The following is a 72,089-nucleotide window of genomic DNA, read 5'->3' as shown; positions in this document are numbered from 1 at the left end:
AAAACAAAACTTTGCTGTGAAAAAGATCTGCCAATAGAACTTGAGTCGAACCTGGAGAGTTTCTAGTGTATAATTCGCATATGCTAATTTGCAATAAGTTCGAAATATATACTACTTTCCAGAGAACGGCCCTTGTAAGCCATCATCCACACCAAATATGCCTGATGAGCCGCTTAACCAACGGCGAAACGCGTCGCATAGTGGTGAGTGTGTGATAGTGTCTATCTGGCTTTCCTTTTCACTGCAAATTCCTGATCATTAAGCTCGTCTCGAAAGAGAAAACAAACACATAAAATCGGTTTACTTCTTGATATAGCACTCATATAACGGCCTGGCTGATTCTAGGTATTTTAAAGTCTCCTTTTTTAAGGAATTCGCTATTTCGGAAATCGTAGCACAAAGAGTTCAACACAACCCCTTTTTACTATGTAGTGGTAACGATATTCGGTATTTTGAGGGGTTTTAAGATATTTTTACCACTAGCCAAACTTGTAAACGTTCAGAGCCATTAACCCGTATCCCTACAGCAGCACTATAATAGGTGTATGCCTTGCAAGCAATATAGTTGAATCCATCAGTACAAAAACAAGCTTTGCTGTGAAAAAGATGAGCTAGCAGAACATGAGTCGAACTTGGAGACTTGCTGGTATTTAATTCGCATATGCTTAATAGCAATAAGTTCGATATAAATACTACTTTCCAGAGATCGGCCATCATCCACACCAAATATGTCTGATGAACCGTTTAAACAACGAGGAAACGCGTCGCAGTGTTGAGTGCGTAATAGTTCAGAATTTATTTTTACAGCAAATTTCAGATCATTAAGCTCGTATCGAAAGAGAAACACACAATATATAAAACACATAATATTTAAATTTTTCTTTCATTTATAAGTAACTATCAAAATATCTAATTTTAAGCCACTCCACTGGAAACTAAGTGTAAAATTATGAAAATAACGATTCCAAAACATGGATCTGTATAGAGACTGTTCTGCCGCAGCAGGTAGAACCTCTTATAAACTTCAAATATCAAATTTGAAACTTTACCGCTAGAAACTAAGGTGATACAATTATATGGGAGCTATATCAAAATGTTGACCGACATAGCGCATTTCACATCACATCACATGCCATTTGGACGCTAGCGTGATTACAACAGACGGATAAACGGACATGAATAAATCAACAATAAACTGATCAAGAATATATGTACTTTGTTGGATCTAAACTGAATATTTCGATGAGTTACAAACGAAATGAATCTTATTCAGGTTTTGAATCTTATTCATAACGGTACTTCAAAGTTGTCACCGCTTATCACACCCACTTTCGCATCTTTGCGACTGCCAAGTACATTTATTTCGTCTTCCTTTTTCGCAATTAACAAAAAATTTATAATGCTGTTATGGCATAACATTAGCAAGAATCTTCATGAATTGCCAGCTATTTATACAAAAGTCAAGTTTTTGTGCAAAGATTAAATGACCATTTTCTGTGATTTTTGTAATGTTCCACCTATTATGTCAAAGCCTATACAAAGAAATGCAATTTTTTCCACTTTTTTTTGTTGTTTTTTCAAGAAGATAACACAAAAAGACATCCCTCCTCATTACAATTGAAATCGCAATACACCTGACATTGACAAAGTGACTTATTTCGTTTGTCAATTCGATGAGATAAAAAAGTTTGAAATTATCATTAATCATAAGTAAGTTATGCCGCGTGCAAGTGACAGAAGTCCTTAGGCTTGATTTCTTCACTTGCACTTTTTCATGGTATTTGCGATAAAAACTATTTCATTTTTTCATGCAGAGGTATGCTTTTAAATTAAAAAAAAAATAGAAACTATGAGTGCACCTGATGTCCTTAGAGCATTAGTAGAATACATGCAGAGGATTTTTTTAGGATGTTAAATGGAAAACAATTTATTATTCTTTGGTTTTAAATGCTGATTTTATGTGGGTAATTAATGAAACAATTCAAGTGGAATTAAATGAAATGAATAGCTAATATAGGTATCATGTGTAATTCATAACTATTTTTCCCGGTGTAACACGCGCATAGCTTTCACGCTAATTAAAATAGTTTATCACAATGAAAAAGGTCCCATGGTGTTAACACATCCTGCAAACTGCATCCTCAAGTTGTTATACATATTATTTAACTTGCCACACACCTCATCGAACCCCATGAATATTTATTGAATGAAAATCAATACTCTATTGTCTGAATGTAATAAATGTACTTGAACATCAGATAATGGCCCCCATTGGCTGTTTCAAAGAAAATCCATAAAAACCCTACACTCTCCACAGTAATGGGAATCAGTTGCTGCATTCAATAAATACACACACACAAGCACAAATATAAACACAATCTGTACATCAATATAAAAATTACCATTTTTCACGCAATTTTAATTTGTTTCGAATACAAAACGAAAAGGATATATAAGCGCCATCCGTGCCAACACTCACACATTGATGCTGAATGGGGAAACTGATATTTTTATGCTTGCTTGATTTCCTTTAAAGGCTTGGCCTGTCCGATTTTTTTTTGCTGGACAACCGGTGTTGAATAGTAACTGCAACGACAGTAACACCAATTGCAGACAAAAAGAGGTTTTATTTATTTACAACATACATAAATGCATGTGTGTGTATGAGTATATATAAAATATGTATGCATATCAAGTACTTTATAATATCACTTTTTTTGCTTCCTTAGCGTCCAACAATTTGTTGGAGCAAATTTATATATTGTTGCACTGTATATCAAACCGTGCGTTGGAGCTACATAAACTAATATTTGAAATTCAAATTCAGATCACAAAAGGATTTCTAAAGGAAAATACAGTATTATACTACATATATACAAATTCAACCATAAATCAAAGATTGTAAGTTTACCTACATTACCTATTCGGTACTGTTTCAATTTGTTTAGAGCATAAAATTTATGAAAATGAAGCCGAAAGCTATATCCATATCTGAACCGATTTCATTGTAGTTTGACAAAATTATTTGTTTCATTGAAATTAGAGAAACATAGCGTGTTTGGTGAAATCGGACAAAATCAATATAAAGGGGAGCTCCCCTATGTATTAATTTTGTCCGAATTCATGTATTTGATGCACCAAGCACGCTGTCTCTCTAATTTCAATGAAATTTGGAATGTGTAACGGAATCTTATAAACAAATAATTTTGTCAAACTACAATGAAATCGGTTCAGATTTAGATATAGCTTTCGGTCGATTTCACAAATTTGATACAGCAAACAGGAATTTGGTCAATTTATATTAAAACCGGGTCGGCCAAGCCGAACTTTTTATGCCCTCAACCTCTATGTTTATCAGATTAAAATTAAACATTGAAGAGGGTAGAATATTTTAACTTAGAATATCAATCCATTTTAATTAAAAGAAACCAAAGAGCGAAACCCTTACATTACATTATTCTTTGTATAAATTCCATTACAATTGACTGCCGTACTTGAAAAAGTCACACTTGGCAAAATTAAAGCACCGTCAAACATGAAAATATAACTGTTGCAAATTGTGGCTAAAGCCTCAAAATATCGAAAATCGGTTGGTACCGTTATATGGGAGTATACCAAATAGTAATGCTGAAATAGGGACAATCGAGTGTATGAGTAGAGTATGTGCATGGAAGTGTTTGGAGTAAGCCTGCTCGAAGCAGCAAATAATCAAATGAGACCTTGGATAACTGAAGTGGAAAAGGGTTTCGTGTGAACAGTGTTTGATCACGATCTAGTCGATCCTAAGTTGTAGGCGTAAGCTTAAATTTTTCAAGTTATAACTGACAATTTGAAAATTGTGTGATTAAACACTTGAATAATTTTGAACGAAAGGGAATACGGTTCCAATTTCGTAACCTGTTCAGCATCCGTTTGTTATTAAATATGGAGCGGCTTCTTAAAACCGTTATAAAGGTTAGATATATAATAGTAAAGAAAATCCCAATTTTATGATTTTTCATCAATATCTTCGGCTATAATGTATTATGTAGACCTAAATACCACATTATGTGTTTTGGGTTCCATGTAGAATCATTTTTGCAAAATATGGGTCATGCCAGTCTACGCTTCAGCATATCAGGATATACCCAGATTTTTAATATTTTTAGATTTTAGCCATATTTGTCGTGCTAATTTCGGAAAATCTTGGTAATTTGAGCTTTTAATAAAAATAAGAAGCTTAAGCTTAAGAAGCTTAATAAGAAGCAACACTCATATGAAGGCATACCCTTAATTCAGCTATTTCCTGGGTCTGGGTCATATTTTTGTCAATTGATTTGGTCCTTAAGTTCAATGTATGTAAATGTTTCGGAGTAGCTCCCACATAAATGTACCTCCTGATTTTAACTATTTCGGGGGTATTGTCCATATTTCCAATCGAATTTTGTTAAAGATTTGTATTTATCATATTACAGAAAAATTTCAACATATTTATATATTTTAATATAGTCCACAGTACCGCTCAGGTCCACGTTCCCATCCAGTATTGTTTGAGAATTGAGAAATTCCAAGTGGCGGACAGTCTTATTATGTGGTTGCTATACTAAAACGAGGACCTATATACAATAACATTTTCAATTCCATACAACTTGCAGAAAAATTGGTGTCATAAAAGTTAAAAAGATTACAAAGGGACATGGTGACAGACATGTTCCAGTCGTCTGAGAATTCAAAACTGACCATGGAACCTTCAATCATTAGCTTACATCCGTACGCTTGCTAGTCTTTCATGCAAATAGTTTGATCCGTAAAATATATGTATTTATATTAACAACCGACCCTGTTTTCCCCCTTTATGGATATAAAATGTATGTGATAACGTTAAAATTAACGAAAAAATTCAAACTTTTTGGAATAGTTGCAACCACTGTAGTCCAGCCATTTCCTTCAAATGACAAAATACAACACCCAACAAACTACAGACCGACCACACCACTTCATTTGTGAATTCTAGCGAGGACAATGACAAGTTACTGTACCCTGGAGATAGGGAATAAATGGGGAATCGCATTCAGTTTTTGCCGTATGGCAACTTGGTGAGGGCTTTTTCGCCAACGTTCTGTCGTATAGCCGTAACGGTATGTGGTTGCTGTTGTTTTTATTTTGAGGGGCATAGTGAATTGCATTTATACAAAACATTTTGCCTAGTAATAGCCGGCGAGGTGTGGTGCGGAGAGGTGCGTGGATATGTGTATATGTGAGCATGTGGCAATATGGGCCATTGAGCTTGTGCTAACACGGTTTGTTGGTTCTTTTGTGAATGGTTGGCATTTGGCTGAACGAATGAAGGATACACAAATAAATGCATACATCGTCATGGCCTAACTGTTTAACTGTCTATGTAAATGGCTAACGGGCAAAAAGGTCACACATACATACATATACAGCCAAAAATACTCACTCACTCACGTATGTATGTATGAATGGCAGTAAGGGCGTCCACACTTCCACTTACTTAAATTTTTGGCTTATTTAACTTTCAGTACTCAGCTGTATACTTGAGAAAAATAAACGAGATTGAATTGTGGGGTGTATGCCCCTCAAGCACGAGTTCCAAAGTTATTTGGCTGATGGAGATCTCCCATGGCAAACGACTTACTGCTGTGTTGTGAAAATGAAAAGGGTTTTTGTGCATGGTTCAAGATTTGGCCGAACGAACGTAGGAATATGAAGCTCGACTCTTGATTCCAGCATGTTTTCAGTTTTAGATGTTTCGTTTGTTTTTTTATAACATTTGCCGCTTCTGCCAATGATGTTTTTGGGTAAACAAACAAATTGGTTCGAAACTGTTTAAGCGGCTGCCCACCATGTGTGCCCTGACAGTTTTGGGTCACAGCTAAATAATTAGAAAGTTATTTATATGTAGGTTTGTTTGATAATCTGCACATTGTATCGAATACATATTTACATACGTATAAATATTCGCTTGATTATGCTTGATAGCGATGTTGCTGTGACAGCCAGTCGAGAATTTCTAAGAAGACATTTTAAACCGGCGATATCAGGGAAAGGTGTGACTACTTTAAGAAACATATAATTCTCTTCAGAACCATAGCCTTCTTAAGCGTATATGAATATAATGAGGAAAAACAGAAGCTGTTTCTGCAGGAAATATTTTGTTTATATGTAAGTGGCAGTCAGATTAAAAAAATATATATTATCATAAAAAATTGAAAAATAATTTTATATTTCCTTTCTTCAGTTTCTACGAACATTTGTATGGGATGTAAGAGAATACTACATCCTGGTTAAAAGTTATGTATATTCCTTCTGACACGCTCTCCTCCAACGTTCAAAATGATAAATATTGTAAATAACGGAATGGAATACATGATTAAATTGTCAAATATTTACAACATCGCTCCACCTCCCTCGCAAAATGGAAATATATCTATCCCCTACAAACAGTTGTAACTTTAAAACAAGTAAGCAAAGGCTACAGTCGAACGAGGCCGACCGTTGAATACCCTACAACACTATAATAAACGATACAGTTTATATAGGCGAGATACTCGAAAGAATTCCACAATATATTGTGACAAATAATAATAAAAAACCATCAGGTTTCGTTCTCTAATTTTCGAATAATAGCAACTTAAACTAATTTGCTCATTTCCAATTTATTGGTAGATGTTGCACGTAAATGGTCTTCCTAGATCTGGAACAAATATTTCCCCAAGACCTATAATCTCCCAGAAGTGGCAAAATATTAACATTTATTATTGGTTTTTGACTGAAACGCATCTATATGAGATACAGGCATTTGACTATATTCTTCAACGAAATCAGCGTTACCGAAATAGTCAGAAGTGCGTCTTTCCTGTATTTGTGAATTTTCCAAAAATTCACTGGAATGGGCATTTTCGTATTTTGTCTACAAATGTTGGCAAACTATTTCACACATTGAATATTTTTGGATGGCCATCCAAAACTGCTTGGCTTTTGCAATGTCCGGTAACCCCCATTCAAATGTGCGTGAGGATCGGGCGATAATTACGACCTGCCGACAATTTTGCAGTTTTTTGGTCCATTCAACCCCTAAATATATGGCGATCATCTCCAAAAAGAGTAGGCGTCTTTTCTGACCCTCATCTTATCCCCATGCAAAATTTCGTAAGGATCGGGCCAATTTCAATTTCAATTTTCAATTTTGCCTATGGCCATATTTATTTGGAAAACAAACTTACGTACTAACAGAAATGGCTTACTGTACTAGAATCTTAAAACTATAGCTATTCGCTATTTACTACAATTACATACAATTGCTGTGGAGTACCACCAGCACCCAATCAAACAAAAAGAAATTTAATACAAAATTAACATAAGTGCCCCAAAAAATCCAAAAATAAAAAATGGGCGAATACAACTAATTATATATCTTAAAACTAAGACTTAAATCTAGGGCTTAAAACTAGTTTCTACTAACTACTATTTACAATATTTACATATTTACAGTTACTGTGTACTGTTGTACACAGTACTTTCCACATCGAGGGTGTTGTAGCGCCGATGGTAGAAACGTAGCTCACCATCGACGTACAGCAACCCTTCGTCCAACAATGTTCTTAAGGCACCCGGGGGTAGGTACCTAACATTGCGTAGTGGCCCTGCGTCCAGGCTGTTTTGCAGGGCGTCCTCAACCAGTCTGTTATTAAGTCCGTCTGATCGGTCTAAGAATTCCAGTGCTCCTGATATCAGGACCCTGTCAATTCTTTCACCTCCTGCCCTATCATATATGGCCCTATTGGAGGGTCGTCTGATAGTACCATCTTCTCTAAATATTAGTCCTCTCATGCCTAAACATGAAGCCAGGACACTTCGCTCCCATCTCCTAAGCCTCTCCATCTGGCTGGACGAGATGCCAAACCAGACCGGAAAAGCGTAGGCAACAATAGGTCGCATTATTTGCCGGTATAGCAGCAACCTAACTTCGGGAGTTAGCCCACCACGCATCTTCATCAGCCCTTCATAGCTGAAGAAGACCTATTTTGCTCTGGTCAGGATAAAATCTATATGCCCTTTGAAGTCAAAATTCTTTTGAAAAATGACCCCAAGGTATTTTATCCTGTCCTTTATTTCCACGGTATTAGGTCCAACCTTCACGACCGGACGATGCCTTACGAAGGTTGGAGAAAGATATCGTGATTGCCCGGTAAATATAATTCCCGAGCATTTGTCACCATTTAGCTTGAGGCCCCATACGGTAAAGAACCTATATAAGACTTCAAGATAAATGTTAAGACGTGCTTCCGCTGTACGAGCATTAGTGGCTTTATATGCCACAAGCACATCGTCGGCATACGATAATACCAACCCTCCTCGCGGAGGTGTAGGCATGTCACTGACATAGATGTTATATAACATCGGCCCTAGGAGGGAACCCTGGGGCACACCTGTCAGTACAGGTCTGCGACTAGATAGTCGCTCGCCTACTCTAACCCTATAATACCTATCGGATAAGAAACTGCCTACCAATCGTAAGGTTTGGTGATCAAATCCAAACCGTTTCATTTTAAATAGTAATCCTTGATGCCATACAGTATCAAAGGCCTTAGAAAAATCAAGTCCAATTGCAATAGTGCCTTGCCTATTGTTTAGACCTGAAGCCACATAGGATGTGAGAGCAGTTAGGGCATGGACAGTTGATAGACCTGCCCTAAACCCGAACTGATTGTCCTTCAACACCCTCTTATCCTCTACGAGTTTATTCAGTCTTTCCAGAATGAAAGACTCGAAGAGTTTACCAAAGGCCGATAAAAGTGATATCGGCCTATAGCTGCTACATTGTCTCGGTGGAGAGCCCTTCTTATATATGGGAACCAACATAGCTTCTTTCCATGCCCTGGGAAAGTAGCCCAGGTTCAGACAGTGGTTAAACAACACTGCCAGGAAAGCGAATAAAACCTCGCCCGCCTTTTTTAAGGCGGTATCGGGTATACCGTCCAAACCGCAGGATTTACGTGCTGGCCTACGGGCTATTGCCCTGCCCACACAATCTGCGCGAAGAAAACCGCCCTCGTTCCAACGAGTGGCGTTTTCAACAAAAGCCCCATCTGCAGTAAATGTTTCATCAAAATTCACCATGGGGGACCGATCGCTGATTCCCTCTATAGCTCGACTAACTGAGTTACGGAGGGCATCATGTTCCCCAGGAAACCGATTAACTGGTCCTCCTGGGAAATTAGCACTCGGCCCACCCATGGCCGGCGAAACACCCTGCACATGGTCTGCTAAGGCTTCAGCCTTTTCACCGTCGTCCGTAATAAGTCGACCTGTACTGTCCACTAACTGACTGACAGGTTCTCTAGTATCTAGTCCAGCTGCCCTTTTGACTTTGCCAAAAGTTTTCCCATCCACTCTTATTCTCCCTAAATAATTTTTGAGTCTCTCCTGTTCGAAGATTCTAACAGACTCCTCAATTATGCGGTCCAGATTTCTGATATCTGCTCTGAGAGCAGGATATCTACCTGGGTCACCAGATCTTCGGAGAATGCGGCATAGCCTGCGACGCTCGCGAATAAAGCCCAAAATTCTCGGAGGAAGATCTCCAAGAATTTTAGGTTTAACTCTCTGTTTAGGTACAGAGGTCTCTATAGCATTGCGGAAAATCTCACCTAGATTTTCCACACACCTATCAACCTCATCTATTGAAGCATTTCGGTTAGATGGTAGTGTGCACTCATCTAGCCCTGACCTAAGCTGCCGCCTAAATCGTCCTACATTCATGCGATTGAAGTTCAGAAATTTCTGAAGGATCGGGCCATAAATGCGATCTGTATATGATATCCAGATATCCTAACTACTTAGTTTTGTTAGCTGTAAAAATATTACCAAATGTTTATTTCAAAATGAAAATATGCCAAAAATATGACAAAATTTAAAAAATATGAGAAAATTTTACAAAATCAATATTTTCATCTTTAGAGAGATATTTTTATGCGATTTTTTAGACGTTTTTTCTTTCCTGCCAGGAGGCCATTCTGAATTAATGAGAACTGTCGAAATCAGTTCAGCCGTTCTCGACATATAAGAGATCTTTCAAGCATATCTTCTTTGATAGACATATATATCGCACATATTTTGCTATATATCCGATTTGTTGGACATTAACATCAATGTAAAGGTCAGAAGTAACCTTGTCATGGCTTCGTGATTTCGCCGGGATTTAAAATATTCGCGGTTTAATGAAAAATGTTGAATTTTTTCAACACAAAATAGATGGGCTATTTTACCCGCTAAATATTATCCGATGACCACCCAAATTGGTAGGCTTCTTCCCCGCCCTAAACTCTGACTACATGCGAAATTCCGCGTCGATTGGTCTATAATTGCGACCTGTATAGCTACTGCAAAATCCGTTTTTTCAGTATTTGGTCCATTTCAACCCCTAAACATTTGGCGATCGTCGGCGATCAACAATAGGCTTCTATTCTGACCCTAACCCCACCTTCGTGCAAAATTTCGTAAGGATCGGGCCATAATTGCGACCTGTAGCGTGATTACAAATTAACATGGACAGACGGACGGACATACATAGCTAGATCGACTCAGCTCGGCGAGCTAGGAAGATCCATATATACTTTCCTATGTGGGAAACCAATATTTCGAGGTGTTACATAAATTCTGGCCCAATCAAACTTATAATATCCCCAACACATAGTGTTGTAGGGTATAAAAATGTAGATCAGTTATAGATATTATCATAGTCACTTTAAGTTGCGAATAATTATTACACGCAAAATTTTAAATGAGTTACTTGTTTTTTTTTCAGCTCCAAACTTTGCAATATTATTAGCAACATTAAATAAAGATGATGAGGGTTTTCCTCTGATGGGAAAACCGACTGTTTTTTACGAATTTTTAATTTTTATTAGATCTGTTCCAAATGACATCAAAATATATTCAGAAAAAAAAGACCAGCCCGAAATTATGGCACAACACGTCTTAGGTAATTGAAATGAAAAAGCAGATATGCACGTGCCCGTGTCCTTTGCACTGTCATGTACCATGATCATGACCCTGAACTTCACACATGATTTCCGCATAATCAAGTCCATAAGAAACGGTTTGAGTCTAAATAAAAAAGAATATACAAAGATAATAAACAAAAACCCTTTGCTCTCTTAGGCGTCTCACTCACTATTCACCCACTTGCATGGGAACGTAAAATTGGGGGCGTCTGTAATTGTCCCTCCCATCGTCGGTTGCTAATTTATTGCAAACACAAGTGTAATGGAGCGTAGAAGCGTGTGTTTGAATATTTCATGGATGCAAATGGTTGCGCTGAGTAAACCTATCATCTTTCATTTCTCCCCATTTTTATTTTGTTCATTATTTTCTCCACATCTATTTATTTATTGTATAAAGCACTCTCACTCGCCACGATACACACACACGCGCGCATATGCAAGGACACACAAGTAAAGGACACTTTTTCTTCTTCATATGTTTGTGATGTTGGCATTCCCATTGTATACGATGGGGGATATGGAGGGGGTGTCTTCCTGTTAACCAACAGAGCACAAACTCTTCCGTTGTCGTAAAATAAAGTGAAACTGTTGCAAATAATAACAATAAAAATAATTGCAAATACTATAATGGAAATTTACAAATACAAACAAATTCTCACAGCCAGCCACTCTCATGGCCGAGCGCCCTAATGCACTTTACGGTACAAAAGCACAGACAAACAAACAAACAAACACAAGTTCATGCTACGCCCACATGTGCATACGAATTGCAGTATTCGCAGCGTGTCATGCAGCAGAATAAACAATCATACCCAACAAACCAAAACGCTTTAAAATAAGTTTGTAACAAACTTACTATCATAAGTCTTAAGCTTAGAAAACTGTTATGATTACTGTTATGAAAGGCAATTTAATAATTATAGAATAATGAAAATTGAACCCTTGTGATAATATTACTAGTCAATAGTATGAAACAAGCTAGTAACTTTAATCTTAGAATAAGCTTGTTATTACTATTATGAAAGGCTTGTAAACAATTGCTGAATAAATCAAATTGAACCCTTGCTTTAATATTGCTGGTTTATAGTTTGCAACAAGCATAGAAGTCTAATTATTAACTATGCTTGAAGAAAAATAGTTTTCTTATCATATATAAATTAAACTTATCTTCGTAATAGTTTTATAAACCTTTTAATTTTATTATTTTTTATAGTTTAATTTTTATTTTGTACATTTTTATCAGGTGTATTATTAATATAAGGTATATTACTAACATAAGAAAAAAATTAATTTTTGTTTTTTGTCTTTGGAGTATATTTTTGTTTTGATTCTTGCCTATTTTTCGCGAACTGGAAAAAAGATTTTGTGCTTTTTATATATTCATCTTCGCTCAATCCAATAGAAATTGCTGCATCTATAATATTTGAAAAGAATTAGAAAAGCAAGTAAATATGTAAATTAAGAACACGTGTAAATTACTTACTTCTTATTGCTTTTGCTGAACTGAGGCTGCGTACACTTTTTTTCTCCTCTGTCCCCTTCCAACACATCTTTTGCGCCAGTTCGTCTACTAGTAGCTTTCGCCAACAGTTTTTTGTAAAATTTGGAGTTTTGGCAACCGTTAACAGCTCCTTTCCCTTAGAAGAAGTTTATTATATTATTAGTTTTTTACATTTAGCATTTAACAACAATTCAACAATTTCTTTTGATTCTTTACGAACACTATGTTTTAATTTGTACGGCATATTTAAAATATGACTTAATACGTACCTGTGTCAATTATATAATATAATAATTATTCAATTAAGTTGACTTTTATTTTTACGTTCACTTTTTATTGGGCACTTTTTAATCTTCACTCTTCAAATAAAACTCGGAGAATGAAGTAAATCAGAATATTGCAAAACACTCCTGTTAAAATAACGGGATACAATTTACAAAACATTTGTAAAACTGTTGCAAGCATAAGTCGTTTGCAAACACATTTGCGAAATTGTTGTTCGCACGAAATGTATAACAAATGTTATTGCAAACAGTTACAATGCTACGCGTTTTTAAAACCCTGCTTGGCAAAGACATTTGTAAAATTATAGCGAGCATAAGTCTTTTCCAATCACATTTGCAAAATTAATATTCTGACAAAGTGTATTGCAAGTGTTATTGCAAATATTGTTGCAATGCTAACCGTTTTTGAAGCTCAGTTTGAAAATGTTATTTCGAAAATTCTTATATAAATCTTGCGAACATAAGTCATTTGTAATCGCATTTGCAAATATATTATTCTAGCAAATGTTTTGCAAGTGTTATTGCAAATACAATTACTATTTTAACCGTTTTTAACACACGGTTATAAAAGTATTCATATTTTCTACTTTAACAAACCAATCATAAGTATGCTTATAACAGGTTGTAGAAAATGGCTTATTGTAAGTTTATTTTTGTATTCATTTAAGATGGGTTAATGAAATGGTTTATTGGGTACATTCTGGGCCCATAATTTTTGTCTGTCAAAAATAAGCCTGCCCACAATCACAACAATAAATATGTACATACGTGTGTATGTGTGTGTAATATGCACATATTTGGTCATAATGTCATGTCACGACGGTTTCTTTTCAATATTTTCCTATGCATGTGGTACGCCCGTACATTGTAGGATACACAATTTCAGTGTAGAATAAAACAAGAAAAAGCGTGTTAAGTTTGGTCTCAATGATATGATGGAGGTTATAAAAAAGTAAGTCGTATTATAGATGAATCAAACTAATATATTTTTGAGTAAAACTTTCAAATGTAATTTTTAATAGACACTTCTTGATTTCTTCAGAATGGCAGTCCATGTTAGGCTTTCCAAAACCCCGCTTTATTCCACACTTAGATAATGGCACTGACCCATGTGAAAAACATGAGGATTTAAGTTTCATTATGGCTAGATTATGGCTACAGAGATCGAAATAAAGGTTTTAGTCTCTTTGGGCCAAATCCATTTCAAGACATTTGGAGTCGATATAGGGGTGTCCATCTGTCTGGCTAGCTGGCTAGCAGGGACACACGATAACACTCGAAGAGTGTATGTAATTTCGTCCAAACATGGTACATTGCAATGCTATCATCAAACTTATATCGAGTTCGGAGATGGGCAATAACGTCCCACTCTTTGTGGTACGTCCTCCACAAAATTTTCATCGAAATTAATTTACCTAATAGAATAAGAAAGGATCGTCAAATTAAGCTCAAACTTTGCAAATCCCTGTACAGTACTAGGTTATGTTCAAAATTGAACAATACCGGACCCACCCATCAAGTACCTGCCCCACAAAGAATCAACATTTGGAATGATTATAACTCTTATAAAGTATGAAATAAGAGTCCAATCGCCTCAGATTTTCGCGCATCTCAATACCTATACCAACACAGAGATCTGGTACAAAGACGAAATTTATCAGACCACTCCTTCTGATACCTCTCACACAACAGGTCAAAATTTTGAATAAGTTTAACTCTCATGAATTACGAAATAACAACCCGATTCTCTAAAAATTTCACACATCCCAAAATGTGGTATGAAGAAGGGATGTATCCTTCCTATATTTACATTAACACAAGATCTGGGCTCCCCTTCTGGCGCCTCCAGCACAAAGGGTAACAATATTTAATACTTATATCGTTCATAACTTGCGATACAAGTCGATTCTTTTCAAACTTGGTGTGTCTTAATATCAACCAGAAGAGTTCTGATGTGAATATAGAATTTATCAGCCAACTCCTTGTTACTTCACCACAAAAGTTCAATATTTTGATTATTCGCATGAAATTGGAAATAAATGTTCGATTTTCTTAAAATTTTTCATATACCAATATTTTTATCTGCATTAGATGAAGTGAAGTACTTCGGTTCGCTATACGCATATTTGAATATTTTACAAAATTTATCACATATCCCACTAAATTTCAAAGAAGTTGTCGATACAGGTCGAATCTGGCAGGTATTAATATTTATATCAAACTGAGGTCAGATACAAAATGGACAATATTGGACCACTCCTTTGGTACCTTCCCCATAAAAGGTCAACAGCTTTAAGTTGTTTTAGTTTCGTGGAAACATCTATTGGAACATTTTAGAACAGATTTCCAACTGACGTTATCAGAATAACGACTAAATAAAGGCTATAATAGGGCGGGGCCAACCATGTAATACCCTACAACACCCTTTTAATGGATTAAACGAATCTCTCAAGATGCTGAAATACATAATTGGACTTCTTAAAATATCATTCATAATATCCAGATTCCCTAATCTTACATTGTTAGTGATATACGTAGTGTATTAGCATCCAATTTTAAGGTCGGATATTGTAATTATTTCGTTAACCCGTTCGAACAATCTGTTGTAGAAGAATATATATTATGTTTATTTTAGTTCTATTGCCGTTCAATTCTCACAATAAGACTTTTTGGATTTTGAACGGAAGCCATGCTAAATTTCGTGGAAACTGTCCTATATTTATGCACTCTATTGTGCTAAAGGAAATTTGACACAATATTTGAAAACTAATTTTCCTGTATACATATAACCCAAGTCTGTTTTTACGCGGTCTTTTTGTACACGGTTTTGATATAACACGGTTTGAAAATTGAATATTTTTAATTATTTTACACGATTTTATTCCATTTAGCACGATTTGAAATTTTATGTACTCCAATTTTTTTGACAAATTTAATTTTTGCGAAGTATGTTCATATCACAAAAAAGTATTTATGAAAGAAAAAAAGTCTGAAACCATCGATAGTATCGATATTTTGCGAACACTAGCTTAAAGATTTAAGTGAATTCCCTTTAGCGTTTACAAACAATTTTTACTGGTCAAAGCAAATGTGAATAGCGCTAATTTAGGGGAATTTCCTTTATGTGCATACAATAAAATTTACTGGTCAGAGCAATTGAAACGTGTTAATATTTTGTGAACTGTCAATGCAATAGACGTGTTTGGTAAGGACATTTTTTGCAGGCAAATTTGATTTTCCATTAAATTTAATTTTAACGCATTAAGATAAAAGGTAAGCCAAAAAATATTTTGTATTTATTCAGTTATTTATATTATTTAATTTTTTTAAATATTTTATGTATCCTAAAAGGAAATGTCAGATATAAAAATAAAACGGAAGGCAACTTCTTTGGAAACCATACATTTAATTTATATTACTTTTAAGATTAGAGTGCATATCTTTTTTATCATTAATTACTATGTGAAAATAAGCATTATGTACTTGATTTAATAAAATAAACATGAATTCTAGTTCTTAAAAATTCTTGTTTTTCACTAATTTTAATAGGTTTTAGAGATTAGGAACAAATCACCCATTTTTGTATAAGATCAATGTCTTTTTTTACACGGTTTTTTTTTACAGGACTTCTGGAACCAATCTACCGTGTAAAAACAGGCTTAGGTGTATATATATATATATATATATATATATATATATATATATATATATATATATATATATATATATATATATACTAGCTGAACCCGGTGCGCTTCGCTACCCCTTTTGACTTTATATGCATTCAAAAATTTTATTTACGAATATATGTTGGATAAAGAAAAACAAATTTAAAAATTAAAAAAAAATTATTGCACTAATTTAATGCGTTAATAAACAAAATTATTACAAAAGCAGTAAGATGACATGCATACACGAAGGGTTTGTCGTTTGGATTTATTTATTTCATAGCAAATACCAAGCCTGCAGGAAACTGCAATTTTTTTAAGTAGAGTGGCATTTCTATTGCAATTAGTGAATTCAAGATAGCAACATACTTCGCCGTAATAAGCGTAATTTCAAATTAATTGTTGTGTTGTTTTTTAGTGTTAGCCTAAGGCGTTGTGGGTCAACGGTTCTTATTAAAATCATATTCCAATCTGATCCGATTTAAATATAATTTTAAAAAAAATACTTTTATACCAAACTCCGCCACACCTTTCATATTTCATTGAAATTGGTGCATCAAATATGTGAAATCGGCCGAGAATGTATATGAGAGCTATATCCAAATCTTAAGTAATTTCCAATTAATTTATCACATTTATCATTTATTATTATAACCAAATTCCGCCACACATTCTGAATTTCATTGGAATCGGTCATATATATCGTATTTGGTGCATAATATGTATGAAATCGGCCGAAATATATATGTTAGCTATATCCAAACGTCAACTGATTTCAATATAATTTGGCAATTTTTGCTGGTGCCAGATTTTGTCTCTCTCGCTTTGGGTGCATCAAATATGTGAAATCGGCTGAGTATATATATGGGAGCTATAATCACATCTGAGCGTATTTGAATATAATTTGTCAAATTTATTTTTGTACCAAATTTAGCCACTCATGCCGAATTTCGTTGGAATCGGAAATACGTATCGTGTTTTGTGCATCAAATATGTGAAATCGGCGGAAAATATATATGGGAGCTATATCCAATACTGAACCGATTTTAATATAATTTGACAAATTCATTTTGGCTCCCAATTCCGTTACTTATTTTAAATTTTATTACAATTGGAAATACATGTCGTGTTTGTCCACCAAATACATGAAATCGGCCGAAAATGTATATGGGAGCTATATCCAAATCTGAACCGATTTCAATATAATTTGGGAAATCAATTTTTTAGATAAAATCTATCACACGTTTCAAATTTCATTGAAATTGGGGATTCATAGCGTGTTTGGTGCATCAAATGCTTGAAATCGGCCGAAAATATATATGGGAGCTATATCCAAATCTGAACCGATTTCAATATAATTTGACAAATTTATTTTCGGATTAAATCCCGTCACACATTCCAAATTTCATTGGAATCGAACATTCATATTGTGTTTGAGGCTTGAGACACGTTTCAAATTTCATTGAAATTGGGGATTCATAGAGTGTTTGGTGCATCAAATGAACGAAATCGGTCGAAAATATATATGGAAGCTATATCCAAATCTGAACCGATTACAATATAATTTGGCAAACTTATTTTTGTTCCACATTCCGTTACGTATTCCAAATTTGGAGACTGTATCTTCAACCAATCAATAGATATGTGCATATAAAATCTAAATTTTTGGGAGGTACCCCCGATTCTGATGCTATATCTCCAGTTCCAAGTGGAAATTCAAAAATGTATATAGCCTATGTTACTTTCAGGCGATGTTGCAGTATATATGGAAATTTTGCAGGAAAATCTATTCAGCGGTTTTCGAGTCCATAAATTACAAACAAACAAACATACAAACATTTTCCTCTTTTATAGATATAGGTATATATATAGGTATATATATATATATATATATATATATATATATATATATATATATATAAATATATAAATATATATATATATATATATATATATATATATATATATATATATATATATATATATATATATATATATATATATATATATATATATACATATATATATATATATATATATATATATATATATATATATATATATATATATATATATATATATATATATACATATATTGCTATAAATTCGGTATTTGACGACATAAGAACTTACCCAATTCAATTATTACTACTTTTTGGTAAATTGGAGAAAATTTCTCCAAAAAGTGTCAACCTATCTCATGCTTTATAAGAAAATGTCAAAATTATAGAAAAATTACAGAACTCTTGATTAAAAATGAATCATTTAGAAATTTAGTGGAAGTTCCTATACCCGTCTCTATCCGTTTATCATTAAAAGTTATTAATGTTAGATTTCTAGTTAAAAGCTTATGCATTTAGTACCATGAATAATAAAATATAATAACACACATACAAAATTGCATTAAACATTTTATTGAATGAAAGCAAAAATGTCGGAAATAGCATCAAATGTTAGAATAATTTTAGATTTGTTCGAAGTGGTCACCTTTGACACGAATTATGGCCTTCAAACGGCCAATGAATCCGTCATACGCTGCCCGAATGTTGTTCTGCGGTAGCGAAGCGCTTGCTTGAAGTGATCGACAGTTTGGTATTTTTTAGTGCCAAACTTGCTTTCAAAATACTCCAGACACAATAGTCCAATGGATTGGTATCCGGAGATTTTGGTGGCCATTGTGCACTGGAAATTGAGCGAGGAACCTTATTTTGCAACCATTCTTGGGTGGCGCGTGCTAAGTTCTATTGGAATGTCCAAGGTCTGCGGCCAAAATGTTTTCGTGTCCTTCTAGAATATTTTCGCAATAATATTCGCCATTTATTTTGATACCACGGTTAATTAATACGAGCGTAGAGCGACCATCGGCTGTTATGGCGGCCCACACCATCACCATGGTCGGCGCTTGAGTTCTGGTGGCCAACGGAAGGTGCACATTTTCAGCTGACCTCTTTGGCAAGTAAACACGTTCATTTTGTTTGTTTACAAACTGCTGGACAACGATTTTTTTTCGGAATGTCATCGGAGAAAACCAAATTCGGCAGTTCACCACTTTCGTCCAAGCGAAGCAACTCTTTAGTTCTTTTGAGTCTATTTTCTTTCTGTTGCGGTGTAAGTTTTTGCACTTTTTGGAATTTCAATGGCTTTACCCCGATCTCATTTTTCAATATTTGCTGAATGGAATATTGCGATATGTTCAGCTCACGAGCCATTTTCTGGCCACTGCGACGCGGGTTTCGATCCATTTCTGCTGATGTTGCTGTTTTCTTTCGTCCACTTCCTTAACGTCGGGTTACGCTACCAGTATCACGATAACGAGCGATGGTACGAGACATAAAAGATTTATTCAAATTTAAATGCTGGAGTGCTCTAATGATAGCCACTTTGGTTTTCCAACCAAATATAAAGAAATCAAACTATCTCGCTTGAATTCCAACACGAATAACTTTTTACTGGAAAATTCTTACCAAAACGCTTGTAAACAAAATAATGAGCTGTCACGAGAAAAATTTTAACAGCTGTCGGACGGGTGACTTCGCCATGACAGCAGTCTGAAGTTGTTTACAGTTTTTTCATCTTCCCCTGTATAATGAAAATATATACCTATGCAATAGTAGTTCAATATAAAAATGAAACCCATCAGGTATTGCGTAAATTCAAAAACCTCTTAAATAAATAACATTGATGTCTTTATAGTCAGCATGATCCTGAATGGAACTATTGCTGAATAAAGATTTAATAACTGAAGATTGAATTCATTTGAGGAAAGTGATGAAATTTTTTAATTTTTTTACTAATTAAATTTTAACGTTTGTGATGGCAAAAAAAACATTAACTCAGTATAATTTAAAATATGATGTACTGCTTTAAGCTCAAACATGGGTTGGTATTCCATGTAACAACTTTGACATGTGAAAAAAATTAAAAAAAAAAAAACTTTTAATTCACTTCTTGGCTCATGCAGTTTTTCTTCCAACAATCTCTCCCACTATGTTCGATGTTCGATTTTTTTTTTTTGCAGTGATACTGCTGTAATTACAATATGAAAATGCATGCTGATGTCGGAGAATGAATTTGACTGTTTTTTAATTGTCCTTCATTTCTGTAACATTGCAGTTGCTTTATTATAAATTATCTGTATGACGCTATCAACCCCCACTCAATGACGATAGGGTCGTAGCCATATTGGACTTGTTGTAATTTTCGGAATATGCCCATAAATTGCTACAAACGATTTAAATGGAAATGGAGGATACAAACAACAAAGTTTTGTGAAACTTGTGATTGTTTAAATTTTATGCATCCCTAAACATTTATTGTTCATTGCAGTTGATTTAACTCGGTAAAATACTTACAACTGAGCGGGCATATCATGCGTTCTTGTATTCTCACGTATACACCAGCCAGCACTGCCACAAAATGTTGCAAATACAATTGTGTGTGTGTGTGTGTGTATGTTTGAATGTCTATTTGGTTGTTTCACAGTGGTTTGCATATTTGTTTTTCCTGATGTATAGATTTTTTGTTGGTGTTGCCTCATCCGCAGGATATTCTGGTGGGTGTGGTGGTGGGCGTTGCAATGTCGTGTCGGAATAATTGAAAACACACACCAGCTGTGTTATCCTTAGGGCTGTACGACCAATAACACCACCACCACCACCACCACCGCCAACACTGCCATCACCGACAGCAAGCAAATAACCAAAGTGTTAACAACTTTGAACCGTTTGCTGCTAATGCAAACACCAAGCAAAATGAGAGTGTGGAATGGGGAACGCCATCCCAGAGCTAGTAACAAACAAACAAATTTATCGAAGCTGCAAACTTGATTAGTTTACAGTTTATGGTTGCAAGGTTGATTGGTCGTGTACGGAGTACGGGGGACAACATATACAAGGTAGGACAATATTTGACGATATGTATATATGTACGTACGTATGTTGCGCTTTCACTTCAAGAGCATGAATAAGATGTGCTCCGCAAATCCAAGGCAATGTTTTATAACGCCTAGAGAGCAATTTACCTTACACGATCGACAATCTAATAAAGCAAGTTTAATAAAAGCCTGGCCATCATCATCGAAATCGTCACTTAGGACGTTGTCAAAGTTAAAACGATGTTCTGAGAAATTTATTGTTTGAAAGGAAAGTTTAGCAACTAGAATACATACTTGCATGAATCAAATTTTGTTTAACAATTTTTAAAAGTTACAGATTATTTAACATTGCATCGTTCATATAATTTAATTAAAATGTTTTATTTCATTTATACTTACTTATACTTATTATTTGTAATTGATTGTTTCAATTACATTGATATTCATATTCCTAAAAAATAAAAAAAAATCCAGACGTAAGTGTATGATGGAATGAACTCCTTTCGCAATAATTTATTTTGTAGATTATAAATTACTCGTATGTAGTCATTCGAAACAAAGTACGCTAAAGGAAGAAAGGAAGGTTTACTACTATTAATACAGAACAAAATCGCATCATATCTAAAATAAAAACATTTTCCATCTATTTTTTGTAAAAAAAAATATTTTGATAAAAATATAAAAAGCTTTCGTCCATTTCCTAAAAGCTAAGTTATGTCAGTATTTCTATGCAGATTATTTTGTGCACTTTTTGAATAGTTTAAATCTATATATATAAAAAATCAATTGTTGTTCGTTGGTAATGGAATCAGTTGAGAACCGCTGAACCGATTTGCATAATTTTTTGTACAAACGTTCGTCATAACCCGAGTTAGGTTTTTAAAGAACAAAATATTGACCACACCTACTTTTACGCCCACTATTTCGATTTATCTAAAATCCTTATATTTGCCAAATAATGAAGATATCGGTTATAAAATTATTACATGACATACTGTAGACTTTCCCTCCAATCCTTAGTATTTATTTGGGGGCTGAGGAACTGACCACGCCTACTTCTTAATCTATATATAAACCAATTGTTGTTCGTTGGTAATTGAATCAGTTGAGACCGGCTGGAACTATTTGGATATATTTTTTTAACGTTCATCCTACGCGGATTTAAGTTTTTATGCAAAGAAAAAGTGACCACGTCCAATTTTGCGCCCATCGAAAATCCTAATATTTGCCAAAATCATGCAGATATATGTTCCAAAGTTAGTATACGTAATCTTGACTCCCCTCCCTCCAATCCCTAGGTATCTCTTTGGGGTTAGAGGAACTGGCCACACCAACTTCTTTACATTTTATGTAAAAATTTTGAAAAAGTATAGCAACACATCAGTTGAGAACGACTGGGCCGATTTGACTCAAATTTTCTTTATTTACGAATAACAAGTAAATACAGTGGAAACGTTGTCATGAAAGAAATTTTTGAGAAAAATTGCGGAACTGAAAAAATTGACTGTTTTATTACGATATGGAATTTTGTGTAGAATTGTTTCAGAATGCTTTTTGGAATTGAAAATTCTTATTGAAAAAAACCGAAACAATCGAGAAAGTTTGTTTTGAGAATTTTTTTCCGAGCCCTTAAAAGTAAACTAAAATCATAGGTAACGTTATATGGGCACTATGCGCTATCGTCAGTAATTACATTGCGTCGCAGATAATCTTGGGGTTAAGAAATTTTTCGGTTGGTAAATAAAAATCCCAAAAGAGGGGTTCCCGGATCTAACTTTTTTAGAGTCCATTTCATATAGCTTAACCATACACAAAGGGCCGCAAATATTTTGCACTATACTCCACAAAAGTTACGATAAAGTTTTAAATTTGATACAGTCCTAGGGGTTACGTGAGGAATCATTTGTACAAAATATGTATCAGGTTGGTCTACATTGTGATATAGCCCCCTCAAATGATATATCCCCTTTCAAATTTCTCAAATATTGGTAATTTGAGATTTTAGAAAGAAAAACAAATTCTTTCAAACAATTATAAGTATAGGACCATGCTTCATTATAACTCGTATGTGAAGGTATCCGTAGGTGAAGGTGATTTTAGCTATTACCAGGATCTTGGTGACATTTTTCAATTGATTTTGCCTTTATTTGGCATCTATCTTCTGGAAGAAGACCTCTTCACGGAAATTTTTTAATGTCAATGTTCCGGAGTAGCGCTCTTATAAAAGTACCTCCTGATTTTACCTATTTCGAGGGTTTTGATTATAATTTCGAATCCATTTAAAATTTGTGTTTGGGGTTAAAGAACCATCTTATATATGCTATATTACGCGGACTGGGCCAGCTATAATAATATATAAAACTATATTGTACAAGTTTTATTTTATTATTATTATTATTATTATATTTTTTTTTTTCTTAAAAAACATTTCCCGTACATGAAAACCTAGTAAACCTTGAAGGCTAAATGAAGAGAGCACACACAAATATGGCTTAGAAAATAGTTGCATGGTTACCTCCTTCTTACTAATTGAAATATGGATTTTGAAGGATTGCCATCTAACTATATCAAAGCTGTCCTTTAAGAGCGAATGTAACATTTTTAAAAAAGTACAGGAACACAAAAAAGTGTTGATTGTGGCAACTCCAAAAAATACAAATGTGCAGAAAATAAAAATAAAATTTAACAATAAATTTTTTTTTTAAAATGTGGCTTTATAGGAAATTCCCGTAGAATTTTGAAGTCCTAGTGTCCTCATCATAAAAATACAGTTCTGTACCAAACAGTCAATTTATTCCCAGGATGCTTGCTGTCGATCATTTTTGCTTCCTGTCGAGGTTTTCGATCGTCGTTTTTTTTTTATTATCAAAAACCAAGAGACAGAAAAAAAAGGATATTTGGTATGATCAATGTTTTGTACCTTGGAAATATCCCTACACTTTGGGCCTTATGTCCATATTAACGAAAGAGTTGAGTGATTGACTGAATCATTCTGGAATCTTTGAATTTTGGGTGAGGCTCAACTTTGGGGGGGGGGAGGTGCAACATAAGGCTGATATTTTGGAAGGGGTATGAAAAGTACAAAAATATACTAATTATGGTACCGGTAATATTTCCCGACTGTGGATGCTAGAACTCTGAATTTTTGTACGTAGGTTTGTCTATGACACGCATGGTGTTTGCAAAAGTCTTTTGGAAAATTACAAAATAGGTTATAATTTGGATTTGACATTGGGCGGATAGAGCTTTAATTCTGAAACATGAAATAAGAGGTCAGTGGTGGAGTGTAACATAGATGTACCAAATGGTTGTGAGGAAATTCGGACTTTAAGCGCGCGAAAAGTACTGAAAGCTACTAACTTCATACCCCGCCGTTTTTAAAGGGAAAAAATGTTGAATTTTTTTACTTCGCATACGAAAAGTACTACATTTGGAGTGTTGCATTTGAAAAGGGTAAGAATTGTTCATCTTGATATTGGGGCCATTATCTTGATAGGGCGTTCAGATAAGGAGATGAATTTATAAATGCGCACTGTACCGTGTTCGAAAATTTGTGCTAAATTTGGTATAATGTGTAAGAATAGAGTTAGAATTATTAATTTTGGTATACGGGTAACTGCGGGTGTTTAGGATGTAGACCATGTGGAGTTTTTGGATATCCATACTCTATAGTGTAAGAGAAGTACTAAATTTGGGATAGAGTGTAGGGATAGAGGAATTATTAATTTGAGATACGCGTCCATTATGATTGCGAAGCATTTAGACAATAGGGTTAAAGGCTTTGGATCTATTATCCAACCAAATTAACTTCAATTTAACGACTCAGTTTCTAAAAGGTTGCAAACGTATATAGGTACACTATTTGATTCAGCCCAACCTTAAGTAGTATGTCCTGATTTTATGAATGTTTCAGATATAATTTCGAAAGAAATATTTTTATTAGTAGGTATTTTAGGTTCTTTTGGATTCACAATTATCATTTCCCGCTAATGTTGGTAAGGGGCCTAGAAGTGTTCGACGAGTCAAATCATTTGTCTACATATGTAACATTTCCCATTCCATAGTTTAACTTTCTATTTTTAAATTTATCCTCAAGGTGGAATGTGGTCCTATATAAATTGCAAATGCGGTGCAAATTCTTCCGGGCATTAACAAAAGAAGATGATGCACGAATTAAAATAAATTGTGTTTAAGCCTATGAACTCCGCTGTTATTTATACCCTCCACTATACACAGTATGGAGGATATATTAAGTTCGTCATTCCGTTTGTAACTCATCGAAATAATCATTTTAGACCCAACAAAGTATATATATTCTTGATCAGCGTAAAATTCTAAGACGATTTAGCCCTGCCCGTCCGTCTGCCCATCTGTTGTAATCATGCTACAGTCTAAACGAATTAAGATAGGAAGCTAAAATTTTGCACAGATCTCTCTTCTATCTGCAGGCAGGTCAAGTTTGAAGATGTGCCATATCGGTCCACGATATCGTATAGCCACCATATAAAGGTACAACCCGATATTCGGTATTTTAAATATTTTAGCGACATTATTCACCGGAATTGTTTCAAATTTGGCATTTAAAGTTCGAAATGGATACTACAGCCTAAGACAGAAAATTCTCTGTGCGGATTCACGTCTTCGTATAGCCCCCATATAACGGTACCCCCCGATATTCGGTATTTTGATGATTTTAGAAACATTTTTCAACGGAATTGTCTGAAATTCTACACAAGGAATTCTTTGTGAGTACTTTACCCCCTGAAAGAGAGTTGTCTATATAGGTCCACTATATCGTATGTCCCCTAATAACGGTACCCCCCGATATTCGGTATTTTGATGATTTTATCCACATTTTCAACGGAATTGTCTGAAATTCTACACAAACAGTTCGTTGTGAGTACTTTACCCCCTGACAGAGAATTCTCTATATTGGTTAACGATATCGTATATCTCCCATATAACGATACCCCCCGATATTCGGTATTTTGATGATTTTAGCTATATTTCCAATGATATTGTCTAAAAATCCACACAAAGAGTTCTTTGTGAGCACTTTAATCCCTGAAAGGGATTTGTCTATATAGGTCCACAATATCGTATATCTCCCATATAACGGTACCCCGATATTCGGGATTTTGATGATTTTAGCCACATTTTCCAATGGAATTATCTGAAAATCCACACAGGGAGTTCTTTGTTAGTACTTTACACCCAGACATAGATTTTTATACCCTACAGCACTATGTGTTGGGGGTATTATTATACCCTACAACACTATGTGTTGGGGGTATTATAAGTTTGATTGGGCCAGAATTTATGTTACACCTCGAAATATTGGTTTCCCACATAGGAAAGTATATATGGATCTTCCTAGCTCGCCGAGCTGAGTCGATCTAGCTATGTATGTCCGTCCGTCCGTCTGTCCGTCTGTCCATGTTAATTTGTAATCACGCTACAGGTCGCAATTATGGCCCGATCCTTACGAAATGTGGGGTTAGGGTCAGAATAGAAGCGTATTTCTTTTGGAGACGATAGCCAAATATTTAGGGGTTGAAATGGACCAAATACTGAAAAAAAGTCGGATTTTGTAGTAGCTATACAGGTCGCAATTATAGACCAATCGACGCGGAATTTCGCATGTAGTCAGAGTTTAGGGCGGGGAAGAAGCCTACCAATTTGGGTGGTCATCGGATAATATTTAGCGGGTAAAATAGACCATATCTTTTGTGTTGAAAAAATTCAAAATTTTTCATTAAACCGCGAATATTTTAAATCCCGGCGAAATCACGAAGCCATGACAAGGTTACTTCTGACCTTTACATTGATGTTAAAATCCAACAAATCGGATATATAGCAAAATATGTGCGATATATATGTCTACCAAAGAAGATATGCTTGAAAGATCTCTTATATGTCGAGAACGGCTGAACTGATTTCGACAGTTCTCATTAATTCAGAATGGCCTCCTGGCAGGAAAGAAAAAACGTCTAAAAAATCGCATAAAAATATCTCTCTAAAGATGAAAATATTGGTTTTGTAAAATTTTCTCATATTTTTTAAATTTTGTCATATTTTTGGCATATTTTCATTTTGAAATAAACATTTGGTAATATTTCTACAGCTAACAAAACTAAGTAGTTAGGATATCTGGATATCATATACAGATCGCATTTATGGCCCGATCCTTACGAAATTTTGCATGGGGATAAGATGAGGGTCAGAAAAGAAGCCTACTCTTTTTGGAGATGATAGGTTGAATGGACCGAAAAACTGCAAAATTGTCGGCAGGTCGTAATTATCGCCCGATCCTCACGCACATTTGAATGGGGGTTACCGGACATTGCAAAAGCCAAGCAGTTTTGGATGGCCATCCAAAAATATTCAATGTGTGAAATAGTTTGCCAACTTTTGTAGACAAAATACGAAAATGCCCATTCCAGTGAATTTTTGGAGAATTCACAAATACAGGAAAGACGCACTTCTGACTATTTCGGTAACGCTGATTTCGTTGAAGAATATAGCCAAATGCCTGTATCTCATATAGATGCGTTTCAGTCAAAAACCAATAATAAATGTTAATCTTTTGCCACTTCTGGGAGATTATAGGTCTTGGGGAAATATTTGTTCCAGATCTGGGAAGACCATTTACGTGCAACATCTACCAATAAATTGGAAATGAGCAAATTAGTTTAAGTTGCTATTATTCGAAAATTAGAGAACGAAACCTGATGGTTTTCTATTATTATTTGTCACAATATCTTGTGGAATTCTTTCGAGTATCTCGCCTATATACACTGTATCGTTTATTATAGTGTTGTAGGGTATTCAACGGTCGGCCCCGCTCGACTGCAGCCTTTGCTCACATGTTCTATATAAGTCCACAATATCGCAAATCCCCCCATATATCGACACCTTCCGATACTTGGTATTTTAAAGATTTTAACAGAATTTTCAATGAATTTTATTTTATTGAAAATTTTCTAATTCGTTCCAAATTGTTCGGCCAGGCCGGACTTACTACTTTTTTACTTGTTTTAAGATAAAAGCGGGCATAAGCTCGCTTGCTTGCAGTAGGAAAAATGTTCTGACTGTCGTACAATATGCTCCATACATCCAATTATACCATCAGATTCCCATTAAATGCAATTTTAATTTCGTTTTCCAACATTTAAGAGAAGCCCAAACCAAACAATATTTTGAACTATGATGTCGTAGTTTGATTTTACTATCGGTATTAATTTTATTTGTCGTTTCTTTCCCTGTAAATTTGCAATCATTGTATGAAGTCTCTGTTGTTAACTTATTAACTTTTTAAAATATACATTTCAAGTTTGCTATCTTTAAAATGACTATCATTGCAAAAAAAAAAAAAGAAAAGTTTATATCCTTACACCAAACAGCCAATATCCCAAAGAAACTCTAGTGCGACAATTATAACACCAAGAAGTGTGAAATGTCAATAAGCATATTTCAAAGTCAATTACTTCTGGAATATCTCTTCCCTCATCTTGCCTTTTCTACGGTAATAGTTTGCCCGAAACTTGGATGGGATGGATTTATAATTGGGTTTCTTTCATCTGTCATTGCACTAACGTAAAATTATTCGATGCCACAACATAAATTTCAAATTCCATTCGAAATTCATTCCACAATAAAAGTTCGTCTACAAAACCCGAAAACTGTCATTCCACGGTAAGCAAACATCATCATTTGTACCACACCCACCAGAAAACACTGGCACAATCACACACACACACACACACACAAACACCGAAGGATCCACAACATTCGACCACAGAAACAATGTTGCAATCTTAATTTAACAAACAGCGACACAGCCACGGAGGAAATTGTTGGGAGGGATCTGCCAAAAAATCAAAACTTTAACCACACTAACCACTATGCAAAATTCATCAAATCACAAATGCAGCATGACATGCTCTGTGGACGACCCTGATGAGCCTTCCCGCAATACTGCCGTTCTGCTGTCGTTGAGTTTTGTTCAGCATGACAGTCAATGCACTTTAACCCATACTCCCAATCGGGTTTGTTCTAAATCATTTTGCTGTCGACATTCATCCAGTGACAATGTAGGCAGGCTGAATACGTACCGACAATCATCCAAAAAGGCCACACTAATGACACACAAACAAATTTCAATGATCAATTTCATAGTTTCTCACGCATACCAATACAGTGGCATTTGATTGCTACATCCATATAAGTGTGTGCAATACGAACGTTTTTATGGAATGATCCAGGATTTAATTTCTATGTGGGGACTTATTATATTAATTAATTTCTGTAAATCGCACAATGGGAGGGAGTTCATATTATTTCATACATTCTAGTTTTTGGACTTACCGGGCAAAATTTTTCATGCGAGGAAAGTGGTTGCGTCATGAATGCTAGATATTCCGAAAAAAAAAAAAACGTTTGTCGCAAATGCCGAATTGCTGGGGTAGGTAATTTACAGAAAGGTACAGCACTGGTCGAACTTTACACACTCTCAGATCACCGTATTCGCAACAGATGCTCGTCAGCGACATCATCACAGCATGACAAAAAAAAATAAAAAAGGCCGCGGGTCTCGTAAAAGAGTATAAAGAGCTTCGTCGTACATGTTTTGAAAAGCAAAGATTTGTTCCCCGATCGACTGCAATTTTGAAGCATTAACATCGGTATTCGAAAATTGTGAACTATTGTTAAGTCGCCACCTGATCCATGTACATTGAATAACAGCCCATTCAGTTAATGATATTGTAAGTAGTGTTGGGTATGTAACTCAAACCAATCAAACTCATAACTGTATGGACTAGAAGGCGATTGCTTTCCAAGTGTCCTCAGTAACCATGAAGTGTATCATGAAGTCGCCTTATATATCTGTTTGAAGTTTGAGCTATAATTTTTGATGTGGCATATCTATCTTCAGTTAAATCCAACGAGGAATTTTTGAAGAACAACTTCGATCATATAACTCGACCATTTGTTTCTCATTTTCGTCTCTCATTTCTGGAAAAGGAAAAAAATCCACATCAAATTATTCTACAAAAATGTAATAAAATTTTAGGTTAGGTTGTTGTCTTGTAAATATTATAAAAATTATATTTGAATAGAAGAAGCGCTCGGTCAACTTTCTTAACGAGCACCCATTTTGATAACAAAATTCAATGATTTGTAAGCGTTGTTCGTTTGTAGGACGATTTTTTGTAAAATTATAGACCACACTGAAGATGGTTGAAAAACACGAAACGTGCGTTGGCTCACAGTTAAAACGGATATGGTAACCTACACAGCAGTTCGTAATATTGAAAATAATATTGTACAAATGTAGCGTATTGATACAATCCGTCAGTCTAAAATTAAATTCTTTTAAGTATGTCTACAGGGTGAGATAAAAAACTGCAACAAAGTCAAAAGCCATAGTTTTTAGAATTTTTTTTTTAAATTTTATTGAATGAAAGCAAAAATGTCGGAAATAGCATCAAATTTTAGAATAAGTTTAGAATTGTTCGAATTGGTCACCTTTGGCACGAATTATGGCCTTCAAAAGGCCAATGACAACGTCACACGATATCCGAATGTTGCTTTGCGGTATTTTGGCCCATGAGGTGATCGACATATCGGTGTTTTTAGTGCCAACATTGCTTTCCAAAATACTCCAGACACAATAGCCCAACGGATTGGTATCCGGAGATTTTGGTGGGCATTGTGCGCTGGAAATGAAGCGAGGAACCTCATTTTGTAACCATTCATGGGTGGTGCGAGCTGAGTGCGATGGTGCTGAGTCCTGTTGGAATGTCCAAGGTCTGCGGCCAAAATGTTTGCGTGCCCAAGACCTTAATAGACCCTCCAGAATATTTTCGAGATAATATTCGGCAATTATTATGATACCACGGTCGATTAATACGAGGGGAGTGCGACCATCGGCTGTTATGGCGGCCCACACCATCACCATGGGCGGCGCTTGAGTTCTGGTGTCCATCCGAAGGTGCACATTTTCAGCTGACCTCTTTGGCAAGTAAATACGATTATTTTGTTTGTTTACAAACTATTGGACAACGAATGTTATCTCATCGGAGAAAACCAAATTCGGCAGTTCACCACTTTCGGCCAAGCTACCCCCTTTAGCTCCTTTTAGTCTATTTTCTTTCTGTTGCGGTGTAAGTTCTTGCACTTTTTGGAATTTCAATGTTTTTAACCCGAGCTGATTTTTCAACATTTGTCGTATTGAATATTGCGATACATTCAGCTCACGATCCAGTTTTTAGCCACTGCGACGCGGGTTTCGGTCAAGTCGCTTCATTACTTTACGAACCATTTCTGCTGATGTTGCTGTTTTCTTCCGTCCACTTCCTTGACGTCGGGCTTCGCTACCAGTATCACGGTAACGAGCGATGGTACGAGACACAAAAGATTTATTCACATTTAAATACTGGAGTGCTCTAACGATTGCCACTTGTGGTTTTCCAGCCAAATATAAAGAATTCAAATTCTCACCAAAATGCTTTTGCACTGGAATAATTTTAACAACTGTCGGACGAGTGGCTTAGAAATGACAGCAATCTGAAGTTGGTTGCAGTTTTTCATATCACTCTGTATGTCAACGAAAGAACCATCAATAAAGGCGAAATTAAATATATTCATGGTTGAATAGAAATGTTAGTGTTATACACACAAAAGTTATGGTCCATATCAGCCGCTTAATAATATTATTCAAGGACATTCCAAAATGGTAATCTTCTGCCATGCAATACCATGCAATTACTCGTCGATTGAAGTACTATTTTTACCTGTGTAGCTACTGCAAAATCAGGAAAAATCTGTTTTAAGTCCATTTCAACTCTCCAAAAACAAAAACAGTAGGGTTTGCGACATGTGGATTGATTCCAAGTTATCAGAAACTAAAATGCATAAGCTAGATCGAATCAGCTCGAAGAAATAGGAAGATCGATGTACCATTCAACCTTACAAAAATAGGACACACATACTTCAGAAAAATGTATAAAAAAATATACGATTAACATTAGTACCTATTTTTTACTGATTATATCTTTAACTATTACCTATAGTCAAATTATAGGCTGGACTCGCTCTAGCATACCAACAAAATCTTATGAATTAATTTCTGTATTCTATATTTATAAACAAGTTGTGAAATATCTACACAGTCCTGAATCTATTTGTATTAACATAGATATCGTATGTATTCTCCTTCAGTCATCAGCATCAACGACGTCACCATCATCATCAAGATTTATATTATCCAATGGAAGATTTTGCCAAAGCTTGTCACAATGATTTGCGGGGGAAATTTTCTCCGACTCACTCTTATTGTGAATATATAGAAAGAGGGAAAAGTAGAATATTTGTTGCACCAGTTATGTATACTAACCACGACGAACAGCTTGCGTTACCACTTTCAGGCGTTGTCACTATGGGCGTTAGTCGCAAACCCAATCAACAATTCATCCCTTCAGCCAGTCTCTGCCATTGAAAGGCATCAACATAATGCCATTCTGTTGATAGATGATGTTGCTGATCCAAGCTCCTCCAGCTGATGCTATTTGCTGCGTTGCCGTCGTCGTCGTTGTTGTTGCTGTTTGTTGTGTGATTTATGTGTTGACATGTAATAGTAGCACATCCTCTTAATGAGCTCTGTAAGGAAATTAAGGTTTCGGGTGTTCTTATTTATTACACGACCACCATCGTCCTAGCAGTCTATGGTCTATTCTTTGCCTGCAATATTTCATATGCGGTGGTATAGACAAGTGGGGCTTTTTAACTGGAACAAGTAGGGGTACTTATGAGCAATTATACAAACACATATGTAAACATATTCAGCTACACACACACACACACCGCTAACCACACACGTATGCAGTTTTATATTTAACTTTACTTGTTTCTAGACAAAGGATGATATTTTTTAACGTTGAAGAAAAAATAGAGGGCGGGTTAAATTTAGTTGAATTTTCCGAAGGTTTTCTTTATAAAAAAAAAAATAAAAAGTAATGAAAAAGAGTAATTTGTCATTATTATTGTGCAATTAAGGGTAGTAAAACTGTGCGTTATGTAAGGTCGTGGCTGGGCCGTACGCTTTAAGATACGATTTGTGGGTGGGGAAATTCAGATCGGAAATTGAAGAGGCTGAAGCACTTTTATTATTAGTTGAGATGAAAGCACTCGCCTTTGGCCTTGACAGCTGCATTCTTGCAAATCTAAATATTCATTCACTAAAATTCGCAAACCGCGCTAGCGTTCAATAGCTTACCACATATACTATGGAGACCGGGCTTAGTGTTTATTACCCCTGTACAGTTTATGGCGGATATTTTTTATATATTCAATCCTCAATTGGATTCAATCCTATCTGATAAATTAATTTTATCTTAGCGTCGTGTGGTGATGCAGTGAAACGTGGCACGAAGTTTCTCACTAGTAAAACCCGAAACTAATAATTATACAGATATAAATTGTTAAGTATATCCCAGGTGGACTATGCACAGCATAGAACTGGTCACAGCTGGATTATAAAAAAAAAAACTAAATGGAAATATTCCATAATGATTGATAATAATAAATACCTTATGGGTACCCAGCGAATATATCGAGGAGTAACAAGCTGAGTGGAAAAATCCCACCACGGGATTAAGTAAACATCTTTATGTAAAAGAATCTGGATAATAATCAGTAAGACCGTTTGAATAAACAAAAGAGAAACAGAAACCTATATGGACAAGTTTATACAACAAGGATTCTTATCTATTGTCTAAAAACCAAATTTGAAACAATTTCGTGGGTAAATATGACTAGGATTATCAAGATACATAATATCGGTGGGCACCGTTATATGTGCGCTATAGGAAAACGTGTACATAGATATATTATGTTCTGCCACCGAAGCTAGAACCCATTACGAACCACAAATACCATTTTCTTCTACGAATTCGAAGCGAAAATCATTAAAATACCGAGCATGGGAAGGTACCGTGATATGGTGACTATACCAAGATGTGATTCAACAGACAGGCAAATGGACATCGTTAAATCGAATTAGAATTTCATAATGATCACGAATTCAAGGTGGAGTATATAAGTAACATACTCCCATGGTATGAGGGGAGCATTAAGATTGGCCTGCCAAAAGATGTAAGATGTTAAAATTCAGTTACTTTGGCTCGAAATACTACAAATATGAGTGATAAAAGAAATAATGATCTGATTGCAGCGGAAATTTTGGCTACAATAATCAGAATACTGAAAATCGGGAGGAACCGAAACATGGGAGTTATACGAAAACGTGAAACTATATTGACAATATTCTGTCATAGTAGGCGGAACCCATTACAAACTCTATATTCAGAATACATAGAGGCGGAACCTATTACAAACTCTATGTACATAATTTTAAACAATTCTGTTGAAAACTGTGATCTAAATTGTCAAAATACCGGGAGGTGCGTTATATGGATGCTATACGAAAACTTGGTCGATTTACGAACTTGCTTATTGACACATGTGTGCAAAATATTAGACTTCTATCTTAATTCCTTCAAAAATAGCGTGATTAAAACAGACAGACACACGGATGGACATTGCTTAATCGACTAAGAATTTTACGCCGATCAAGAGTATGTATACTTTGTTGGATCTAACGGATTGACAAAGTTAAGTTGTAGCATGGTGGTTGGTATAAAAATAAGCACTGAGAGTAAAACGGCGTGCCAGCAAAGTGGACCGGTTCAGCTTGTATATTTTTGTATATTTTGTAACTCTCTAAGATGACTGCAATTTTACTTACTTACTATTCGCCAACTCTATAAAAAAATCAAAATCAGTCCAGGTTATATTCTATGTTTTTTTTTTTTTTAATGTAAACTGTTTACAAAAAATCACAATCAGTTCACCTCTTAATTTACCCCCACAGAAAAGTAGCTTCCAATTTAGGGGTTTCAAAAATGAATGTTTTGCACATTCTTCCTGTTTACATTACTACGGAGCTCTAAAGCGGGTGATGCAACCACATAACCCCAAATGTGCGTTCCTTTGTATATAAAAAGAAACAATTTTACGTGTACATTACAAGGAAACAAGTTAAGCCTAACAATACTGCTTGCCTATGCTGACAATAAATCATTATAACGATAGTTAATAAGTCGTATTAACCTGTTGCAATTAGAACTTTTCTAAAGTTAATTAATTCCAGAATTAAAATTAACGGTGGCTTTATCTATTATAGACTAATATTCGTCAATCAAAGCTCATCATAGAGAGACAAATTCTATGCTAAACTTTATTCTCTTCACCTTATGCCACATTATTTCCTTCCGCTTCCATTTCAAGATGATTCTGGTAAACTATTAAATTTTATCAGATATGCGGCTAACGTGAAGCCCCACGTCTCTGAGTTAAGCACTTATGTCTTTTAGCCAAGTATTTTCATTGTAGACATGTAAAATGTGGCTTTCCATATATTCTGCTTACGACATCAACGATTTCTTTTGGATGTTTGAACTTTAGATGGTGGGTGGGTGGTGAAAGGAGTATGATGTGTGTATGTACATGAATATTTATATATAGTCCTACCCGTTGTCTTGCATTGTCGTGTATTATTTAACAATCACATACACGTTCTCTAACACAATCGTGCCACATGATTAATTTGATTTTTCAACGGCTAGGTTTGTTGTTTGAACAGTGGTTTGGAAAAGAAAACAAACATTTCAAATTGGCTGTCTCCAATGTGTTTATTAATAAATAGTAGTACAGGCGCACTGTAGTCGACAGTACACATACATACATTCATACATATACATACATACATACATACATACATACATATTGTTTTCTTGCATTCACGTTGGAGAAATTGCATGTCGACTTTTTCTATTTTATCTCTATATATACTTATACATTTTTTATTCTTACGTACATATGTACATATATACACACATGACGGCTAAGCATTCTCCCTTTTTGCCATTGCTGTTGTTTTATCTCTTTTTACTTTGTTATGGTTTCGGTGGTTTTTCTCCAGAAATTGAAATGTCATTATAATGAGTGTGTGGAAATGGGTAACGAATGAATTATTATGGAGATAAATTTAATTTGTTAACAATGAGTTGAACAGCAGAGCACTCTTCAAATACGACTTGTATTTATGCATACATGTTGTTGCCATAGATATTTTTGCACTAATACACATGCATACATTTTCAGGCATGACATTTACTTGTGAGAAAGGATTTTGTGCTATTCGATTGTCACATACATATAAATGATATAAATGAAATTAATAATATAAGATTTCTATATAAAAAAAGGAAAGATTTGTAGGGGGTGTAGTATTAAAAACCAGTGGGGAATAAAATACGTAGATCAATGAACCAGTTTTAATGTTTGCACTTCATAACAATATTATTTGTGCACGTCATCACATACAGCAGTGAAATACCTCTGACAAATTGGTTCAGATTTGGATATAGCTGCTATACACATATTCGTCCGATTTCAAGTTAATTGTAAAGACTACCGAATTTAGCCTCAAAAAAATGTCAAATTTTTTTTTTTACGCCATTACAACGATTTTTGGTACAAGATGTCAAATACGGCCTGAAATCGGTTCATGGGCGGAAATTATTTTTTTGTATCTTATATATATATCAAATGGCCGATTTGACTTACATTTTCTTTTGGTTGCTTGTAATTGCAGTGATAAGGTTTCTACGAAAGAAATTTTTGAAAAAAAACCTCCGGAAAAGTAGCGAGTTTGGCTTTTTGAATGGAAAAGTAAAAAAAAGATACTCCATCGTAAATTTGAATACTTTTTTGTTAAATTTTATTAAATATTAATACACTACACCATATAGTGGTCAGGGTATTATGTCTTTGTGCACTTGTTTGTAACATGGAGAAGGAAACGAATAAGATCAATAGTTACTTTTGAGAATCCTCATAGAATCACTTCCTAAGTCGACTTCTGCATGACAGTTCGTCCGTCCGTCCGTCTGTCCATGTATTTTTGTGAACAAAATGCAGGGCATGTTTATTATCCGAATGAGATGAAGTTTTGCAAACAATATTTGAAACTGGTGAGAATATTGAAATATTGAAACTGGTGAGAATTGGTCCAAATTTAAATGTAGCTTCCACATATATATCTTCGACCGATTTCACGTTTATTGCGCACCAGATGGTTAATATCAGCCCAACTGGAGTGAATTTTGGCACTTCCAACCGAATTCAGTCTAGAGGCAATTTGGTGAAAATCGGTTCAGATATAACTAAAGCTCCCATAAATATGTTTCATCCGATTTGGTGTTTAAATCCCTCACATTCGTAATATGTAATTTAAAAGCAATGATATTTGATACTAGATATCTTTTAAGGCTCAGAAATACCTTTGCCTTATTTTATCGAGATCGGTTCAGATAGTTCCACCATATATCTCGTCCGATTTCACGACACGTATCCATCCGATAGGATGTGTTTTGGGAAAATCGGTTCAGTCACATATGCCCCCATCTAAATTAGCGGAAACCGTTTCTCAGTAGGATATTTGTTCAACTCTAAACAGCTCTTAAGTCCTAATATGCATTGAAACACGATCATAGTTAATAGGATCTACTCCTCGTTTTCCAACGTTTATTTATATATCTACTTAATAAGGGTGTAGGGTGTCATAAAATCGGCCGCTTTGACCTTCCTTTACTTTTATTTATTTATTTTTGGAAGTTTTTTATATCGCATGCCATTTTTTCAATTTAACTGTCAGTTTAGAATTGTGAATTTTGTAATATAGTTTATTTTGTTTTTGAATTCGTATTAAAAATACGAAGAAAATCATATTAGTTCATAAAAAGATGGTAATTATAACTCCAATCCTAAATTGACCACACAACTGTATGGTGGTTATATCAATATGTGGATCTTCATTTTTGTAGGCAAATTTCCTTCTGACAAGAACCCAAAATGCTAAATTTGCAGTCCATTTGGACGAAAATCGAGACAAGGGTAAGTGAACTGACAAATATCAAGATGTGCTGCAAATAGTGCAAATAGTGAATTTATATCGCCTGAGATTGTGAAACGTTTAAATACTGATTCGATTGGAAATTTGCTCTCAAACCTTCAAAATAATTTAAAACTACAGGCACCATTATAAGGAAGGGGGGGTCTGCATCTAATACAGCATAATAAAACTTCTATCTTAAATAATGCGACCTCTTTCAAGATTTCAAGAGATGGACGATGTCGAATGCACCCGTTGGGTACCTAAGAAATATTCTATTGTGTTACCAACTGAAGGCCCATACAAGAGCGTTTGGTTATTCTGAACTCCTTATACCATCAATCATGAGGTGAACGAATCCTTCAAACTACAGAAAAAACGTACAAATACGGAAACTGCATAGAATATCATAGGTAGGAAACAAATTTTCATTAATTCATCATTCATGGTGAATGCTTTATGCTATGTTCTCATTGCACTTTCAATTACGTTATTCGCTCTCAGAATTAGGTACACGATTTAACCCGTTCATACGCATTCGTAATTCATAGTAACATAATTCCTCTTTTTTAAATTTTTTGTATGTTGATTTTTATAGGAATTCATGATTTTCATAATTTCTTTTTTCGTTAAATGATCTCATTTGTTAGGGATTGCACACATTTCGTCGTAGTTCTGAGAGTGATTTGAATGGAACAAAGAACAAACATCTTTGTGCACTCAGAAAATTTTGAATCAAGTAGATATTTCATAATAACAACGAATATAAAGCGAATCACGTGCCATGTCAACTTAGCATTAGAGAAATTGTTTTAAAAAAATACAGAAATAACCAAAAAAAGAAAAAAAAAAAAAAAAAAACAAGGAAAGCTTAAAAAGTCTAAAACCAACAAAACCCAATGTAGTTGAATACCAAGAGGTAATTTTTTTTTATACCCTCCACCTTGGAAAGGAGGGTATATTAACTTTGTCATTCTGTTTGTAACATCCCTAAATATTCGTTTTAGACCCCATAAAGTATATATATTCATAATCAGCATAAAATTCTAAGTCGATTTAACGATGTCCGTCTGTCTGTCTGTCTGTCTGTCTGTCTGTCTGTCCGTCTGTCTGTCTGTCTGTTGAAATCACGATACAGCCCACATTATTTGACGTAGAGCTCCAAAATTCAGCAGAGCTATTTGCATTGTGTCTAGGATGGTTGGTATTGAAAATGAGATATATCGGTCCACGTTCTGGTATAGTCCCCATATAACGGTACCTCCCGATATTCGGTATTTTGATGATTTATGCCACATTTGTTCACGGATTTGTCTTAAAATTGGTATTTGTAGGTCATAGCGGGTCCCTGAGCGTGTGGCAAAACATTGCATGTATAGGTCCACGTTGTGGTATAGCCCCCATATAAAGGTACCTCCCGATATTTAGTATTTTAGTTTTTTTACCACATTTTTTCACGGATTTGTCTGAAAATCGGTATTTGTGGGTCATAATGGGTTCCAGCTCCGGTGGCGAAACATTGTAATTATAGGTCCACGTTTTGGTATAGCCCCCATATAACGGTACCTTCCGATATTCGGTAATTTGATGATTTTTGACACATTTTTTCAGGGATTTGTTCGAAAATTGGTATTTGTTGGTCATAATTGGTTCCAGCTTCGGTGGCGAAACATTGCATGCATGGGTCCATGATTTGATATAGCCCCCATATAACGGTACCTCCCGATATTCGGTATTTTGATGGTTTTTGCCACATTTTTTCACTGATTTGTCTAAAAATTGGTATTTGTGGGTCATAATGGGTTCCAGCTCCGGTGGCGAAACATTGTAATTATAGGTCCACGTTTTGGTATAGCCCCCATATAACGGTACCTCCCCATAATCGGTATTTTAATGGTTTTGCCACATTTCTTCTAATGTTTCTTTTACCCTAAGGTGGAGGGTATTAAAAGTTTGGCCCGGCCGAACTTAATGTTTTTTTACTTGTTTTTTTTTTTTTTTTTCAAAAATAAAGGTTATAAGATTACAACTTATGTGAGGAAAATTGTTAGTTTAAAAAAATATGCATTTAAATAGCAAATTTGAAAAAACATAATCCAAATATATACATTATTACAAGATGATTATTGCATTTTAAGACTAACATACAATGTGTCAAGAATCCAACCAATATGCTGTATATTATTACTGAGAAACCCATTGATACATCTAACTAAATTCATCAAACTATAGGGGTAACATTATATATCAAGGGGTAACATTATATAGAGTTATATATACCTATTTAGAACATAAATACCTATTAAGAACTTCATACATCAAGCTCCAGAAAAATCCATTGAAAAATGTCTATTAAATAAACAAAATACGGAATATAGCTGCTTTTAAAAAAAATATTTTTGAGACTCCAGAAAATGTATATTCTAAATATAATGTTTGATTTAGTTACGTCCATCTTCCTGTTTATTATAGACAATAGACATACATACATATAATTTGACCTATTTCAAACAATATATTTCGCTTCCCTGCCAAAGTTGAAAACCCAGCTACCATTTGTTTTTCCTAAGTAAGGGTCAATCGATCTCCCATCCCATCTTTACCTGCTACACATGACCATCATCACTATAGGAAAATAATCACATTAAATCTATTTCAGGAATTGTCTCTTCAATGACTTCATCTTAAACCCGAACGATATCGGGCTGGTGGCCATTTACTCCAAAATGACAAGATTGGCATTTTTGGAAATCAAAGGCCAGATTAATGACACCAGCCAAGCAAAAGGATTAAATAGGTCTTACCTAGAACATCTTGTATTATCTGCCTCAGAAGCTTTGAGGTAAATACATTTTCAATTGATGTTGTTGACTTAGGCAAGACAGAAGAATAATAGTTGCAGGGACTGTAATAGGAAATTAAGTTTGGCAATTGGGATTTAAGTATGAAAAGTGTCTGGTGGATGATGTTGTTTGTGATCCAATAAACGAAAAATTGGATTAAATTGGTAAATTGCTTGTTTGTGTTTGGGATTAAAGAAATTCATTGAAATGTACTCACAGTCGAAAAACGCCAGTTATTACAAAAGTATTAAAAATAAGTAAGCAAAGGCCAAAGTCGTGCGAGGCCGACCCTACAACACTACAATATGTTCGAGGTCTCCTTATATCCAAATAAATTTTGGAAGAATTTGGCCAATATTCACGTACTCCGTCGTGTTATATTCAAAACAATTTCACACAAAAGTTGTGGTCCGTTTTATAGTTAAATATAATCCAATAGTCATCCAAAAAGCTCGACTTCTTCCCTGTCCTTAACTCTCTTCTGATGCGAAATTTCGTGTCGATTAATTTTCAATTGTGGTCCATAGAGCCCCTCAAAGCGTATTGATATGCTGAGGGGTGTAAAAATTTAGAAAATTTTCAATTCAAAGTCAAATTGAAAAAATCGCATGCGATAAAAATATGACATACATTGAAAAAAATGGAACTAAAGATATTCACTCATTTATTGGTATATTTTCCCGCGACTTTCTCAGATTTTATCCTTTTCTGGCCAGATACAATTCCGAATTGAAGGGAATGGTGAAAATCGGACCATCGGTTCTTGACATAAAAGCAGGAAAAATAAGATATCTTTCTTTTATATATATATATTTTTCCTATTTTGCTATATATCCGATTTCTTGGCTATCAGCATCGCTTTAATGGGCAGGAGTGACCTTTTAATGTATTTGTTATTTGCTGGGGTTTAAAATATTCGCGGTTTAATGGAAATTTTCCTATTTTCTTACATAAAAGTTAGGGTCTATTTTACCCGCTAAATATTGTCCGATGTCCGCCCAAATTGGTAGGCTACTGCCCAGTCCTAAACTCTAACTCCATGTAAATTCCCGCGTCGTTTGGTTAATAATTGTGGCCCACAGAGCAACTGCAAGATCAGGAAAATTTACTGTTTTTGGTCCATTTCAACCCCAAAATATTTTGCAATCATCTCCAAAAAACAATAGGGTTCTATTCTGACCCTAACCCCACCTCCATTTGTAATTTCCTGAAGATCGGGCCATAATTGTGACCTGTAGCGTGATTACAAATTAACATGGACAGACGGACGGACATACATAGAAAGATCGACTCAGCTCGGCGAGATAGGAAGATCCATATATACTTTCCTATGTGGGAAACTAATACTTGGAGGTGTTACATAATTTTTGACCCAATCAAACTTATAATACCCCCAACACATAGTATTGTAGGGTATAAATATAAAGCGCTAACTTCAACTCTTTTGAAAATGTTCTTCGAATTTAGTGTTTCCGTGGGAAAATTGCTTTTATAAATCTGTTTATATAGGAATCGTTTCAATTGACATGATTTTTATTTTTGCATACTAATGAAGTTTTCAAAAGCAAAAGATTTACATACAGCACTGGGCTAAATAGATAATACGTTTCAGAGAGTTCAGAAGTTGCTAAGTAACCTATTGTTTTTTTTTTTTTTTTGCTATAAAATTCTACTGCAGATTTTAAAATACGTCAAATTTCTAGATCTTTCCTAACGCCAGAAGTTTGTAAATATTAAAAGCACAGATTAGAATTAACATATGAAATCTAAGGAAATTTTGCAACAAATTCTGAAAAGAATTAAGATCTTCTTAAAAATAAAACAAGCCCTAATACACAATAGAGAGCAGACGTTGATATTTGCAATTACGTTTTAAGTAGACCAATTATATATACCAAGGATTCGTGCTCTCTAGTAAAAATATTTACAGATCTAGTGAAACTGCATTTAAGCGGTGTAAGGAACCATATCGTAGGATGCCTGACAATAGTCTTTGCTTATTTGTTTTATTTCAGCAGGTTTTGCGGTAATTTTATTTATTTATTATTTTTTATTTTTTTTTTTGTGGAGGGTATTAGACCCTCCTGACTAGGGTATAATTCTCCTTGAAAGCATAGTGAAATCCCCAAAATACTCAACCATACATTTGATGTATTCCATGTAGACTTTGGTCTAACAGACATATACTAAATAGTATATAGAGAAACCTGGGAAAAGAGAAGCCTTAGTTAAGATTAAGACCATCAAGAGCTGTATGAAAATTATAAAGCCCATGGAATTTTTTTAATTATCTTCTTTATATCTTGAGTGACAATGATTATTTTATGAATCATTTTAATTTAACCTTCTTCCATCCACTCTGATCTGTGTTTTTTTTTTTTTTTTTTTTTTTTTTTTTTTTTTTTTTTTTTTTTTGTAAATTTTCCATTGGATATTATTTATTCCAAAACAGTGACTGTCATTTATATATAGAAAAGCACGAAACACAAGTTCTTAAATAGTTACCCACATACCTTATTCGAATAAGGATATTTAAGTTATGATATTATTTCTCTCTCTCTCTCTCTCTCTCTCTTTTAAATTGCTGCATAATAAATATTTTGTTTTTATTTGGCTTCCAACATACATATTTATAATTTCAATTTGCTGTATCGGAATCCAGCAATTTGTTCTCCCTAGCCATGAAATAAACTAAACGAAAAAATTGGTATCCTTGAATAGTATTCATACATATCCTTGCATTGCTATTAACTTGAATACGACAACCATAAAGCCAACATAAATAACATTTGTTTGTATATTTTCTGCTTCTATCATTTCAGCAATAGTTTTTGGAAATCTTCCAGAAAAAGAGGGAGACGAGAATTGTATTCGTCATTAACAATAGATGGATGCATCATTTTAATTAAAATCTCTCGAATATCATTATTACTGTCATCTGCTGTCGTTATCGCGAGCGTTTCGTGTGAATATTGTCATTCCCGTTAGCGGCATTTATGGTAAGTATTAACACTTTAGCTGAAAGACCCTTACTGTGGAATGGAGCGCGACAACTTAACACAAGAGCTCTAATTAACTGATCTGTTGCATAATGACCCTTTTCGATTGCGCCATTGCCTTTCAACTTTCCAAATGAATGCAAACGTAAGTGGAAATCGATTTTGAATATTTAAGCTATAATCCTGAAATTTGAATGGCAGTTGGTTGCACTGGATAGGGTAATATCAATATCATCAGTTTGATACGTCCCCCTTGCCAATGTCTCTCACAATTGTGGCAACAGCTGCGATGTGCCAACATTCAGCATGAATGAGTCATTCTGAGGAGATTTTAAGCATTGCTCATTATTGAGATTCCAGTGGATTTATGATAAGAGGCAAAAATAATCATTACATATTTTTTGTTTCTGTGAAATAATTACGATTCAAAAGACAATTATTCAGAAATAAGACAAAGAAAAATATATGGACTATATTTGAAATAATTTCATAAGCTATTGGCTCATCTGGTCTTGTGAATATCTGTATAAAGATAAAAGATGGGAGTGTTACAATGTTGTGGATAAAGCATTTTCATGAAAATTGAATAATTTCATTTTGCTAATATAGATAAGATTTCTGGTAAAGTGGTATAAAATTATGGTGTCTTCGATAAATTTATCGATTTTTATACTTCACTTTATGGACAGACAGATCTTTCCTGACTATCGACTGCGAATCATCGCACGGCTAATTAATGACACCACAAGGTGGTCAGGGTATTGTGTCTTCGTGCATGTGTTTGTAACATGCAAAAGGAAACTAGGTAGACCCATGGAATCACATTCTGAGTCGATTTATGTATGTCTGTCTGTCTGTCCGTCTGTCCATGTATTTTTGTAAACAAAGTACAGGTCGCATGAAATTTTGCACAAATCATTTGTTTGGCCCAAGGACAAAGCCTATTGAAATTGGAGATAATCGATCAAATTTTAGATATAGCTCCCACATACATCTTCGTCCGATTTGCCTTTTTTGTGCAGCAAACGTGTAATATCAGCCCAAATAGTATGGAATTTTTATTGCGCCCCAAACGTGTAATTTTAGCCTAAATGGGATGGAATTTGGCAAATACGAATTGAGTCTAGAAGCAGTATGTCAATTTTGGTGAAAATTGTTTCAGATATAGCTATAGCTGCCATATATATTGTTCATCCGATTTGTTATATTTGTTCCCTACAGCCATAATATACACTCCGTAACAACGATATTCAGGGAAATATATAAAATACAGCTCCGAAATATCTTTGCCAATTTTATCGACATTTGGATATAGCTCACGTATATATCTTTATCCGATTTCAAGTTAATTGACTATGCCACATTCCATTCTTTTGAGGCTATGTTTAACCTCGTGTCTGAACAGACGAGCCCGTTTCAATTGACGCATTGGACGACCACATTGAAGCATTTATTTGTGAGATACCACCCAAAATGTTGGAGGGAGTATCCCATGCGAGATGAGGTCGCGATCAGCATTTTCATGAAATAATCGTCAAACATTAATTATATGTAGAGTGCTATCAATTCAAAAAACGATTTTTTGAAAATTTTGTCTATAGCTCCTGAGAAATCACCTTTTATTACTTCCATATTGCTATCGATCTATTCACCTTTAAATACTAGCGGAATCCTGAGCTCTATATAGGATCCATTTTATTATACCGTTTGATGGTATACTGAGTTACTTTTGCGACTGTAAATAGGTTTTTTATTGAATTCCGTCAGTTGTACAACAAACATATCATCATTTGTATACCCTCCCATATATAACTCCTTCACCCCACAGCGTGAAAAATCCATATATTATACGATTGTATAAAGATGTAGACAACGGAAAGACAACGACAAAAGCCGATTTCAAATATTTTCGAGGTTTTAGTAATATTTATACCCTACAACTCTATGTATTGGGGTATTATAAGTTTGATTGGGTCAAAAATTATGTAACACCTTGAAATATTGGTCTCCGACAAATAAAACTATATGTGGATCTTCCTATCTCACCGAGCTGAATAGATCTAGCTATGTATGTTCGTCCGTCCATCTGTCCGTCTGGCCAGGTTAATTTGTAATCACTCTACAGATCGCAATTATGACCCGATTCTCACAAAATTGAAAATGTAGGTGGGGTAAGGGTCAGAATAGAAAGCTATTGTTTTTGGAGATGATTGCACAATATTTAGGGGTTGAAATGGGCCAAACTCAGAAATATTTCCTGATTTAACAGTTGCTCTACAGATCGCAATTATACATCAATCGACGCGGAATTCAGCATGGAGCTAGAGTACAGTGCTGGACATATTTAGCGGGTAAAATAGCCCACAACTTCTATGTAAAAAATACGTCAATTTTATTATTTTTATTTTGATCCCGGTGAAATCACAAATGCACGAAAATGTCACTTCTGACCGTTATGTTGATACTCATATCCAAGATATTGCATGTATAACTCCTACAAATAAACATTTTTCACCTCACAGTGTGAAAAATCAATATAATATACGATTTTATATCGATATAGCCAACGGAAAGACAACGACAACCAATTTAAGTTAGTTTCGAGGTTTTAGTCATATTTTTCAATTGCATTTCTTGCAAAAAAAAAACTATTCATAATGGTCCAAATTGTGGTAGAGACTCAATATAACAGTAGCCTTCGAGACTCAATATAACAGTAGCTTAGCTACGTTTTTAAACGGCATTTGCTCAAAAATCTATGTGAAACTCGCAATAAAGCCCACCTTCTCCGATAGAAAAATGTCTATGCTGATCCATGATTTCGTTTAGCCTTCATATAACGGTACTCCACGATTTTCGGTACTTGTTAATTTTAGCCAAATGTTCAACATTTTGTAGTTGGAGTTTACATATATACTACCATCTCTGACGATATTTGTCTATATAGTTTATACTTTTATATAGACCTCATATAATGGCAAACTAAAATTTTCGGTAGTTGTATTGATTTTGACACATTTATTAGTACTATTTGATATTTCTTAGACGAATTTCACAACGGACGCTATCTCCTCCGGTAAGAAATTATGTAAATAGCCCCAGGTTTCGTATAGCCTTAATGAAGCGGCACCTTCCGTTGTTTGAAATTTTGATGATCTTGCAACATTTCACAACAGTTTTTTTTTCGGAAATTTTGTATCGGAAATTACTAATTACAGGTATGACACAAGTTGAAATATTTGATTCCGTTACTTTTCGACATATTTTAAAAGAAGTATATATTTCCAATTGGTGGAGGGTATTAAAAGTTTGGTTTGGGCGAATTTAACAAATTTTGTAACTTTTGTAATTTTGTAACTATGGGAATTGATGTACTCTCAATAAAATCTGTAGATTCCCTAAATCTTTCGTAACTTTTAGGGCTATCTAATATAAAACATACTTTCATATAAAGAATCTGAAGCAAAGAATAATGGTGTCAAAAAATGTGCATTAAAATCAAACAGAAAAAAATTGGAATTTCCCGCAACATCGATTTACTAAATAAGTTCCTTTAAGGTTCTAGGGTACTACAGTCAATGTGTAGATATTGGATAAATCACGAACGGCGCAATACACCAAACAATGCTAATTTTATAATTGTGATTATTTCTTTTTGTTTTTATTTATTTTTTTCTTGGCGCTGATAAACTTAAAATCAGGTTGTACCGTCATATAGCTATCATACCAAAATTTAACCTTGAATCCAAAAACGTTTTCACAATCTCGTGGGCTCATTCCAACTTACGTTTTTAATTCATCCAATGAATACACAAAGAAAATCCAATTATCTAGTGCGTATGATGTGTATACATAGGGTAAAAAATAAAGTATACGTTCCAAATGCCGTCTGATGAGTTGAGTTATAGCATGTTTCCTTGCATTTTTGGCTCAGGGCCATATTTATTGATTTGAGATCTTAAGACTATACAGCATGAATTATTAAAATAAAAAATAAAAAAATATTAATTATATTAACCCTTGCAGGATAGTTGCGAACGAAAATCGTATTATCTTAACTCCATATATCTCTCTACAACAACGACCAAAAAAAGATTCAAGCAAAAAGGGCAACAACTAGTTAAAATACTAGGTACTAAAACTAAGAATTAAAACTAGGGAATTTAACTATTATTTACATATTATTTACAAGTGTACTGCGTTGTTATATATACAGTATTATCCAAATGCAAATGTGTTATACCTTCTGTTTGTTTTAAAAATCTACGGAGACAGATATGTCAAAGTTACTTTTCATACTACAGCCAATAAAAAAGCACATTTTTTCGTTTCTAAATTCTTAGGCAAACTCCGAATTCAATATTTTCATACATACGAACCGAATTCAATATTTTCATACTTTTCATTCATGATTTTCGTTTTTCCTGAATAATAACAAGAAACAAAGCTGTAAGTTCGTCCCGGCCTCCGAATACCCTCCTCCATTTGGAACGAATTCGGCAATTTTGAAAATAATAAAATCCGTTAAAAATTCTGTTAAAATCTTAAAACTACCAAATGTAACCGTCATTATAGGGTATAAATGTGGACCTGCTTAGGCAACTTTTGTCATAAGCCATTACAATATTCAAATGCGAAACTTGAAAAAAAATCGATAAAAAGTGTAGCTAAAATCATCAATATAGGGAAGTACTATCATATGGGGGCTATACCAAAATGTGGACCTGCACAGACAATTTTCTGCCTCCGGCTGCCTCAGTATCCATTACGAACTTCAAATACCGAATTTGAAACAATTCCGGTGAATAATGTCGCTAAAATCAACATAGTATCGAATATTAGGAGGTACCGTTGTATGGGGGCTATATCAAAACGTGGCCCTACGTGACCCATTTTCAATACCAAAAATTCTGCAGACATAATATACGTTTGAGTGAAATTTTATCAATCTACTTCATTTCATTCGGAAGCTAGAGTGATTTCCACAGACGGGCAGATGGACGGACATCGCTAAATCGACATAGAATTTTATGTTGATCAAAAATATATATATATATATATATATACGTTGTGGTGTCTAAAATGTATATTTCGAGGTGTTAGAAACGGAATGACAAACTTAATATACCCTCCGTACTGTGGTAGTGCGTATAAAAATTGTAATGAAATCATTTTATTTTGCATATTATAGTGTCATTTATATTTTTTGATATGTTCTCTCGTTTGGTAGGGATAATTAAGTAGGGTAGGTGTACCAGTAGTCGGCACTTTTAGGATTTTCAATTTTTCAATCTTTCAACATTCTGAGTGAAATCTTTTAATTGCAGAAAAATAAAGTGGTTTAGATTCCAAATTTTGTTTAATTTTCGAAATAATAAACAAAAATTTAATTTATTTTTATTAAATTGGCAAAATTTGCAATTTTACTAAAATAGTAGTAGTCGTAGTTTTGCCAGTAGTCGGCACCATTTTCCAATGCTCGGCATGTATATTTGCCAGTAGTCAGCATATGGTATTTCAGTAAAAAAAGTTTATTTTGTATATTTTTATACCCTCCACCTTGGAAAGGAGGGTATATTAACTTTGTCATTCCGTTTGTAACATCCCTAAATATTCGTTTTAGACCCCATAAAGTATATATATTCATAATCAGCATAAAATTCTAAGTCGATTTAACGATGTCCGTCTGTCTGTCTGTCCGTCTGTCTGTCTGTCTGTTGAAATCACGATACAGCCCACATTATTTGACGTAGAGCTCCAAAATTTAGCAGAGCTATTTGCATTGTGTCTAGGATGGTTGGTATTGAAAATGAGATATATCGGTCCACGTTCTGGTATAGTCCCCATATAACGGTACCTCCAGATATTCGGTATTTTGATGATTTATGCCACATTTTTTCACGGATTTGTCTTAAAATTGGTATTTGTAGGTCATAGCGGGTCCCTGAGCGTGTGGCAAAACATTGCATGTATAGGTCCACGTTGTGGTATAGTCCCCATATAAAGGTACCTCCCGATATTTAGTATTTTAGTTTTTTTTTACCACATTTTTTCACCGATTTGTCTAAAAATTGGTATTTGTGGGTCATAATGGTTTCCAGCTCCGGTGGCGGAACATTGCATGTATGGGTCCATAATTTGGTATAGTCCCCATATAACGGTACCTCCCGATATTCGGTATTTTGATGATTTATGCCACATTTTTTCACGGATATGTCTTAAAATTGGTATTTGTAGGTCATAGCGGGTCCCTGAGCGTGTGGCAAAACATTGCATGTATAGGTCCACGTTGTGGTATAGCCCCCATATAACGGTACCTACCGATATTCGGTATTTTGATGGTTTTTGCCACATTTTTTCACTGATTTGTCTAAAAATTGGTATTTGTGGGTCATAATGGGTTCCAGCTCCGGTGGCGAAACATTGTAATTATAGGTCCACGTTTTGGTATAGCCCCAATATAACGGTACCTCCCCATAATCGGCATTTGAATGGTTTTTGCCACATTTCTTCTAATGTTTCTTTTACCCTAAGGTGGAGGGTATTAAAAGTTTGGCCCGGCCGAACTTATTGTTTTTTTACTTGTTTAATTTCAAATAGTATAAAACAAAATCTGGATTGAACTGTGAATTAGTAATATATTCACAGTTTAATCCAGAATTTGAAATTAATTTCGTTTTTAAATAGTGTTTTTTTAATTATCATTTTAAACCAAATATAGGCAGAAAATCAAGAATAGTATGGTTACCTTCAGTAACATATGGATTTTCAATTAAAATAAAAATGAGACTAAATTCAAAAAGAAAAAAGTACCTGATCTTTTTTCTTTAGATAGCCAACATTTTATTTCAAAAATGCCACCGATATCTAAGACGTCACATAGCTGATTTAAAAAACCTACTTAATTTAGAAAAGTTGGTCAAAAGGCACAAATAAAAGCAACTGCCGACTGAAGATATTTTTTTTTATTTGAGCAGTTTTTGGATTATATTTTAATACTTTTCACAAATTTTGGTGAAATTGGTCAAAAATGAAATTTTTCTAGTAATCGGCACCACCTGCCGACTACTGGCAAATCTCTTTTTTTCAGTTCCTAATGTCGACATTTAATAATGTAACAGAAAAATGCTTGATTTGTATGTTTTAAAGTTATAAAATGATCTTTAGACTCCTATTTACTATTATAAAATATTTCTGATTCAAAAATTATTAAATTTAATTTACTTAAATCGATTATTAAGTTGACACCACCACAATTTGTTTCTTTACATACAAGCACTATCGCACGCGTTGGAAGACACTCACTGGCGAAAACCGTTATTCTCTCGTAATAAATGATCGGAGCTCATTGTTTTTTTTTTTTTTTTTTACAGAAAGAGAGCAGAGAACACTGTTGACGTTTTTTGCAATTATTTCATTATTTGGTCAATTCTATTCTTAGTTATTTAAGTTTAAATTTCAAAACTGCCGACTACTAAGACATGTCTAACTTAGGCGCACTTACCCTATTTCACTTTCGTTTATATCTAGTGTGTTTAAATAAACATGTAGTATAAATGACAGCTTCATATAACAAAAGAATTATATTAACTTTCCATATTGATTTTCTTTCTATTTAGTGGGACTTCCGTCTGTCAAAGCAAAAAAAAAAAAAAAATTAATAACAACACAGCAGGACTCTTCCTCTTTCGCTCTCTTGTGTTTTAGAGGTTAATTTGCAGTGAATTCATTACAGTCGAAGGTCTGTGATAACAAAGGCGTAGCGTGCACAAAACAAAAACTCATTGTTTAAGTGAAAAAGGAAACAAATATATATCTTGCGAAGAGTGTAGCTCTTAACAAAAACAAAGGAAGAGAGGAGAGATGTGGCAGCTGCCTGCTGGAGGTTCATGACTTTTGACAGTCCATTTACTTTGCTAGAGATAATATAGAAATCCTTTGGACCAAGGAGTTTTATGCTGCAGCTATTTTCCACACGGTTGACTTCTTTGGCATGTTCTTAATGTACCGTCCGTTCAATTGGGTGTACGGCCAAACACGGAACACAATGAATGAAAAGCATTTTATCTTCCTTGGACATTAACAAAGTAAACCCAAATGTTACATCATCAGTGATTATTTTGTTCCATTATTATTTTTCGTTTTGTATATCCGTTTCCTTTAATATCCTGTTCATGTATTCCCGTTATTGTATTGTTGGTGTATGTGATAATTTATCATAAGGTTAACATTTTTACAACCACAATATGTTCAAAAGCGGGGTGTGTTGTAACCTATGTGTTATGTGTGTGTGGTTTTTTTTGACTTGCTTCTCAATCTAGTCGTATTCCACTCTGTTGAACCACATGCGGATTGGCTGGTTGTGTTCACGTTTGCTACATCGAAAGATAAATTGTGGTTCATTTTTTAAATATTGTTAAAAAGGTAAAACCTTTTAGCAGCATGACTGTCTGTCTAATTATCATTCATCTTTTTGTTGCTGGTTTCTTTTGAATTGAACAAGAAACGAAAATCATTGATACTAACAAAAACGATATACGACGACAAATATCCTTAAAATTGTGTATCACTAATTTCAGGATACGTCATGGCAATTCCGCTCACATTTCGCTTTGTCAAAATCAATTTCATGCAATGTGCTGCACGAGGCTTCAAACCATGAACTAGTCGTCCGCCCTGGATGGGGTGGAGAAAAGTGTCTCAATATATAAGGTAGATATTGCTTTTAGGCTGTTGCTGCTGCTGCTCCTGGTGCTGCTGATGTCGTTGTCAATCCGTGGTATTGTTGTGCGTCTGTTTTTTTTTTCTTTTTGTTCAATTGTTTGCAAATGGAAATGGCCCTGGAAATGGGTGACTTGTTTTACCTGTTTCGGCTTTTATTTTCTTTTGTTGAGTTCTTCCCTCTCCATTTCGCCCGCGTCTTTTTCCATTCATGCCGTTTCCCTCTGCTGTAGTTATTTGCGCTTTTTATCAAAGCTCATTTAATTTAATTCCAAATGATTTTTCTTTCTTTTTTTGTTGTATAATGTTTCGTTCGTTGTGGCTTTGTATCCAGCTGCTATCTTTCAAAGTGCGTGGCACAATTATGCTCAAAAGCTGAAAATGGAAATTGTGAGAAAAAGGTAACAGCAAAGCGACACTGGGAAAACATCACAAATTTCCTTGACTCTTATTAATGATTGAAAATAAAAATATAATAATAATAATACACGCTCTCATGAAATTGTTTGTCATCTGCAGTTTTTTTTCCATTTTTTTTGTCGTCGTTGTTGTCATGTCAAATCCATTCACAGAAGTTTAATGTGCTTTTCCTCGAATTGTTTTCAAAGAGCGTCATAAAGGCAGACACACACACACACAAGCAATTGAGAAAAAAATCATTAGTATTAATAAGCCGTAAAGACGATTTGAGCGCATGTAATTGAAAACAATTTATTAATATTTCGAATAAAAATGTAATTTTTTAAGATATGTTTATGCATATATGAGAATACATTAAAACAGGCTTGGATTTAATTTGTTGTTTTTTTTTTCTTTAAGGTTGTGATTATTGTTTTTTTATATATAGGGCTTTTTTTGGGTTGCACATATTCTTGAAATAGTTAATTTTTTGAAAATATTACAAGTTAATGATCTAAACCAAAACAATATATGTTACTTTTTCTAACTTAAAGTATAATCTCTCTAAAAGATTATTTGCTCATTTTACGTCCATCAAAATCTTTTCATGTGCCCAAAGTTAAGTTTTAAAATGTCTATAAGTACATTATAGACATTATGTCTATAAGTATAAAATAACCCCAGCCTGCGTTGTAAGGTGAAAAAATATTACACTTAAATATTATAAGTCAAATTGAAAAAATCGCATGCGATAAAAATATGAAAGAAAAGAAATGAATTTCACAAAATACTATAAAACCAATATTAACATCATTATTGGCATCTTCTTCCGGTCCAGCCATTCATGAGATATAAGCATTCTAGCTATCATACCTTTCCTTTGTATATACACATTGTATATATTTCAATATATATATATACGACATATATTTACTATCGGCATCTACGTAACGGTCAGAATTTACCTGTTCCTCTATTTGTGATTTCGCCGGGATTAAAAATATTTGCGGCTTAATGAAAAATTTGACTTTTATTATATTATGGTTATTTCACCCACTAACGCTTCAAAATTGAACGCTTCTGCCCAGCACTAAGCTCTAGCCCTATGCTAACTTCCGCGTCGATTGCTATATAATTGCGACCTGTAGAGCAACTGCAAAATCAGGACATTTTTCTGTTTTTGGTCAATTTTAACCCCTAAATATTATGCGATCATCTCCAAAGGCTATAGGCTTCTATTCTAGCACTAGCTCCACCTCCATTATAAATTTCGTGAAGATCGAACCATAATTGCGACCTATAGAGTGATTACAAATTAACATAGACAAACGAACGGACAGACATACATAGCTAAATCGACTCAGTTCGGCGAGAGAGGAAGATCCATATATACTTTCCTATATGGGGAAACAAATATTTCGAGGTGTTACATAATTGTTGACCCAATCAAACTTATTATACACCAACACAAAGTGTTGTAGGGTATAAGCACCAGAAAAGGTAAATTTGAAGAATAAATGCGTCAACGTCAATTGAGACGGGCTTCTCTGTATGTACATAGGCTTTAACTTAGCCCCACAAAAAATAGTATTAAGGCATAAATTGCACGATCTAGGCAACCAATTGACCGGTTCCGAACGTAAAATAAAATATTCATCGAACTCGCCTCTCAATAAGCCCATTGTTACGCCTGCTGTGGGATGCAGAGTTTCCACAATAACTTTTTTTTTTTTTTTTTTGAAACCGACGACTTAACTTTGACGTTTGTTTTCATGTTTATCCTGCACCAAATCGATAATTTAATTAAAAGTCTTAAATATTAATAATCTATTATAAAGTCAACAGCCGCAAAACAAACAAACTTTCGCGTTATCCTCTTAAATACGTCAACATTCTTTTTAGACATAGTTTTGAATCAAATTTGTGCACTTGTTAAAATGCTGCAGTAAAAGTGCTATGAATGCATGTCTTAAAATATGCCCAGAGGGCTACTTAGAGATTCTCGTTACATACAGCGTGTGTCTTCGTTTTCTCGGTGGCTTCTCGGTGCTGCCTAAGCGAAATTAATGCTCGTAATAGAGCTATCCACATAATTTTCTTGATAAATTATAAATTCTTTTCAAATTGCCCTTTACACTTTGACGAATGTTTGTCATTATTGCATTAGCAGCACTGATACATGCACTTGGAATGCCATTTATTTACTCCTGTTTTGCAGAGGATTGATAAATGAATTAAAATCAATTAAGACAACACATGTAAGGATAAAAATTTTATGAAATGGAAAGAAAGGATAAATATTTTTTTTTATATTGTGATTAGCATTGTAAAGACATTGTGTCAAATATTTAACTTTATTCAAACTGCAACCATAAAACTTCAGGCGTGAAACAAGTAGGTATGCAGGGCAATAACAATTTGAAGAGTAATATGAGGGCCGGTGTCTCTTGCTGGATCTTTTCAGGTAATCAATATAAACAGTCAATGTACAACAGATGAGATGAGCTCTAAGTGATACTGTGTATATAAAGAGTGTTTATACCCTACACCACATTGTGGTAAGAGTATTATGTCTTTGTGCTTTTGTTTGTAACATGGAAAAGGAAGCGAGATAAAGCCACAGTTACTTTTGAGGATCTTCATAGAATCACTTACTGAGTCGATGTATGGATGTAAATTCGTCTGCTCATGTATTTTTGTAAACAAAATGCAGGTCGCATTTATTGGCCTATCCAGATGAAGTTTTGCACAAGTCATTTGTTTGACCCAAGGCAAACCTTATTGAAAATGCCGAACGTTATATTTGGTCAAAATTTGAATATATAGCTCCCATATATATCTTCGTCCGATTTGCTTTTTATAGTGCGCTAAACGTGTAATATCAGCCCAAATAGAATGGAATTTTGCACATACAAACCAAAGTCTGGAAATAAGTATGCTAAATTTGATCGAAATCTGTTCAGAAATCGCTATAGCACCAATATACATTGTTCATCCGATTTGTTATTTTTGTTTTCCGCAGCCGTAATATGCACTCTGTAACAACGATATTTGGGGAGATATATGAAATACAGCTCAGAAATAACGTTGATAAATGTTATGGAGATCGGTTCAGCTTTAGATATAGCTCCCATATATATCTTCGTCCGATTTGCTTTTTATTTTGAACTAACCGTGTAATATTAGCCCAAATGGAATGGAATTTGGCTCTTACGACCAAATTGAGTCTAGTAATAAGTATGTCAAATTTGATGAAGATCGGTTCAGATATAGTTATAGCTTCCATATATATTGTTTATCCGATATATTATATTTGTTCTCCGCAGCCGTAATATGCACTCCGTAACAACGATATTTGCAAAATTTAATCGAGATCGCTTCCGATTTGGTCATAACTCCCATATGGGTTATTACCCATTAAAAAGGCACAAATGCCTCGGCAAATTTAGTAGAATTAGATTCAGAGGAGGATATTCCTCCCATATATTAGTTCCTTTGAACTTTTAATTATTACTATAAAATTAGTTGGCACGATTTAATTCTCACAAATTCCCCATAAAAACTTTTATTTGTAATGTTAAGCCCTACTAATTATGTAGGGTAGGGTATCATAAAGTCTGCCCGTCCTACTTTAAAACTTTCTTTACTGGTTATGATTGATGATCGTCTAAATACTGTTCTAAAAGAAAAAGAAACATTTGATTTTTTAAAAAGGTTCCTATCGATTTGGCCTGTACCGGTAGAGTATCACAAAAAAAAATTTTAGCGGTAGTATACCGGTACACTACCACAAAAAATATTTTAGTGATACTGTACCGGAACACAAGGATGATCATAGTGTACCGCAGTCGTAGCGCTAAAAACGTAGTGTTCCGTAATCGTAGCATTAAAAAATCGTAGTATACCACATTAAAAAAAATCGAAATCATTAAAAATGATTTTAAACACCCAGCCATAATTTGTAAAATATTTAGTTTATACACCTACATTCATTGATTTTTCGGTACCTCAAATAACAGGTAAATTATTTGCATAATAACCGAGTACAATCTTTTAATTTTCAATAGTTAAATGCAAATTATTATCACTTCAGATTTAGTCCTTTCTTATTATTTCTACCTATTCCCATATTTTTCTACTTTCTTCAATTTCGCAACCAATGTGAACATACATGACAAATAAAATAAATTCAGCTTTTATTTTTATAATATTGAATTGTATTAGTAATTTTTGCATTATCAAAAACTTCAAACATCTAATTTTTCTCACAAATCGTAAACAACACATATGTGGTACACTACCGGTACATTATTTTTTTAATGTTCCGCCATGTGGTACACTACTATCTTGTAGTGCTCCGACTGCGGTACACTTCGTTTTTTAGTGTTCCGACTGCGGTACAATACGATTCTCGTTGTGCTCCGGTACAGTATCATTAAAAAATTTTTAAGGCCACATTCGGTATTTTTAAGATTTTTACAGAATTTTTAATGGATTTTTTTTGGAAAATTGCCAAATTTGTACCAAATGGTGGAGGGTATTCAAAGTTCGGCCCGGCCGAACTTACAACTTTTTTACTTGTTAATATTAAATAAGTTAGGTACACAATTATTTGAGCTAAAAAGTAGGTAGTCTCAGGTACTATTATTCGAAAACAATTCCTTAACCTGTTTGGCCTTTGCCGATTCTAGTCCAACAAAATCAGTCCCCAAAGCCGTAATATGCCCACGATAACATATTCGGTACAAACCATCAGATATAGCCTAGAAATGTCTTTGTAGAAAATGATTTATTTATTTAGATCTGCAAAGAGTGGACCAAATCGCTTTACATATTTCTTCAGCTCCAATCTGTAAATTTCATCCGATTATATAGTCAAATCTCCCCAAAGTCATTACATCCACTCTATGGCGATAATATTTGGTACGATAGATCACACCCTGAAACTTGTCGAAAATAAATTTAGATCAAGATATATCTCCTAAGAATATATGTTCCATTCGCTTTCAAATTTTATTCGTAGCAAATACATACTTAACGTTGTTGGTAAGATATATTTTACACAAAAATCCCATTTTAAACGTATATATATATATACTAGCTGGCCCGGTCCGCGTTGCCGGCAAAATCTTCCAGTCAAATGAGCAGTAATTTGGAATTTACTGTATTTTGTATACTATATAATTGAGGGCTGAATGATTTAAGAATAGCCAAAAATAAATACTTTTTAAACCCATTAGCACTTAGATTTTCACCCCCCCCCCCCCCCCCCCCCCAATAAACATATTAAGCCAAATTCTTTGAAATATGGTAAAATTAGGAGGCACCTTCTTTATATGGGCACTACTCCGAAACATCGACCTACATTGAAAACTTTCTTCTACCCCTTATAATCCAAGATGACAAATAGAGGCCAAATCAAAAATATAGCAGAACAATATAGCATGTCATAGCATTTCGCGTGATTTAAATAAGTAAAAATAGTTTTATCCACCTCATAATTGAGGGCAGAATGATAAGATGGGAATTAATTTTATTTGCCATTTAAATTGTAAGTTGGAGACCCCTTAAAGTCCATCATAGTATAATTCAATGATGATTCAACAAATATTCGGTACCGTGCTACTTTCTTATATTTGTAATTTGTTCATGTTCCACAATTTATTTCATATATATGTACATCCCAAATCTACGTTCCCAGCCAATATTCTCTTGGGGGTTACAAATTCAATAGAATACAAAATTTTCTTTTCTGACAATACATTAGATGTGAAAGTTGACTTGGGGATACTCCAATGTGGGGACTTTACTTAAATAAATTCCCATGTGGCAATTATCTGTATGATGGTTCCCTACCCCAGGGTGGCATAAATAAAATTTTTTAGCCAAATCAATTGATGAATGTGGTCAAGACCAATATATGGGCCATATCTGAAAATTTCAAATTGTATGCGAAGAGCTTCTCTACCCCCTTAGAAACAAAAATGCCAAATAAGGGCCAAAAAATGAAAAAAGTGGCCAAGACCCCAAAAATAGCTTAAATCAAAGATGGTTATATAAATATGAAATCGGATTGTTCTCTTATCCGTGAGTTATGATCGATATAAAGACCTGCAAAAGCGATTTAAGGTATTTTGAATGTTTGGGAAGAATTTCTGGAAGGATATAAAACCTTTTCTTACTAAAAGTCCCAGCTGAACCATGATGTAAGCCCTGGAGTTGAAGGGTAGATGTCAGTTAACATCCTATTTCGCTCTTATTTCATTTTTTTTTTTTTTTGGTTAAAAATTGTATATGGTGAAATATTATTCTTTATTTTGTTCACAAAAAATCCACTGAATTCAATATGATAATACAAATTGAAAAAAAAAAAAAAATGACAAAAAAAGAATAACAAATTGAAAAAATCTTTAACTTGTTCGCTGATTTTTTACAGAAATGCAATGAGATCTCTTGTTCATGATTTTTTAGCGATTTTGAAAAAGTAATTATCTTTTAGCTTTGGTGTGACCGCGTTAAATTATTTCGATATCATCTATTCCGTTTCGCCACCACATAATTCGGTACTACACTTCCACGTAGCCCGCCATCAATTTCAGTTCTCAAGAAATCAAGTCAATTAAATAAATTGGTATTAATATTCGAATTCAAAAATAAAATATAAAAACACTACAAATTTACATTAGAAAAAAGTAAGTCAAAATTAGAAAAAAATCATTCAAAATAAAACATTACTATTGTACATTTGAAAAGTCAAAATGAAAATTTTAATATATCACATTTTTACGCGATTTTTTTGAATACTATCCTTTTCGGAGAGGAGACAATTCCGAATTTGTGTGAATCGTTAAAATCAGTCCAGCGGTTCTTAAGTTATAAGCGTAGTAACTAACACAACTTATATATATATATATATATATATATATATATATATATATATATATATATATATATATATATATATTCTCTCATATATATTCTCATTCTACAAACATTAAATATGTAATGTAATATTAAAATAAGTAAAGACACGACAAAAGTCGAGCTGGATAGGCCATATTATGTTCTTCACTACAATACATATGTGACAGAGCTTTTTTAATATATATATATATATATATATATATATATATATATATATATATATATATATATATATATATATATATATATATATATATATATATATATATATATATATATATATATATATATACGGGCCAGCTAGTCCCGGTCCGCGTTGCCGGCCCCTACTTTTAGTTTTTAATGCATATTTTTTAAGGCATTATAGAACACTGATCTGAATGATTTCAAAATAGTCAAAGATAATTGGTCTTTTACACCCATTACCTTAAGATAGGAATTAATTTATTTTTGTCATTTAAATTGTGTGTTGGAAAACCCATAAAGTCCATATTTTTCTTCATAGTATAATTCAATAACGATCCAAAAAATAATATTCGTGATTTTTTCATGTTTCTGCCACAATTTGATATTTCGGAGTTCAAAGCATGTAGACGTACATCCCACTTCTACGTTCCCAGGCAATATTCTCTTGAGAGTTAAAAATTCAATAGTATACCAAATTTTTTTTTTCTGACCAAACATTGGTTAGGAATGTGGATTTGCGGGTACACTAATGTGGGAACTATACTTAATAAAATGCCTATGTGGACAATTATCTGTAAGACGATTCTCTATCCCAGAGTAGCCTAAATACAATTTTTTAACCAAATCAATTGATGAATGTGATCAAGACCATGATGGACTCTACTCCAAAAGTCAAAATATTATGAGAAGAGGTTTTTTACACCCGTAGAAACAAAGATGTCAAATAAAGGCCTGAAAAATGAAAGAAAAATGTCGAAAACCCCGAATATAGCTTAAATTATATAATGGTTATACCAAAACGTGATTATTTTTTGCGAGGATGGTTTCTTCTCAAATTACCAACTTTTGCTAAAATGCGTATGAGTAAAATATGGTTAAAATGTAAACTATACTTGAAAAAGGAGTGTACCCTTATCCGGGGGTCATAGATCGTGACCTGCAAAAGCGATTTAAGATATCTTGAAAGTTTTTTTTTTTCCTAAATGTCCAATTCGCTCTACCATTTTGCACCATTTTGCTCCAATGAATTGCATTTTGAGTTCTCATTGGGCGGATTATTGTAATATGAAAGAAATAGGTTAACATATAAGGGTTATACCAAAGCATGGTCCTATTCTTATAATTATTTGAAAACATGTGTTGTTCTTCTTAAAATCTCAAATTACCAACATTTGATATACATCTGATATATATTTTGAACAACTGATTATTCATGAAACCCCTAGGAAAAATTTAAAACTCTATGGTAACTTTTGCGAAGTATAGAGCAAAATATTTGAGGCCCTTTGTGTTTGGTTAAACTGTATAAAATGGACCCTAAAAACGTTTGATCCCCCCCCTTTTTGGGATTGTTATGTACCAACCAAACTGACTACTGATGATAGCGCATAGTCACCGTATAACGTTTCATGGGAGTTAAGGTTACTTTTAAGGTTTCGGAAGAATTTTCCGAGGAAATGTATCCTTTTCTTTCCAATTTTTCAATTTGCTCCACTATTTTATATAGTTCGCATATAACAGTGCTCTTCATATTCGGTATTTCACTGGTTGCAGTCCCAATGAATTTTGCATTTTAAGTTCTCATTGGATGGATTATTTCCATATCTAGTCAATTTCCATTGATTTTTTTTTTCGATTTTTCCCGATTTGAGAATTTTTGCCATTACATCTCTTTTATAGTGTTTTTAGCGATTTTGAAAAAGTAATTATCTTTTAAAACCGGTCTAACCGCGTTAAGTTATTTCGATATCATTTGACTGACTTCCATGCAACCCGCCATCAATTTCAGTTCTCAAGAAATCAAGTCAATTAAATAAATTGGTATTAATATTCGAATTAAAAACAAAATATAAAAAAAACACTACAAATGTACATTAGAAAAAAGTAAGTCAAAATGGAAAAAAAATCATGCAAAATAAAACATTACTATTGTACATTTCAAAAGTCAAAATGAAAATGTTAATATATCACATTTTTACGCGATTTTTTTTAATATTATCCTTTTCGGAAAAGAGATAATTCCGAATTTGTATGAATCGTTAAAATCGGATCAGCGGATCTTGAGTTAGAAGCGTAGTAACTAACACAACTTACATTTATATATATATATATATATATATATATATATATATATATATATATATATATATATATATATATATATATATATATATATATATATATATATATATATATATATATATATATATATATATATATATATATATATATTACACAAAAAGCTCTGTCACATATGTATTGTAGTGAAGAACATAATATGGCCTATCCAGCTCGACTTTTGTCGTGTCTTTACTTATTTTAATATTACATTACATATTTAATGTTTGTAGAATGAGAATGCCTCTAACATTTTCTTCATTTCAACTTGGAATAAATACTAACCTAAAATGACTCAAGAAATGATTATTTTTCAAGTGAAACCCTCCCCATTTTTCAAATAGCCAACCCTTCTTAACACATTTTCCAACAATTTGTCGCTGAGAAGATATTTAATGGATTGCCACCTCTTTTACCTGTCTCAAAGGTTTGAGATTTCCAATATGTCAGCAGTAGGAAACATGTCATTTGGCAGTGGAACAAATGTAAGGGAAAGTTTTAAATAAAGCAAATGAACAAAAAAACGATGTATACATTTCCTTTCACACTACTTTCTTGTTTCTTTCTTTCATTTTTCCTCCCTAATCATTTGACAAACATAATCATAAAGTATCCGTAGCTTCTCTTTTTACGAAACAGCAAAAATGATTGTCGGACATTTCTTTGAATACAAACTGAAAACAAAGGGAAGAAAAGAAAAGGAAAAACACAGACAAAAAAGTTAAAAGTTAATAATTTATTTAATGAATTCAGATTAGAATGAAAAAATAAAATAAAATTGCAAACAAAGCATATCAAATCCCCACCTATCAACACCATCACCATTCTTTGCACAGCTTGAAACATTTCGATGCCTTAAATCGAGCAACAGCCTTTGAGCGAAGATAAAGAGGAGACGAGACAAGTTTGTAAGCATTCTTTACGTTATTTGACTGCGGTGCTTTGTGATGCTTTATGGTCTGCAAAGGTCAAAGAATGAGCAGACCTCACACGGTGCGAGCGATGAGCTGGGGGAAGGACCGGTTGGGCGAGACCATTATCTAAGGAAGGGTAATATTAAAAATACAACATGGACTTGTTAAGAACAATAAAGCCAACATAAAATAAGGTATACACATAGTCAAACACCTCACCTTTAAACACCAACACCAGCAACTTATTCTGGCTGCAAGGCAAACTGGCAGACTTTGTGATTTTGACAGCAGCGGCTGTGATTATTAAAATCAGGTGGTTCTCCTCTTTATTTCCTTTTAAATATTTCCTTCTTTTGTTCTTCTAAGAAAAAAGTTAAAATATTGTTCCGAAAATTTCTGCACCAAAGATTATGAATTAAATCCAAAGTTTATGCAAGACAGCACGTGGGCTGGTGGGGAATAATGAATAAAGGTACAGGATTCGACAGGCATCAATGTCTTTGTACAGTGGGTTTTGGGCGAACAAAATTGTTGCAAATATTTATTAGACGATTTCTAGAGAAGTATTTATAACGAAAAGTTATACCCTACACCACTATGCATATATAGCAGAACTTTCCATGACAAATATACGTTTTTATTAGTAATTTGTGTTAAGTATATCATACTAACTAGAATCGGTATTTAATCTATATTGTGGTTTTTAAGTTTGAAGTCGGATGGAGAATATGCATGGGTGTTTATGCTAAAATTTTACAGAGACATTGCTATGCAGCATAGTATAGTGATCTACTTTCCATGGCAGTTTCGAATATGGTATTGCGCGTTTGTAGTTTAGAGATATATTCCAGCCAATTTTACAAAAAAAAATTAATGTAATCTACTCTCATATGAAGGGTATAAACATCTAAATCTAATTTGATTGATGAACTTTAAACTTTTTTTTTCGATTTTTTGGTTCTTTCGTCTCTTTCGAGGCAGAACAAATAATACAACTGCATGAAATCCACTATTGTCCTTGCTTCATATTTGTTTTCATCAACCAAAAAAAAATGTTTCGTTGTATTGTCATTGTTTTTTACAGTTTCATGAAATCAACATCACTGTTCCAATTTCCTTCTGATTGTTACTTCCTTCCTGCAAATGTTCAATTTTAATCGCAGTTTGTCTTTTTCTAAAACAAAACGAGCGACGAAGATCACGACGACAACAGCAGCAGCAACAATTTGATGAAGGGAATTAATTAAGAGGATTTCTGTTCGATAACTTCCAACCGAACTTCCAGCATTAGCAGAATGCCAAACATCACTCGACTGTCCTCTACAACAATGTCCAACTAAATTCAGGAGGCAAAATTCATGTCGGTGTTCGTCAAAGTTAAAACTTTGCCATACTTGGATTGTAAAGTTTTGTGTCAGAATTTCATCAGGTCACTTAGTCATAATTTTATGGTCCATGAAGCACATGGAAACCATGTCATAGGCCATTTAATGTTCGTTCGACACATTAGGCAACGATGGACGTTAAGCACAATGGATTAATGCATAGATGTTGGATGTTGGCGACTGCTCCTCTCTTTGGCGAAGGGTGTTTTTAATGTTGTCATCGTGTAATTTGCAAATTATATTTTCAATTTATTTTGATATCAGACTTGGCTAAATGTGATGGTAATTTTATGCTTATTATTAAAGTTAAAATAGAAAAACTCCTAACTGCTGCTTAAGAATGCAGTGGATGAGGAAAATAAAAACAGGGAAATCATTTGTTTTCTCTCTCTTTTTTTTTTTGCACCAATACATCTGTTGTCATCTATTATGCGAGTTTGATGGTAATTTCTTCAGAATACTGTAATTTCGAAAAAAAGTTAGCTTAAGATATTATGAGAGAGACTTTCAAAACATTTTCAGGAATATATTAAAATAAATTTAATATTAAACGTGGCCACAAGCATGTTCTCATTGTGTGCATATAATTTTTGTCAGTTGTATTATCATTCTATGAACATTTAAATTTTTTAATTTATTTTGAAGCAATTAAACTGCAAAATGTTAGAGACATGATTTGTATATATAAAATCGGATGAAGCAAATATTATCGATTTGATTTCGTTGTCTCAATTTGTGTACTCTTCTCCCAAAATGGAGGGAATTTTAATATTTGTCTAGTTTTTATTCTAATTAAAAAGACTTCGAAAGTAAATTCATAAATGAAAACTTTAAAATATTACAAACTAGCTGGCCCGGTCCGCGTTGCCGGCCCGTAGTTTTTGTCTAGTATGCATATTTGTCAAAGCATAATTATTCACAGATATGACTGATATAAGTGTTCGCGTACTGGCCGATTAAAAGTGTTTTAAAATACCTGTACCCATATTTAAGCCGTGGGCTTCAATAATTAAACCGTGGGCTTCAAAGGTGTGGATGTGCTAACAAATCTATTAAAAAGTATATAGTATATAAAATTTTTCAGTCAAATGAGCAGTAATTTGGAACTTGCTGTATTTTGTACACCTCATAATTGAGGGCTGAATGAATTAAGAATAGCCAAAGTTAATAACTTTTTTAAAGCCATTAGCACCTCAGATTGTCCATGTCGGTCTGTTTGTCCGCCAATATGTGGACTTGAGGGGGTACTATTATATGGAAAAAACTCTAAAATTTGTAGATATGTTGAAATTTTTGTGTAAGATTTTCACCCCCCCAAATACACATTTTTAGCCAAATCCTTTGAAATATGGTAAAATCATCCGAGACATTGACCTACATTAAATGAGTAAAAATAGTTTTATCCACCATACTTTTCATCATTGTATAATTCAATGACGATTCAACAAATATTTGGTCAAGTGCTATTTTCATATATTTGTAATTTGTTCATGTTTCCACAATTTATTTCACAGATGTATATCCCAAATCTACGTTTGCAACCAATATTCTCTTGGGAGTTAAAAATTCAATAGAATACAAAATTTTCTTTTCTGACAACACATTATATGTAAAAGTGGACTTGGGGATACTCCAATGTGGGGACTTTACTTAAATAAATTCCTATGTGGCAATTATCTGTATGATGGTTCCCTAACCCCTTAGAGACAATGATGCCAAAAAAGGGCCAAACAATGAAAAAAGTGGTCAAGACCCCAAAATAGCTTAAATCATATGATGGTTATATAAATATGAAATCGGGTACCCTTATCGTGAGTTATGATCGATGTCATGACCTGCAAAAGTGATTTAAGGTATCTTGAATGTTTGTGAAGAATTTCTGGAAGGATAGAAATCCTTTTCTTAGTAAGAGTCTCATTCGCTCTACTATTTTCCACCCTTTATATTTGGTATTTTACTGATTGTACTCCCAAAGAATTTTGCATTTTGAGCTCTCATTGGACGGATTATTGTTACATGAAAGTAGTAGGCTCACGCTTTGAAATGAGCTCCATTAGGCTTTTTCTGTAATTTTTGGTTGTTTAAATGTGTTCGCATCTTCCATCTGAACCACCATGTCGGCCCTGTAGTTGAGAGGTAGATGTCAGTTAACATCGTAAATTCATCGTGAAAAATTATTCTTTATTTTGTTCACAAAAAATCCACTGAATTCAAATGTTTAAAGACCCTTACTATTATTTTAAAACTCGATTCCACTGAAAATTTTTTCGATTTCCCGATTTGAGAATTTTTTTTCGTGATTTTTTAGCGATTTTGAAAAAGTAATTATCTTTTAATTAATAATTATCTTTCTTTTGGCGTGACCGCGTTAAATTATTTTGATATCATCTATTACGTTTCGCCACCACATAATTCGGTACTACACTTCCATGTAACCCGCCATCAAGTTCAGTTCTCAAGAAATCAAGTCAATTAAATAAATTGGTATTAATATTCGAATTCAAAAATAAAATATAAAAAACACTACAAATGTACATTAGAAAAAAGCAAGTCAAAATGGAAAAAAAGCATGCAAAATAAAACATTACTATTGTACATTTCAAAAGTCAAAATGAAAATGTTAATATATGACATTTTTACGCGGTTTTTTTGGATATTATCCTTTTCGGAGAGGAGACAACTCCGAATTTGTGTGAATCGTTAAAATCAGTCCAGCGGTTCTTAAGTTATAAGCGTAGTAACTAACACAACTTACATTTATATATATAGATATTTCAAATGTGCTCCTTGATTCTGATTTTGGACAATGTTATGTAATGAAAAATTATTTAAATTGTTGGAGAAAACAGAATATGTGCAAAATTTTTTCGTCGCACCAGTTAAAAGGTTAGATATTTTATTCCATTTGCAACACCTGTAATTATTTTTTGGCGGGTCCATAAAGTATATATTCAGTACCAGGATGCAAATGTAACTATGGGATTGTATATCGGACTATATCATCTTTATTATTAAAGCGATTTAATTGGATTTGGAGCAAGGGATTGGAACTCCATTTCTTTTAGCATATATTGAGCAAAATTGTTGTTATGAGAACTATAATTGAAGTGTCCACAATCTGAAATGGCTTTCACGAAGGGAAACCGACACATGCACTTTTTTCTTCATCAAATTTCACTATTACTCACCAAACAAGAAAACAATGGTAAGGTCAAAATTCGAGCGTATTTAGTAGACCTCCCGTAAAAAAAAGTTTATATTGGGAATTTCCGTGAAGTAGATCACACCAACTATGAACTTTATTTGAATACGTATCATGGCTTTAGAGTAGCCAACTCTAAACCGATTTGCAACAATTTTAACGAAGACTTTTGTATCTCTAGTACCAAATAACATTGCTGTATAATGCATGATATGACTTCGATTAGAGTTATATAAAACGGTCAGGCTTTATCCCTTTGTTGTTGTTTTTATAAAAACAACGTTGTTTTTAATAGTGGAGAACGATGGTAATGTTTAGCAGGGGGTTAGGCAGGGAATACCTAGGTTTCGGAAAGTTCCACCTCAATCCTCATCAGTTCCCTTGTTTTTTGTCTGGGATATTCTCCCCAGAAGTTATTTTAAAAAATAACTTCTATGACAAAAAAAAAAAAACAGTTTTTACCCAAGTGACGAGATCGTAAGCTCAATAGAAGAGGAACCAAAGAATTAAAGAAAACTAAAATTCTTTTGGAAAATCTTCTAAATCTTACAACCGCTTGGGTAATTTTTTTTTTTTGTCATAGAAGTTATTTTTTAAAATAACTTCTGGGGAGAATATCCAGACAAAAAACAAGGGAACTGATGAGGATTGAGGTGGATCTTTCCTAAACCTAGGTATTCCCTGCCTAACCCCCCGCTAAACATTACCATCGTTCTCCACTAATAAACAAACGTTGTTTTTATAAAAACAACAATAAAGGGATAAATCCAATTTGGGCTGATATTACATATATAATGTAGAGGATGAGGATGAAGATGTATATCGAAGGTATATAAAAATCTGAACCGATCTCCATACAATTTGACAGAGGTATTTTCGAGCTGTCTCTGATGTTCGGTATCAAATATCATTGTTGTGGAGTGCATATTACGAATGTGAGGGACTTTAATAACAAATCGGATGAAACATATATATGGAAACTACAGCTATATCTGAACCGATTTTCACCAAAATATGAAGTACTTGCTTCAAGGCTGAATTCCGTCGGAAGTGCCAAAATCTAGTCTGTTTGGACTGATATTAGCCATTTGGTGCACAATATACCTGAAATCGGATAAAGATATATATTGGAGCTATATGCAAAACTGATTAGATCTCGATACAATTCTACAGGGGTATTTAAGCGCTGTATCTGATATCTGGTACCAAATATTATTCTTGTGGAGTGCATATTACGCATATGAAGAACTAAAAACCCCAAATGGGATGAAACATATATATGGAAGCTATAGCTATATATGAACCGATTTTCTTCAAATTTGATGTACTTGTTTCTAGGCCGAATTCGGTCGGATGTGCTGAAATACATCCTATTTGCACGAATATTACACGTTTGGCGCACAATAAAATTGAAATCCAATCAAGATATACATAGGATCTGTACCTAAATTTGGACCGATTATCACCAATTTCGATAGGGTTCATTCTAGGGCTACACAACTGATTTATGGAAAGTTTAATTTCAATAAGAAAATAAATGCGACCCATATTTTGTATACAAAAATACATGGACAGACGGACTAACGTGCATAAATCGACTCAGGATGTGATTCTATGTGGATCATCGAAAGTAACAATGGGTCTGTCTCGCTTCCTTCTCCATGTTACAAACAAATGCACAAAAATATAAAAAGGACCTAAAATATCACTTTTTTGATTAGCTTGAGGTCTAAATTTTTCGACCAAAATAATCCTCATAATTTTATTTAAACTGTGTCTTTCTAAGAGCTTGCTGATTCAAAATTGAAATAAACCACATGACAAATTATGAAATGGCCAAAATTTGGCAGTTGATAGATAATTGCTTGTCATTTAACATTTAAATATAATTTCATGCCACGATTATTTTGTACAAAGTTCATTCTGGAGGTCCAATTTTCGACTACCTTTTCAATAGTTTGAGGGCGTATTTCAGCAACGACAATTTGAATATTGTTTTTCAAATCGTTAGTTGTTCCTGGTTTATCCACGTCAATCAATGACTTCAGTTCTCCGCACAAAAAATAATCAAGTGGCGTCAAATTATACGAAAGCAGAGGCTAATTCATCGGTCCATTTTTCGAAATAATGTTGTCGTTGAAATGTTCTTTCAATGTCCATTGCTTCGTCCGCAGTATGACAAGTGACACCATCCGGTTGAAACCATATTTTGTTTACATTCATATCTTCAAATTTTGGCAACAAAAATACATTGATCATGATTCTGTTTCGATTTCCATTCACGGTAACTCGTCGTCCTTCCTCATTTTTAAAGATATAAGAACCGAGTATTCCACAAACCCATAGACTGCACCAAACAATACATTTATCGGAATGCATCGGTAATGTAGACCGAAATTTAGTAATTACGTGTGCTCTATAAACATTTTTAATTGAACACTGTTTTTGAAACTAAAATTTTGCTAATTGGAAGCGTTGTTTTGGAGTAGAGACGTCCCATTTGTCTGTCAAAACAGCTGTCCGACAACAGACTGATTCATATTAAAATATATCTACTAAAAACACCCTATATAATATCGTTAGACACATATTCCAAGGAATCTTAGTCTAAAAATTTTAAATACATGAGAAGAGGAAGAATTTGTCCGCTCTATTTACGTTACTTTGCAATGTAAACTTTCGAAAAACTCATACACTTGTCTTCCATTTTTGGCTCTAGTTTAATAATCTGCTGGATTAATTGAAAAAATTGAATTTGTTTCACAGTGTAATCTACAACGTTGGCCAAAAGGCTACCTTGTTTAATACCGATTGGATATACCATGCAATATTAACATGGGTGGCAGTGCCTAGGATATTTAATGCCAGCTTTTTACCTAAACACATTTGAAATATGATGTTTATTAGGATAGTCTAAAAAATTACATTTAAAATACTTAAATTCGTAATGGGAATAAAAGTTATATCACAAAGGGGATAAATGCTGACAATTTACATACATCCCGAACCATCATACATATATAGATGGAATCGAAGCATGTAATATCTTCGACCTTCGACCACTATCTTCGACAACTATTTCAAAAGCGAAATAATAAAATTCCGATCAATGCCATTTGAAATCTGAGCTTTAAGCTAAATCGCATCAAAAGCAGCGTTTGTAAATAAACTCTTAAAAATTAGCAATAATGTACCGGCACATTCATGGTAGAAGAATATAGGTAGATGCATCAACGCTTGGAAACATTGATATGTCAACATTTTTGAAATGTATTTTCAAAAATAAGTTGATTTTTATGTGTGTTTCTTATACGACACCAATCAGAGGTTCTTATGATTTGCATTTTTCAACAATTTTAACAAATTTGAATAAATTTTCGTTAAAAAATTTCACTTTCAAAATTGCTTTGAAAAATTAATCGAGAAATAACTATCGAATTAAAGTTCAAACAGTTAATGCAATTCAAAAATGTTTACCTATGGAGTTATTTCTTGCGGGGTTCCTACCACCTGAGAATTAAAACAAGAATTTTCGGAGGAGAATTTTAACCAAACGCTTCAAAATGTTAGAATTAAAAAATATTTACGTTCTAAATTTAATAATATTCCATTCCATAGAGAAACAACTATAATATCTGCAAAAAAGATGACGAAATCAAGTTTCTTAAGATGTTGTGTTTATTATTTTAAGGCTAAATAATTCTAATATTAATTCTTCTAACATGTACATAAAAATACTTATGGCCGGCTGTAGCTATACCCAATGGAAGCGGGAGTCTCTAACACGAGTATCGTAAACCTTTAAATCTTTAAAAATATTAAAGATTTAATCCGTTTAAATGACATTCTCTAATATTTTAAACTTGTTGTTAAAATGCCATAAATGACCATAAGTTTTCATGATTTTACATTATTTGCGAAATATCGACAGCTTATTTCGTTCAAATTTGTACTTAAATATCTAAAGCAAACACAAAGTTTCGAACGCAAAATGTCGCAGCGTTCAATGACATCGATACCAATATTATTTCGTTTCATATGTTTTT

General features: G+C 33.9%; 1 long non-coding RNA gene across 1 annotated transcript; it reads left to right on the top strand.

The window, feature by feature from the left end:
* Positions 1 to 38,098: 38,098 nt before the first annotated feature.
* On the top strand, positions 38,099 to 65,217 carry LOC109612492 (uncharacterized). The gene is made up of 4 exons (XR_002194560.2): positions 38,099 to 38,206; positions 38,285 to 38,354; positions 44,018 to 44,194; positions 64,541 to 65,217. It is a non-coding gene; the product is annotated as an uncharacterized LOC109612492 (long non-coding RNA).
* The last annotated feature ends 6,872 nt before the right edge of the window (positions 65,218 to 72,089 follow it).

The sequence above is a fragment of the Musca domestica genome, unplaced genomic scaffold, assembly GCF_030504385.1.
Source record: "Musca domestica strain aabys unplaced genomic scaffold, Musca_domestica.polishedcontigs.V.1.1 5, whole genome shotgun sequence".
Classification (NCBI taxonomy): domain Eukaryota; kingdom Metazoa; phylum Arthropoda; class Insecta; order Diptera; family Muscidae; genus Musca; species Musca domestica.
The sequence above is the reverse complement of the archived record's forward strand: the minus strand, read 5'-3'. Positions and strand labels throughout refer to the sequence as shown.